The sequence below is a fragment of the Heterodontus francisci genome, chromosome 5 (genome assembly GCF_036365525.1).
Source record: "Heterodontus francisci isolate sHetFra1 chromosome 5, sHetFra1.hap1, whole genome shotgun sequence".
In the NCBI taxonomy this organism is placed as follows: domain Eukaryota; kingdom Metazoa; phylum Chordata; class Chondrichthyes; order Heterodontiformes; family Heterodontidae; genus Heterodontus; species Heterodontus francisci.
This window is the reverse complement of record NC_090375.1, coordinates 192,126,073-192,191,767: the sequence shown is the minus strand read 5'-3', so window position 1 is coordinate 192,191,767 and position 65,695 is coordinate 192,126,073. Positions and strand designations below refer to the sequence as shown.

The 65,695-nt window shown below is 42.1% G+C and overlaps 3 protein-coding genes across 15 annotated transcripts in view; all 3 read right to left on the bottom strand.

Moving 5' to 3' along the window:
* Nucleotides 1-1,337, bottom strand: part of zgc:101716 (uncharacterized protein LOC492784 homolog) — a 14,377-nt gene extending 13,040 nt beyond the window's left edge. Inside the window, exon 1 of one of the 2 annotated variants that reach the window (XM_068032544.1) lies at nt 1,201-1,337. In XM_068032544.1, coding sequence (XP_067888645.1) covers nt 1,201-1,314 — 114 coding nt within the window. In that variant the 5' untranslated portion in view covers nt 1,315-1,337. Of the gene's footprint in view, nt 1-1,163 lie in introns of both variants that reach the window. The other variant, XM_068032545.1, reaches the window with a different exon arrangement.
* Nucleotides 1,338-5,523: 4,186 nt separating this feature from the next.
* On the bottom strand, nt 5,524-43,433 carry LOC137370208 (zinc fingers and homeoboxes protein 1-like). 9 transcript variants are annotated; one of them, XR_010975113.1, is made up of 5 exons: nt 43,281-43,433; nt 19,170-22,010; nt 16,324-16,438; nt 10,754-10,873; nt 5,524-7,944 (listed from the first exon to the last, which is right to left on the bottom strand). XR_010975113.1 is itself a non-coding variant. In XM_068032540.1 (3 exons), the coding sequence occupies exon 2, from the start codon at nt 21,881-21,883 to the stop codon at nt 19,193-19,195; it is 2,691 nt and encodes an 896-aa protein (XP_067888641.1). In that variant the 5' UTR covers nt 21,884-22,010; nt 42,779-43,433; the 3' UTR covers nt 5,524-7,944; nt 19,170-19,192. The 9 variants fall into 9 exon arrangements, 5 of the variants coding, with proteins under 5 accessions (XP_067888641.1, XP_067888642.1, XP_067888639.1 ...); XR_010975112.1 differs by lacking the exon at nt 10,754-10,873; XR_010975114.1 differs by lacking the exon at nt 10,754-10,873 and having other exon boundaries at nt 16,328-16,438.
* Nucleotides 43,434-48,113: 4,680 nt separating this feature from the next.
* LOC137370206 (ATPase family AAA domain-containing protein 2-like) overlaps nt 48,114-65,695 on the bottom strand; it is an 83,990-nt gene continuing 66,408 nt past the window's right edge. For 3 of the 4 annotated variants that reach the window (XM_068032529.1, XM_068032527.1, XM_068032530.1), the window contains exons 24-28: nt 65,279-65,428; nt 63,540-63,980; nt 61,155-61,291; nt 60,374-60,502; nt 48,114-48,421 (exon numbers count right to left, since the gene is read on the bottom strand). In XM_068032529.1, the coding sequence (XP_067888630.1) occupies nt 48,383-48,421; nt 60,374-60,502; nt 61,155-61,291; nt 63,540-63,980; nt 65,279-65,428 (896 nt within the window). In that variant the 3' untranslated portion in view covers nt 48,114-48,382. The remainder of the gene's footprint in view (nt 48,422-60,373; nt 60,503-61,154; nt 61,292-63,539; nt 63,981-65,278; nt 65,429-65,695) is intronic. The other variant, XM_068032528.1, reaches the window with a different exon arrangement.

Below are 65,695 nucleotides of genomic sequence, written 5' to 3'. Positions count from 1 at the left end.
GAGTGGCAGAAGGTGGGAAATGGTGTTCTACAAGGATCAGTGCTGGAACCACTGCTGCTCACAATTTACATTAATTTAGACTTTGGAATCAAAACACAATTTCTAAATTTGCAGATAACACGAAATTGAGGATATAGTCAATACTGAAGAGGACTGCAAGAAATGACAGAAGGACAGTAATAAACTTGCAGAATGGGCAAATAATTGACAAGTAAATTTCAACATAGATGTATGTGAGGTATTACATTTGGCAAGAAAAATAAGGAGATTGCATATTACTTAGAAAATAAGAATCTATATCGGGAAGAGGAGCAAAGGGGTCTGGGAGTACAAATACACAAACCACTCGAAGTAGTGACAACGGTTAACAAGGCCATTTAAAAAAACTAACCAAACACTTGGCTTTATATCTAGAGGAATAGAACTGAAAAGTAAAAAAGTTATGCTAAACTATATCAAACCTTTGTCAGGCCACATCTGGAGTACGGTGTACAGTTCTGGTTGCCATATTATAAAATGGATATAGAGGCACTGGAGAAGATTTACAAAGATGATACCAGTAACACAAGGTTATACCTATCAGGAAAGAATAAACAGGCTGGAGCACTTCTCTCTTGAAAAAGCTGAGGGGCGCCCTAACAGGTCTTTAAAATTTATGAAAGGTCTTGATGGAATAGACAGAGAGAGAGTTTTGGGGAAGAGCAAAATTAGAGGCCATCAGTATAAGATTCAGAAGAAACCTCTGTACCCAGAGAGTGGTGAAAATGTGGAACTCATTACCGCATGGAGTGGTTGAGGCGAATACGACAGATGCATTTGAGGGGAAGCTAGACAAACACATGAGGGAGAAAAGAATAGAAGGATTACGCTAATGAAGTTTGATAAGGAAGGGTGCATAAATCCCAGCATGGACTGGTTAGGCTGAATGGCCTCTGCTGTACATTTTACCCATTGAGCCACATCTGAGACTGACTGATGCTGAAGATTAGCCCCAGGATGGTTCAGAAGAATTGGGGAATGCCATTATTACTTGCAGTAGCATCTGTTTGAGTGACTGTAAGATCTGGTCCATGACTCACATCCCAGCCCCCAAAGTTAAAGCCCAGGCTAACCTTGTTTCCAGTCGGATCACAATCTGTGTAACCCTCACTGCATAAACTCACTTTAGGCAACACATCCATGAAACTTAAAACCTCTCACCCCGGACTCGCAGAATTTCGCTTTGTAAGATCCGAGCTTTACCCCCGGTGCCGTCTGTCTCTCCCGAAACGCTTCAAAGACAGAATCATCAAACTCACAGCCCAAATCCGCCATTTTCCTCACCAACTTGCCCCACTGCACCGATCAACTAGTTCCCTCCGGAGCGCGACAGAGCAGCACAACGGTTCCACGTCCTTCCTCCCCTCTGCACAAAGCCAAGCCAACAAGAATACAGCCTCCTGATTAATTAAATTGTTGATATGAGTTTATAGGCTATGCCAAACCCTAGAGACTCCAGCAATTAAAGACTGTATCAGTTTGGCTGACAGACTTCTGAGCACATCTCTGGCTGACACACTCAGTGGCAGCACTGAGGGAGTGCTGTACTGTCAGGGGCATTAAATCCCAGGCCCCCTCTCTCAGGTGGTAGAACAAGATACTGCAATATAATTTCACAGCAAGGGAGTTCTCCCCGGTGTCCTGGTGAATATTCATCCCTGATCCTTTTTTCTTGTTATAAATGCAAAGTCACTTGCTCTCATCCTTATTTGATTTGAAATTAGTTTATCTTGAATCACAGCTAGTCCTCGTTTATTCATGCTGCCCCTGAATCAGCTTTAATACTAGATGTGACAGTGAGGGAACACAAGTCTGCAGTTGCCTCAGCTTCCTTACATTAAATATGGAGACCCTTGTGGGAAAGTCAGGTTTTAAGTAACGTCTTAAAGGAGGGAAAGATAGAGAGACTGAGGGGTTTAGGGAGGGAATTCCAGAACTTAGGGCCTTGGCAGCTGAAGGCAAGCTGCCAATAGAGGGGCAAAGGAAATGGGGAATGCGCAAGAGGCCAGAAATGCAGGAATGCAAAGGGGTTGGAGGGTTGTACGGCTGCAGGAGGTTGGAGAGGTAAAGCAATAGAGGGATTTCAACACAGGTCAGACTCCCTTTCTGATCTCAACTTGTCCTCTTTCTGATCTCAACTTGTCCTCTTTCTCTGCCTTTAATGACTCTAATTCCGATGTTCTGCGCTCATGTATGGGATCTTTACAGACTTCCAGAAGACATTTGGTTAGGTTTCACACAAGAGATTGTTAGCAAAGGTTAACATGGAATTGGAGTTAACCTTGTGACATGGGTTGGTAATTGGTTGCAAGGTTGGAAACAGAGTAGGGGTAAAGGAAATAAGTTATTTGGGGCAGTGTTGAATATTAGTGTCATGGAATGGAATAGCTGTAGATTGAATCCCATTCCTTTCGGATGCTAGTCCGAGCCAAATTGAGAGGAGGGGGTCACAAAGCAGATGCTCCATCACCTTCCAGCATGAGTAAGGGAGCATCACATCTGGAGATCTCTAGTGCTGCCCTGGGGAAGAGCTCCAGGGGTACTGCCATCTACCTTACTGTAAGCCAGGTCAAGTGCACAAAGTTGTGATGAAAATATAAAACAAAAAAGAGAAATATAATTATAAATGAGAATGAGAATTATACACTTCTTACATTTTTTTCTTCAGGGAATCCCAGTAGTGATCTGTCGCAGTCACTGGGAATCCCCGCTGTGACCCCTCAATCACTGGGAATCCCCTCAGTGACTTGCATATGCCCCATTTCTATCGCTCCACCATTGGTAACCATGCCTTCAGCTGCCAGGACCCTAAGCTCTGGAATTCCCTCCCTAAAACTCTCTTTTCTCCTTCAAGATGTTCCTTAAAAGAGACTGGAGACTGGAGTAATATCGCCTTGAGTTGCAGTGTCAAATTTTGTTTGATTACGTTCCTGTGACATGCCATGTGACATTTTACTATGTTAAAGGTGCTACCTAAATCTAAGTTGTTGTTGCTGTTGTGTCAAGAGACTTCCACTGGACTGATAACTAATCTGATATAGCCAGATCAAGCCCGTGATTGCCTCCAATCCTGGAGCAGATTGAGTCCTTTCCTGATCTTCTGTGCCCACTTATGGGAACTTATATTGACTTCTAGAATGCATTGAATAAGATTTTGCACAGGAAATAATTAGCAAAGGTGAGCATGGAATCGAAGGTAACCTTGTGATGTGTGTTGGTAACTGGTCGGAAGGTAGGAGACAGAGAACAGCGATAAAGGGAATGTACTCTGATGGTGTTCCCCAGGGATCTGTACTGGGGCCTCAGCTGTCAACTTATATTAATGACTTGAATGAAGGAATAGAGTGTTGTATATCCAAGTTTGCAGATGACACTGTTTGGAGGCACAGTAAATTGTGCAGATGAGAGGAAAAAATTGCAGAGGGACAAAGATAGACTAATGAATAGGCTAAACTATGGCAGATGGAGTTCGATGTGGAGCAGTGCAAGGATCCCAGAAAGATAATTGGAATATTTTTTTAATGGTGAGAGACTGGGAGCTGTGCAGGAGCAAAGGTATTTAGGTGTTCATTTGCATAAATTACTGAAAGCTAATGCACAGGTATAAAAACTAATCAAGAAGGCTAATGGAATGTTCTCTTGTATTTCAAGAGGGTTGGGATAGAAAGGGTAGCGGACATCTGGAACATGCTCTTCCAAAAGGCTGTGGATGCTGCGGGTCAACTGAAGTCTTCAAGATGGAGATTGACAGATTTTTGTCAGGCAAGGTTATCAAGAGACAAAGCAAAGGCAGATAGATTGATTGGAGGTACAGGTCGCAGATGACAAAAATTGGTGTTGTCGTAGATAATGAGGAGGAAAGCCTTAGATTACAGGACGATACAGATGGGCTGTGAAGATGGGCAGAGCTATGGCAAATGGAATTTAATCCTGAGAAGTGTTAGGTAATGCATTTTGGGAGGACTAACGGGGCAAGGGATTATACAATGGGTGGTAGGACCCTAGGAAGTACAGAGGGTCAGAGGGATCTTGGTGTACTTGTCCATAGATCACTGAAGGCAGCAGCACAGGTAGATAAGGTGGTTAGGAAGGCATGTGGAATACTTGCCTTTATTAGCCGAGGCATAGAATATAAGAGCAGGGAGGTTATGATGGAGCTGTATAAAACGCTAGTTCGGCCACAGCTGGAGTACTGTGTACAGTTCTGGTCATCACACTATAGGAAGGATGTGATTGTACTGGAGAGGGTGCAGAGGCGATTCACCAGGATGTTGCCTGGGCTGGAGCAGTTCAGCTATGAAGAGAAACTGGATAGGCTAGGGTTGTTTTACTTTGAGCAGAGAAGGCTGAGGGTGGACCTGATTGAGGTATACAAAATTATGAGGAGCATAGATAGGGTAGATAGGAAGAAACCTTTTCCCTTAGTGGAGGGGTCAATAACCAGGGGGCATAGATTTAAGGTAAGGGGCAGGAGGTTTAGAGGGAATTTGAGGAAAATGTTTTTCACCCAGAGAGTGGTTGGAATCTGGAACACACTGCCTGAAGGGGTGGTAGAGGCAGGAACCCTCACGTTTGAGTAATATTTAGATGAGCACGTGAAACGCCATAGCACACAAGGCTACAGGCCAAGTGCTGGAAAATGGGATTAGGATAGGTGCTTGATGGCCGGCATGGGCATGATGGACCGAAGGGCCTGTTTCTGCGCTGTATAACTCTGAGATTAGTCAATATCTCATAGAATGATAGAAAAGGCTCAAGAGGCTGAATGGCCTGAAACCTGTTCCTACAAAATGCTCATATGTTTCCATTACTGGTACTAGCTTTTTATTCTAGATTTACTTAATTAACTGAATTTAAATTCCCCAGGTGCTGTGATGGGATTTGAACTCATGTCTCCAGATTAGTCCAGGATTCTGGATTACTAGTCCAGTAACATAACTACTCTGCTACCTTTCCTACTTGAGGCTCACAGCTGCATTTTTTTGTTGCTAACAGATTATATAGGTTTTCAACATATTTACTTTTGTTATTAACTGGTAACGATGCAACTTCTGATATCATGTAAAGATTAGAGAATCTCAAACAGTTTTGGCAGTTGGCATCAGAGAAAGGCTCTTAGCTTTACTGGGCAGGAAATAAATAGATCACAATAAAACAGGTAAAGCTAATGGATCAGAGAATACAGTTTCACAGAGAGAGTAATGACTGTTGCAGGTAAAGCTAATGGATCAGAGAATACAGTTTCACAGAGAGAGTAATGACTGTGCTTGCTTCTATCCCAGATCCCACCTAACTAGCTTTGGATGAAGTGCATGTCAAGTTCAAACATTTCCCGTTTACTGTGCAATAGGGACCAGTGAAAATTCATGGGCATACAGGAAAAATTTGGTTTAAACAGGTGGTAACATCAACTTAATCTTGCTTTTCAGTCTTTAATGTTTGTTGCAGAACAGAAAGTAAAATTAAATCCAACAACTCTATAAATCACAGAATGAAGGTTTATTTTGAAATGGGGTTTGTTCACATATTACAATCATTGCAGTCAACGGAAAAGGATGTCAAATCTACATAAAAACAAAACATCAAGACAACTGCAGTGGACAGCTAAATAGATGTCATTTTAAAACATTATCTGCAAGAATAACAGACAATAAGCCTATATAAAATCTCTACTGACCCCTTCAACAGCACATTTAAGTTTCCTGGAAAGCTCTCAAAGCACGAATGCTGAGTATGTTGAATATTCACAGATATTTTTAAAATTCTGTTCGAAATCTTTATCAATCATCTTTTACATGTGGTTGTTCACAGAACTTTACAGAGGTGGTCAGCCAAACAAGACAGCAGTGTAAACCAAAAAAAGGTTAAGTGAAATCATAGAGGAATTTTTATTTAAAGCTTAGTTTCAAATTTTAAGTCGTGATTTATTGGACATTAGCCCTCTCTGTCAATTCACCTTCTCTCCAGTCAATTTCCATTGGTGGAAGAAGCCTACAAAGCCTGTGACCAGAGAGTCTGGATTAAATACTACTCAAGTTTCCTGAAGAAAAAAAAAATCAATATGTGATGTATTAAGGCTTCTAAAACATTGATTAAAAATGTAGTCCTGACATTTAAAAACTTTCAATTGCATTTTTTGTGTCAGTCTTATGGGGGAGGGGCTGACAGGGGGAAAGTATTTTCCCTCTATCTAAAAAAAAATGCTTAGTCTTGTTAACATTTTACTGCTCAAAACCACAGTGACAGTAGTTAACATTGTTAAAAATATAGATTGCTAAACCTTTACGATTTAAACAACTGGCTCTCTGCGCAAACTAAAAACTGTCACCCTGGCAAGCCAGAAAGAGCATCGGTGTAACATGCTCGCATTTCCCAAAGTTTTTGGGAAAACTGATGCAACCTGTGCTAGTGTTATATGCAAAGTCTTTGTTAAATTTAGAAACTAAAATACATTTCACATATTTTAAACCTGAAAAGGTGACCATATGGTGAATTTAGATAAGTCATGTTTTCCCAAGATTCTTAGTGAATATTAGAACACAGTAGAGGAAAATATAAAGCTAAACTGATTTTGAGAGATGCTAGTGCAGGTCCAAACTACTTTGTGACAACTAGTGTGTTCCGGTAGTGGTTGAACAACCAAAGTTTTAACTCAATGATCAAACTTTGAAGAATTTAGTATACAGTACTTGTATAATAAACGTGCAAACTTTTTTTGCATTATAAAAATGCGCATTCACCAGCCACTATTGTAATCACTTTACAAATTTAAATCATGATTATTTTCTATAGAAATAATCTGTCTAAAACTAGGTGCACGGGTTAACTGGTTTACCTCATCACTAGTGCCTTATTGGTATATTATTTATTTTCAGAAAATTACCTAAATGAAAATTCTTGAAATGGATGGAGCACAAATGGTAATTTCCTACATAAGCAAGACAAACTAAACGCAAATAGTGGTGAATTGCTAACTATATAAAAAAAGGCATGACCAATCAACTGGGATGCTTCTTCTCACTGTACTCATACCATAAAGTACAATAAATAGCATGAAAAATTAGAATGGAACATTGATTTATTCAAACCACAGCTTGCAACCCCCTTACTCAATGCTTACAATATTTAAATACTATATATATTATATAAACTTAGTACTGTATATATAGAAGCAGCAATTTCCTAATTTCAGTATACAAAATCACTTTTGCAGAAGATACTGAAAAATACTAGCAAGTGGGAATATGGCTTCTGAAGAAAATGTGAGGAAAAACATAAATCTGACTTTATCTACATCTACAATGTGTATGTAATTTCAAATAACTACTAAAGCTTAAAAGCAAAAAATTGAACAGATAACTTTTCCAAAGCATATACAAAAGGTACCATGCATAATTAAGTCACAAATATATCAGTTCGCATTTATTACTGATAGATGTTTGTTTTAAACTAATGCTGAAATGTCATTTGGTTGCTCAAAGCTTATTGTAACTGCCAGCATCACAGGAAGGCAGATTACTATAAGGCAGTTGCGCCAAATCTATGTGGATATTGTAACAGCCTACATGAAAAAAAACAAGTGGTTGATAAATCTAAAAATGTACTCAAAGACAGGATATCACAAAAATTAAATCTCACTAAAAATGTAGTAAAATCCCAAACTGTACAAATCTGTTCCAAAACAATCACCTATGTACAAAAAGCCTTTCTTCGACTGTATTAAAACTTTGGCACTATGGAAATTTTTTTAAAAACCTTTATTTTACTGGGAAATAAAGTATGTGGTGCATGGATATTTCTTCATGGAAATAATCTTGCAGGTCAGAGAGAATGACCACAGTTGAGGATTCTCTTTTAATTCTTTGACCCAAGCGCCCAATGAAGACTTTCATGTATTCGCAGTTCCTAGGAGGAAAAAAGATGCAGTAGTTGATTAGGAATTTTTAAAGAAAGTTTAACACTATTTTGTAGATATACTAATAAAAAACAGGAATGAACAGCAAAAATGGACTGTTCCCTCTAGTTCTAACTAAATCTGTTACAGGATTATAGTTATTAAGTAATCTTTCTGATAGTTTATGTTTTTAAACTAACGTTCAAATTTGGAGTTATTAAAAAGGATGAAATTCAGTTAGATGGATTATTCTGCCTTGCGGCTGTTACGAAAGTACTTCCTTTTTTGTTAAATTTTGAGGTCTGGTGTTTTATTTGGGAAAACTGAAAAGGATTCCATGGATATTTTTTTCACTGGGGTCATTGAAAGGACCAAGAGGTCTTGTTTGCAAACATGTACTGGAAGTCACCTGTCTTCAGATGAATGCCCAGCAGGGGGATTTTTTTTTGACATGGAGAAGATGTTTACAGAGAAGTGACAGGCCAAGATTGATAGGGGTCAGGAGGCTTGACTCTGATTGTTCAAAGCGAAACCAAAAACAATCAATTGGAGTTTTAAAAACCAGCCACGAGAGCAGTAACCCCAGCTCAGCCTTTTCCATTTCTTTGAGAAACTCTTAGAAGCAAGTGTAAGAAATAGAGAAATTGATGCTACATTCATCTTGAAAGGCCTGCTTGAAACCCATTGCCACATTTCTCCTAAGACACTGGAAGAACCTGCCGGATAAATCCTTGACACTGCTTGAACGAATTGCTCTAGAGAAAGATCCCAGTGACAGCCGTCTACACGTATTTGGGATGCCAAACCAAAAAAGGGACAGCTGACATTTTTCCATACCTTCTCTCTTTTTCTCCAAGAATTAGCAAGTATTTGGCCAAAGTCTTCTTTGGCCTCCTTATCTCGAGAGACAATGGGTAAGCGCCTGGAGGTGGTCAGTGGTGTGTGAAGCAGCGCCTGGAGTGGCTATAAAGGCCAATTATAGAGTGACAGGCTCTTCCACAGGTGCTGCAGAAAAATTTGTTTGTCGGGGCTGTTACACAGTTGGCTCTCCCCTTGCGCCTCTGTCTTTTTTCCTGCCAACTGCTAAGTCTCTTCGACTCGCCACACTTTAGCCCCGCCTTTATGGCTGCCTGCCAGCTCTGGCGAACGCTGGCAACTGACTCCCACAACTTGTGATCAATGTCACAGGACTTCATGTCGCGTTTGCAGACGTCTTTAAAGCGGAGACATGGACGGCCGGTGGGTCTGATACCAGTGGCGAGCTCGCTGTACAATGGGTCTTTGGAGGTCCTGCCATCTTCCATGCGGCTCACATGGCCAAGCCATCTCAAGCGCCGCTGACTCAGTAGTGTGTATAAGCTGGGGATGTTGGCCGCCTCGAGGACTTCTGTGTTGGAGATACGGTCCTGCCACCTGATGCCAAGTATTCTCCGGAGGCAGCGAAGATGGAATGAATTGAGACGTCGCTCTTGGCTGACATGCGTTGTCCAGGCCTCGCTGCCATAGAGCAAGGTACTGAGGACACAGGCTTGATACACTCGGACTTTTGTGTTCCATGTCAGTGCGCCATTTTCCCACACTCTCTTGGCCAGTCTGGACATAGCAGTGGAAGCCTTTCCCATGCGCTTGTTGATTTCTGCATCTAGAGGCAGGTTACTGGTGATAGTTGAGCCTAGGCAGGTGAACTCTTGAACCACTTCCAGAGCGTGGTCGCCAATACTGATGGATGGAGCATTTCTGATGTCCTGCCCCATGATGTTCGTTTTCTTGAGGCTGATGGTTAGGCCAAATTCATTGCAGGCAGCCGCACAAAGTAGATGTATATATTTTTGTCACTTTTTGTAACAGAACGCAAAAGAAAATCTCTATTTTTTCCCGGTTAACCTCTGTGTGTGTGCGTGAGAGAGAGAGAGAGAGAGAGAGAGAAGGGCTAAGGTAAAAGGGAACTTTCATATTTCAATCTGTGTGTTAATGCTTTGCTTCGTTAATGGTAATGTCTCGTTTTATAATAAACTGATAACTGTTGTTTATTAAAGAAACCTGGTTGGTGTATTTTATCCTGGGATAAAGAGTAGAGTCTATGATCGACCATATCGGCAACTGGGTAATTATTTAAACAAAAAAAAGAAATGCTGGAAATACTCAACAGACCTGGCAGGATCTGCGGAGACAGAAGCAGAATTAACGTTTCAGGTCAGTGACCCTTTATCAGAACTGGCAAAGGTTAGAAATGTAATAGGTTTTAAGCAAATAAAGCAGGGGTGGGGCAAGAGATAACAAAAGGCAAGGTGTTGATAGGACAGGGTCACAGAGAAGGTCCCATCAACAAATTGCCTTTTATCTCTTGCCCCACCCCCGCTTTATTTGCTTTGGACCAATTACATTTCTAACCTTTGCCAGTTCCGATGAAGGGTCACTGACCTGAAATGTTAACTCTGCTTCTCTCCACAGATGCTGCCAGACCTGCTGAGTATTCCCAGCATTTCTTGTTTTTATTTCAGATTTGCAGCATCTGCAGTATTTTGCTTTTATTAAACATTTAAATAGATGTTGTGACCTGTGGAGAAGTGGAATTAAAAAAGACTGTGCACTCCTTCCACCTCAGTCATAACACTGCCAAAAATCCCCTCCCATGTCCATTGTTCTCTCTTTTTCATTCAGCCCACCCAGTTGTCTCTGTGGCTGGTTAGCCTGTCTGTCTATGTTGTTGCTGGAATAAAAGTGTCATTTTCCTTTTGCTCACATGGAACACCATCCGGAAGCAGGGCTAAATTGCCTCCACAGTACAATTAAAATCCACTACCAATAATGTATAATCACATGGCTTGCTGGAGCCTGGGGCAGTCCTCGGGGTTGTCGATCAATTGAGAGGAAGGAAGAGCAATGCTGAGTCCAGGACTGTAACACTGGCCTGATGGGAAAGTCAGATCCTATGAGATACTGGAGCAGAGAGATGGAAAATGTAGAAACAATAAGGCAGCGGATCCCCCCAGTAAAAATTTAAACAAAAAACTGTTTCTTAGGAACAGCTGATGAGTTTTGTTGTCAAGACATTCAAAATCATGAATTTGCACCAATTATTTTCATCTTTTTAACTTGCATCTAAATCAGAATTTGTGCAATCTGACTGACTAGAAGATAAAGCAAAAATTTCTGGATGACTCTAGTTACCAGTATTATGTGATATTTCAAGTTTGGTGAATACCTATTTTTCAATGGAGAACTCAGTACATGAGGTCTGTTGTTCCCATTCCAGCATAAACACTGGCAAGAAAAAAAATTATACTGTGCGAAATGCACTCCATTCATTGTGTCCACGTTAAGCTGCAAGCACATGCACACATTCTCCCCCCCACACATACCCCCTCTCTCTAACCTGTCCTTCAGGTGGAGAAAAAAAAAAAGATAAATAACCTATTGCATATATCAATGAGGTGCACACTTGCCTAGCATCTGCACCCCCCTCTCGACCTCGTAGGCTAGTATCCAAAGGAAAGACGAAAGCCTATACATCTGGGGCCTATCCAGTTGCAGGGGTTGCTGGAAGGTGCTAACTTGAGGGAAACATCAACCGCCTAATTGGACTCCACGCTGGATTTTGTCATGTTTACTTCCTTAGACATCAGCTCTTGATGTTGTCAACGTTGAAGGCACTGACTGGCAGGTCCAGATTGCCACACGCACAGGTGTGATCTTGTCCTCCAGGTGTGTGAAGAGAGCAGCTCCAGCTCATCTCTTCCCACCTTCAGGTTGCCAGCTCCATCCCTGAACTCTTTAGCGACTACGTCCTTAGGTGGTCAATCTGAGATGACTGTCAGTCGCTTAGGAGTGAACTCAGTGCAGGGTGATGATGCTGCGCTAGTTGATAACATGGAAACTCAGCTACAAAGACTCACTGACTGTCCCTCCCATACCTATATTACTCGACTATAAGCATCAAGAAAAACGTGGTCATGGGAAAAGGTGTCGCATTTCCGCCCCGATCACACTAAATAACACCCCACTGGAAGTTGTTAGCAAACTCTGCTACCTTGGGTCCACAGTGACAAGACAATCTATCCCTTGATATAGAGCTCGATACAGGGATAAGGAAAGCAGCTACCACCTTTGGCCGACTCGCAAAATGCACATGGGATAACACCAAGCTGACTCTTAGGACCAAGCTGATGGTTTATAAGGAAAAGCAGCTTAATAATTTCCATCTTCACTGTCTGCAACACATTATGGGTATATCCTGGCACAAATGTGGCAGCCCTCTCAAAGGCAGAGCTACCAAGTGTGTTGGCAAATAGAGGCAGCGTTAATGGATAAGACACATCCGCAGGAGGCAAGATGGTCGCATATTTATTTATTTAGAGATACAGCACTGAAATAGGCCCTTCGGCCCATCGAGTCTGTGCTGACCAAGAACCACCCATTTATACTAACCCTACAGTAATCCCACATTCCCTACCACCTACCTACACTAGGGGCAATTTACAATGGCCAATTTACCTATCACCTGCAAGTCTTTGGCAGTGGGAGGAAACCGGAGCACCCGGCGAAAACCCACGCGGTCACAGGGAGAACTTGCAAACTCCGCACAGGCAGTACCCAGAATTGAACCCGGGTCCCTGGAGCTGTGAGGCTGCGGTGCTAACCACTGCGCCACTGTGCCGCCCAAGGACCTTCTGTATGGTGAGGTAGCTAGGGCCAGATGATCAGTGAGACACCCAAAGCTCCACTACAAAGATGCTTGCAAGTGTGAAATGAAGGCCCTAAATGTTGACTATTGCACCTGGGAGTCACTAGCTGGCGAAAGAGGGAAATGGCAACACATCCTGTGGACTGGCGTGCACTACCACAACAACCAGTTGCTATAGTAGCTTGGCAACAGGCGCCAACGTCAAAATCAACAACTCACAGCGTCACTTGGCAGCTTCATGTGCAGCACTTGTGGCAGAACCTGCCTCGCAAGGATTGGCCTGCACAGCCATTAGCAAAGGTGCTCCAATGGATTGTTTGCTGTGTGTCCATCATCTTTCGTTGATGGAAGGATGCCAACCATTCATATCAAAGATAAAGCTCTACAAGTTTACAAGCTTTAAAATCAGATGAAAGTTTTACTTTTCTTTCTGCAAATTTAGGAATTTCACCTCCCTTTATATTTGTAAATAAAAGCTCAAACATAATTTCTCACAGTTAAAACAAATCTCTACAAATGAACAGGTCTTCAATGATGAGCACTATTCCCATCATTTAACTCCTGTGTTTATGAACAGGTACAGAAAATAATCAAAAATGCTAATGAAATGCTGGCCTTTATATTAAGACGACAAGAATACAAGGTAGAAGACATGCTTCAGCTATACAAAGCCCTAGTTAGACCACACCTGGAGTACTGTGAGCAGTTCTGGGTACCACACCTTAGAAGGATATGCTGGCCTTGGAGGGAGTGCACCGTAGATTTACCAGAATGATACCTGGACTCCAAGAGTTAAATTACAAGGAGCAATTACTCAAACTAGAGTTGTTATGTCCTGGAATTTAGAAGGTTAAGGGGTGATTTGATCAAAGTTTAAGATATTAAGGGAAGTAGTTTAAGATATTAGTGGAGTAGATAGGGTAGATAGAGAGAAATTATTTCCACTGGTTGGGGAGTCTAGGACTGGGGGCATAAGTCTAAAAGTTAGAGCCAGATCTTTTAGGAGTGAAATTAGGAAACACTTCTACACATAAAGGGTGGTAGAAGTTTGGAACTCTCTTCTGCAAATGGCAATTGATACTAGATCAATTTTAAATCTGAGATTGATAGCTTTGGCTAACAAAAAAAATCTATTAAGGGAAATGGGGCAGAGTGGGTATCTGGAGTTAGGTCATAGATCAGTCATGATCTCACTGAACGGCAGAACAGGCTCAAGGAGCTAAATGTCCTATTCCTGTTCCTATGTGTTTTCAGAACTGAAGACAAACTAGCGCACATACTAGATTTCAAAATATTTCCTACCAAGAGAAAATTCTCAGTGCTAATGGGTTAAATTATGACTTCCTAGTATGTAACTACAAATATTCATTAAAATCAAATAAAATCTCTGTATAAACATGACATATCAACAACACCATCAACCTTGTACAAGTCATACAACTGACAACTTTTGGTTTGTTTAAACATCCTGCAACATTTCCAGCAAGCCCAACCTCTCCATTTTAAAAGAACGCGAATGCTCCAAACCAGCCTTTTCCAAAATTCACAATATGCATAAGCAGTTTCTTTACAACATTTGAGGCTGTTTAACAAGCGTTCTCAACATGTTCTCATCTGAATCCAGACATAAATATTTTCTTAAGTATTTACTGGATAGCAACTAGAGGCGAAATCCAGGCTGATAATCCACATCAGGGAGGGGTACAATGGAGGGGGAGACCAATTATAACTAGCTACTTTACTCTTGTTGTCTGAGATTTGCTGACACTTTCTGGTCAGTATCATACAAGATGTTCATTTATCCACTGATCCATTAAGGAGCTTGAATGCGGTTTAATGACATCCTTTACAAGGAAAAATAGTACAGTAACTGAAAAGGAGTTGCAATTGTTAAACAGATTTTGAAAGTAGGTCAAAAAATATAGCAGTCACAGCTACAGAATCTGTCACAACTGTACCTGAACAAGCTATATTTGTGATCTGCTTCTCTCTTACCCACGGAGGGGTAGGGGCAGGGGGAAAACAGCACTACAACAATGATAAGTGTTGGAAGCCATTGGAATGCCAGAAATCCAAAGGCAAGCATGGGGATGGTTTTCGCAATTTAAAATTAAAATGGTGAAAATATTTGCAATAATATGCAACTTTCATGAGGACATTTGTCATGAGGCTTAATACAGCTTTCTTTTCTCATGTCACAGATTAATATTGTGAATCAAATCGGTAACCAGTAGCTCCTTCCTCACAGGAAAATAATTAAAAATTAGATTTTTAAAATCTATAAATTGCAGGATACCCATCAACCAACTTTTGTATCCACCTACTGAAATCAGCCAAGGATGAAAGATTCTAATAAACCCACTTGTGAAGCGCAAGGTGAGAGAACACCTCCTTCTGGCTGCCTTGAGCACAATAGTTAAAAATTAAATCAAGTTTGAAGTTACTCTTTACTCTTGATAATGTTAGAAATTCAAAGCCCCATCATTACCAATATTAATATAGGGATTCTGAAAGTTTTTTTTTTAAAAAGCTAAATTTGCTGATCCCTTATATTGTTTGAATACTTTTGGGCCTGAAATAGGCGATGCACAACAGAGCCCACAAGCCCAAGGGCTATCCCAAATTGTACCTCATGTTTCATCGGCATATTGCTGCGGGTGCCAGGTAGACTTCCAGAGGCAGTTTGCCAATTTGAAGACCAAGGAAGAAGGTGCAAGAGCATGAGCTGGAAGATGCATACAGCAGCGCTGCAGAGCCAGGAGGAGTACTGCTGCTCCCCACAGGCTTTATACCAAAAAATATATTTATTTTTTGGTTGAGGCCCTCACAAACCCAGATGAGGGCACAGTAGGAACCAAAAATCTGAGATAAACACAAAATACTGCAAATGCTGGAAATCTGAAATAAAAACAAAAACTGCTGGAAATACTCAGCAAGTCTGGCAGCATCTGTGGAGAGGGAAGCAGAGTTAACATTTCAGGTCTGTGACTTTTCATCAGAACCCATCTTATTAATCTATGACGTGAGAAAAATCTGAGCGGAGGTTTAGCATCTGCTCTGCTGAGTGCTAATGAATTTCTGGGAAAGGTCCTTCAGTGGGCGTCAGACCCTTCATTAATATATTAACATTCGGCTGAATAGACTAGAAACTGCTGACCCATCCATTCTCCTCCACTGCCTTTTCGCTGTAGTCTGCTCATGAGGGATTACACATGCCTGGTTCCAACGTCTAGCAATGATTTCTCCCGTTGCCTCCTTTGGCTTCCTCTTTCTTGTTTGCACGCTGCCTTTGAGAGACTCTGGGAGAGAAATTGGTTCTCATTGTGTCCGTTTTCCGGGCAGAAAGCGAGAGCAAAAAGGAACAACTTTGGGCCACTGTGTTCCATGATGAATCTGTGCCTGCATTTAGATTAGTCGCCTAGAACAGGCTTTGGATCCCTTCAATACTTTAATGAAGGGTCTGATGCCCACTGAAGGACCTCTCTCAGAAATTCATTAGCACTTGGTCTCAATTTCAGAAAGTGGTAAAAGAAACATCCTTATTAACAGTAGCTCTAGTTTATAAACCAGAAGAACCATTAAACAGCAGCAAAGGTGAATACAGCAATATGGATTATTTTTACATTTTTAATTCACACCCACTGCTTGGATATAAAGTAACAAGAGACATGATATTTCCCTAACTCTACTGAGACTAAACATGTACCTGCCTTCGCAACATAATTTATACGTTGGGGTTCCTTAAGAGTCTCCAGCCGTATCTCAATGGTCTCAGAAATAATGGTGAATGGGAGCACAGTCCTGGAATATACCCTGGTACGCTTTGAGGTTTAAACAGGAACAAGGGAAATCAAAAATGCATCATAAAATACTGGACAAGGCTGCCAGACAAATATATACTTAAATGATTGGTTGTTAGCTGGGTACTTATTTGAGACCGGACAGCAAATTCCTCTAGTCTTAACATCCACAGAACAAATAGTTCTCAATTAAGGATTGCCATTCAAGTTTTGTAAGCAAAATGTATCTGTATTGGAAGAATTCCCTGTCTATCCAACTGAACATAAAAGCCATGGATTTCATCCTTTTTTTTGTTCATTCGTGAGTTGCAAGTGTCACTGGCTAGGCCAGCATTTATTGCCCATGAGAAGGCGGTGGTGAGCCATCTTCTTGAAGTCCAAGTGGCGTGGGTACACCTACAGTGCTATTAGGGAGGGTGTTCTAGGTTTTTGACCCAATGACAGTGAAGGAACGGGGATATAGTTCCAAGTCAAGATGACTGACTTGGAAGGGAACTTGCAGGTGGTGGTGTTCCCATCCCTTGTTCTTCTAAGTGTTAGAGGGCACAGGTTTGGAAGGTGCTGTTGATGGAGCCTTGGCTACACTGCATCTTGTATATGGCACACACTGCAGCCATGGTGTGCCAGTGGTGGAATGAGTGAACGTTTAAGGTGGTGGATGGGGTGATCAATTGGGCCACTTTGTCCTATATGGTGTCGAGCTTCTTGAGTTTTGTTGGAGTTGCACTCATCCAGGCAAGTGGAGAGTATTCCATCACACTCCTGACTTGTGCCTTGTGGACAGACTTTGGGAGTCAGGAGGAGAGTTGCTCGCCACAGAATTCCCAGGCTCTGACCTGCTCTTGTTGCCACAATATTTTTCTGACTGGTCCAGTTAGGTTTCTGGTCAATGGTAACCCTCAGGATGTTGACAGTGGGGGATTCAGCGATGGTAAAGTCGTTGAATGTCATGGGGAGATGATCTGATTCTCTCATTGGAGATCGTCATTACCTGGCACTTGTGTGGCGCAAATGCTACATGCCACTTATCAGCCCAAGACTGAATATTGTCCAGGTCTTGCTGCATGCGAACACAGACTGCTTTAGTATCTGAGGAGTCACGAACGGGACCGAACACTGTGCAATCAGCAAATATCCCCACTTCTGACTTTATGTTGGAGGGAAGGTCATTGATGAAGCAGCTGAAGATGGTTGGGCCTAAGACACTATTCTGAGGAACTCCTGCAGCAATTTCCTGGGGCTTAGATGTTTGGCCTCCAACAATCACAACCACCCTCCTTTATACTAGGTATGACTCCAACCAGTGGAGAGTTTTCCCCACGATTCCCGCTGACTTTAATTGTGCGAGGGCTCCTTGATTCCACACTCGGTCAAATGCTGAAATAAAAGCAAGATACTGTGGATGCTGGAAATACTCAGCAGGTCTGGCAGCATCTGTGAAGAGAGAAACAGTCAATGTTGCAGGTCTGTGACCCTTCATCAGAGCTGACTGTTACTCCACAGATGCTGCCAGACCTGCTGAGTATTTCCAGCACTTCCTGGTTTTATTTGGGTCAAATGCTGCTTTGATGTCAAGGCAGTCACTCTCACCTCACCTCTTTTGTCCATGCTTGGACCAAGGCTGTAATGAGGTCTGCAGTCGAGTGGCCCTAGTGGAACCCAAACTGAGCATTGGTAAGTAGGTTATTGCTGTGTAAGTGCCACTTGATAGCACTGTAGACGACACCTTCCATCACTTTGCTGATGACTGAAAGTCGACTGATGGGGCAGTGATTGGCCAGATTGGATATGTCCTGATTTTTGTGGGCAGGACATACCTGGGGCAGTTTTTTTTTTTTACATTGTTGGGTGGATGCCAGTGTTGTAACTGTACTGGAACAGCTTGGCTAGGGGCACGGCTAGTTCTGGAGCACAGGTCTTCAGGACTATTGCCGGAATGTTGAAGGGCCCATAGTCTTAGCTGCATCCAGTGCCTTCAGCCATTTCTTGTTATCATGTGGAGTGAATTGAATTGGGTGAAGACTGGCATCTGTGATGCTGGGAACTTCAGGTGGAGGCCGAGATGATCATCCACTCGGCACTTCTGGCTGAAGATGGTTGCAAATGCTTCAGCCTTGTGTTTTGTATACTGACGTGCTGGGCTTCCCCATGAGGATCTGGATGTTTGTGGAGCCTCCTCCTCTGGTTAGTTAATTGTCCACTACCATTCACGACTGGATGTGGTAAGACTGCAGAGCTTTGATCTGATCTGTTGGTTGTGAGACCACTTAGCTGCTTTTGCTGTTTAGCATGCATGTAGTCCTTTGTTGAAGCTTCAAGTTGACACCTCATTTTTAGGTATACCTGGTGCTGATGCTGGCATGCTCTCCTACACTCCTCATTGAATCAGGGTTGATCCCCTGGTTTAATGGTAATGATAAAGTGAGGAATATGCTGGGCCATGAGGTTACAGATCGTGGTTGAATATAATTTTGCTGCTGATGGCCTACAGCGCCTCATGGATGCCCAGTTTTGAGCTGTTTCTGAATCTATCCCATTTAGCATGGTGGGAGTGCCACATTTGATGGATTACAGCATTTGAATTGATAAAACAATTAGAATTATTCTCCAATTCAAATTGATAATACCAAAAGTATTTAGATAAATGACATTCCACTGTACTACTTTTTAGTATGACACTGGTGCATAACTTCCCAATTACAGTTTCTAGAACTAGTACAACTGAATGTAAAAGGTTACCTCTACAACTCACGTTTATATGTTGGAATTGTCTGCTTAGAAATCACCATCTGGTTCAGTAACTTCACTGCTTTTCTGTGAAGGAGGCTTCCATACATCACTGCTGCCACTGACATCAGAGGCATCATCTTCATCCTCCTGGCTAGCATTCTCTTCCCCGGGCCAATCTTCATCCTCTTCAAATGGTTCATTCTTTTCATCGTCACCAGGGTACTGTCCATCTGAGTTATTGCTCTCAGAAGCACCACATTCTGTTTGCCTTTGTACAAACCATTCCCTGATGCTTTCATAACTCATACATGATCTTGCAACAAGATCATCAAGGTCCTCTTCATTTAAATATTTGTGCTTCAAGTAGTATTGTTCAAGAATGTTTTTCCCGGAAGAAGCATGGCCTGAAGATGCTTTGCTGGTTGATGTTCCACTCCAGTTGTTTGACCTTCCAGTTCCTCTGGGCCTTCCTCTTCCTCGTGGTCTACCTCTTGATCTACCTCTGCCTTTACTCTTTTTGGAGGAAATTTGGGTTTGTCCATTTTGACTATCCATATTACCGCTTTGATAGTAATAGTACCATTTCAAGTTGCCATTTTTCCAAGCATACCTAGTATCTCCAAACCAACTTACTATGTCAGTTCTGGCCAGTCCACTCTCTGCTGCTAACCGGTCATATTCCTCTGGGGATGGCCACTGTGTGCGGACAAATGCACTTTTAAGGAGATGTAGCTGCTCTGGAGTTTTCTTATATAGCCTACTAGCTGCAGCAGCCATTACTCTTGGTATTGCTAGCCCACTAGCCAAAGATGTGGTATGAATTTGTCCATAATTTGGCTTGGCATGTCCCCCGTCAGAGTCTTTGTATTTAACATCGACTTCACCTCCGATTGCTTTTCCATTCTCCTCGTTTTTATTTTCTGAACTTTTAGCTTTCCTTCTTTCACAGAACCAGACATCAATCTCCCTCCTGGTGAGTTTTGTATCAGTCCTTAGCTTATTAATCTCATCAACAGTAGGAAATGGACTTGAAATGAAACTTTCTTCGAGGAGATGAAGCTGCTCTGCAGTTTTCTCTTTGAACTTCTGTGGGTTAAAATCAGGGAAAGCATTCCACCCGTGTTTGCGTTGTTGATTTACTACAATGGAATCGAATGTTGTTTCATCACCAGAATCTAAAACGATAGTGCTGCTGATCTCAGGTACATTGACATTTTGATTACACCTTGAATTCCTGTGGTTGTATCTTGTGTCACTGAACCACTTCTTAATGTCACCCCTTGAGAGGCCTGTTACTTGTATAATTCTAGCGATCTCTGTGTCACTGGGAAATGCGTTTCTATTGAAGCTAGCTTTTAGTTCTGTCAGTTGCTCTTTTGTCTTTTTGAGGCGCACACCATATGGATCTGTGGCTGGGGCAGAAACAAGAGAACTTCCTTGTGAAGCAAGTTGAGAAACCTGTGCATTGTTTGTCCGTTTTGCTTCGGGACCTGCGTCACCTTCCTGTGTTCTGCGTTTTTGCCACTGTGTTTGATTTGTAACTCCTGCAACGGTCACAGTAATTGGAGAATTCCCAGCAATTGCATTTGTACTGGCAACCTGTGCCAAGACAATACCTGGCTGGCCAACTATCTGACAAGGTTGAAGGATCTGCTGCAATCCATTCGCAGATGTTGAAATCTGTGCTGGTATGACTGTAATTGTTTGCGGTATGGTATGCACAGTACCATTGAAAAGTTTCTTCTTGGCATCTTCCACCTCCTCTGGGGTCCAGCTGATGCCGTGCTTGAGGCGCTGAGCAGTGAACCAGATTTTAATCTGTTCCTCTGCATATTTTGTCTGAGTCTTTAGTGTTACAACTTCTAACTGTGTGGGATAAGGAAATTTGTTGAATGAGTTCACCAGGTGAGCATTTACATCCATATTAGTGTTGTAAGTTGGAATGCTGTTTACAGGAATCATAACCTTTGGAATTAAATTAGCATTTGGAGATGATATCACTTGATTTACACCTACTGAATCAAGTATTACCCCATTTGTTTCCTGGTTAAGGCAAATTCCACTGGTATTGGTAGATCCTAAGGCTGAGTTGGCCCCCACTGTCTCATCATTGTTTTCTTGATCAGCAGTAAATTCATCTACCAAACTAGGAGAGAGAGAGATTCTTTTGGTCTCAGTCTTATTTTTCATCTTCATAATTGGAGTTTTACTTATTGAAATTCCTGTTGGAGTGTTGTCAGTGCTTTCTGTCTGCTCTTCATTTGTAGAAACACCATTAGTATTGGATTCTTCAACAGTCTGCTCAAAGACAGTTTGATTATTGTGTTTTACCATTTTAAGCTTAAAATTTATTTCACCTGAATGGTATCTGGCGTTGTGGTCATTAAGAGTATCATACCTTTTGGTCATAAAATTACATTCCACACAGAAGTAGGATGGATTAAGAATAACATTTGGATGCTTTGAGTCAACATGCAAAGTAAATTCATTTAAGTCCTGTGTTTCAAAAGTGCAATATTTACATTCATAGCCTCCTTCTAGTCTCTTGATTTGGGCATCTTGCACTTCCTTTTCTGGAATATTCTCATCATCAATTACTGCACTATCTGCTGTCAAGCTCTCATCAGAAATATCTGGAGGAAGATCGTCCGTAATCATGTCCAGTTCTGGGTCCTGGTCTAAGGTCTCACTGGCAGGAACCATGCAAGGAATTTTAGACTTCCTTTTACTGGCCATGGTCAGTGGTGAAAAATTGAATTTCTTTCAAAAACTACCAACGTCACTAAAAGTTGATCTACTTTCACTTCTATATCTTCCTGATGTGCCTCCCCCACAGGCAGTAGCTTTATCACGTTGCATTCACCTGTAGATAAAAGTTAAGAAAATGTTACTTCAGGGTTGCAAATGAAAACTGTTTAACTACATTAAAATCTAAGGCCATCATTTTGATACATTGCATTGGAGTACTGATGCAATAATGGGATTAAAGTTTGAAAGTGATCCCTGATATTTCCTGATCTCAACAGTGTTCCTATGGCAAGACACCAAAGGCCACTCATTTTCCGACAGAAAGTGAGGGAAACTTAAAGACAGGAGCTATTGCTACGCTATACCATGAATCTCCTTGGAGGTCACTTACAGTACATCTACAAAACGAGCTGGTCACTGAGACACAGGGGAGACACTCGTGCTAGAGATAGTGCAAAGAATAATCACAAAACTGATTTCTAGTGTTAGAGGTCTGAATTATGAGGAAAGAATAGAGCATACAACATACTAGGCTTCATTAGTAAGGGCATCGAGTACAAAAGCAAGGAAGTTATGCTAAACTTGTACAGAACACTGGTTCGACCTCAACTGAAGTACTGTGTCCAGTTCTGGGCACCACGCTTTCGGAAAGATGTGAAGGCATTAGACAGAGTGCATGAAAGGTTCATGAGATTAGTTCCAGGGATGAGGAACTTCAGGTACGGGAATAGATTGCAGAAGTCGGGACTGTTTTCCTTGGAGAAGATTGAGAGGAGATTTGATAAAGGTGTTTAAAATTATGCTGGGTCTGGACAAAGTAGATAGGGGAAACTGTTCCCATTGGTGGAAAAATCAAGAACAAGAGGGCACAAATTTAAGGTAATTGGCAAAAGGAGCAATGGCGACATAAGGTAAAACATTTTCATGCAGCGAATGGTTGGGATCTGGAATGCACTGCTTGAGAGTGCGGGAGGCAGGTTCAATTGAAGCATTCACGAGGGAATTGGATTGTTATCTGAAAGGGAAGAATGTGCAGGGCTATGGGAGAAGGCAGGGAGTGGCACTAGGTAAATTGCTCGTTTGGAGAGCCAGCGCAGACACAAAAGGGCCTGATGGTCCCCTTCTGTGCTGTAACAATTGGGATTGTGAAATTTGAACCATTTAGCCAAGAAAGGTGGTGTCATAAATTAGCTAATTTTTCAATTCCTCATTGTTACGTTTAATGGAAAGCAAGATTTGAGACACCGGCATCCAACTAGGAATCACTTCTACGCAGCCCAGAATGATGCCAGGTTCCAAAGGGACCTTCCAAGAAACCAGACAGAGAGGAATGCGGTTCCTCCAAGTAATGAACACTTTGAACAGGGGTCATCAGCCAGTGAGTTCCTGCATGGGGGACTGTTTGCAAATACAGACACTCACAGGGATCCCCTGTCCCAACTTCCAAAAGACACAGGCCGTTATCCAAAGAACAACAGGAATATCAGTGCAGAAAATATGTACCAGTAATATGACAGATATCTGATGACTTTGCTGACCCTCTCAGATTCCCTAAGGGTCTACAGGCCTTAGTTTGAAAACCTATGCAGCTGGCTCTCAGATCTTCCCAATCCTTGTGATTTTCTTTAGGGAAAAGCATTTGAAGTCTCTTGCCTGACCACTGCAGGCTAGGCAGAGAGCCATCCTTTCCATCTTGAGAAGAGTCACAGAATCTTCCAAATGGATGATAGATCTTGATTTACCTGGGTACGACCTTTGTCAGCTCTCAGACATCAAGCTCATTAGACCCTATTTTATTCTCGCTCCGCTGTCCAGTCAGATTCTTGAGTTCTTTCTTGAACTTTACATTTTCTCCTCCATGTACATGTTTAGTTGCTCAGCTTTTCATCCATTTTTTTTTCCAAACTCATTCTGTCCTCAAACCCCAATTACAATAGAATTCCTTACCTCAAGTCTTTCGTTCCTCCAAAAATGTTAAAGCTTTTAAAATCTAAGGTTGGAGTCACTCACATCTGAAACTGCCTGTTCTTGAAATTTAGTGAGGTTGTGAATTACAATTTAAAAACATACAGTTCTCTTATTTTTTTCCCAAACTGGGAAATATGTAGCTTAGAGATATAAAGCTAAAGCTAGAAAGACACTTACATTTATTTTAAGGAAAGCAACAAACCTTTGAGCATTTATGTATTTTAGCCAGAGAATAAAAATAAATTAACTGCATATTGCATTCTCCTGTACCCTTTTGAACTTTGGCCGCAACCTACACTTACACTCTTCACATGGGAGTCTCAATATTCTTTTTTAAAAAAGTGGATGCTGGTTAAGGTCAATATCTGGGTTTGTCATTTATGGTTGAATAGCAAGCCGAGACTCAATATTCAAGCCACCACATTTAGAATGAAGGGAGGTCGATAAGTGAGGGTGTTCACTATGGAGGGGAACTATAAATTAATTTTAAAAAAGTATGTTTGCACGGAGAGATACTTTGAGTGCACAGTATAAAGTGGGAGTTGGTGCATGAGAGAGTTCAGTGAGGGAGGGGCTCCTTTCTTTTTCTACCTTTTTTCAGCCTCCAGTAGCTGCCTCTCTCTTTGGTACAGGGGAAGAAGCTGAATGGTGAGTAACTGGTAAGTTATTCTGCTTCTCATTGTAAGTAATAGTTTTTAAAGTGATGGTATGGGAGGGCAGCTCAGCCAAGTGGAATGTACATCCTGCAGTATGTGGGAAGTCATGGACACACCACGTTTCCTAGATGAACACATCTGCAGGAAGTGTCACCGGCTGCAGAGATTGAGCTCTGGGTTTCGGAACTCAAGCGGCGGCTGGAGTCACTGTTGTGTATCTGCAAGGCAGAGGGCTACGTGGATAGCATGTTTAGGGAGGTAGTCACACTGCAGATTAGAAGCATGTAGGCAGAGAGGGAATGGGTGACCGTCAGGCAGTCTAGGAAAACCAGACAGGCAGTGCATGAGTCCCCTGAGTCTATCTTGCTTCCTAATCGGTTTTCCATTTTTGATACTGGTGAGGGCGATGGTTCCTCAAGGGAGTGTAGTCAGAGCAAAGTCCAGAACACCGAAGGTAGCTCAGCTGCACAGGAGGGGAGGAAAAAGAGTGGAAGAGCAATGGTGATAGGGGATTCAATAGTCAGTGGAACAGACAAGAAATTTCTGCAGCAGTAAACGTGACTCCAGGATGGTGTGTTGCCTCCCTGGAGTCAAGGATGTCACACAGCGGCTGCAGGACATTCTTCTGGGGGAGGATGAACAGCCAGAGATCGTGGTCCACATTGGTACCAATGACATAGGTAGGAAGAGGGATGAGGTCCTGAAAACAGGTTTTAGGGAGTTAGGAAGGAAATTAAAAAGCAGGACCTCAAGAGCAGTAATCTCAGGATTACACCCAGTGCCACGTGCTAGTGAGCATAGGAATAGGGGGATTGATCGATTGAACACGTGGATGGAGAATTGGTGTAAGAGGGAGGGTATCAGATTTCTGAGGCATTGGGACCAGTTCTGGGGCAGGTGGGACCTAGACAAGATGGACGGGCTACACCTTAACAGGACCGGAACGAACATGCTTGCAGGGAGCTTTGCTAGTGCTGTTGGGGAGGGTTTAAACTAGCTGGTCAGGGGGATGGGAACCTCAAATTGGAAGGAAGTAAAGCTGGTAACAGGAGGTAGAAAAGTAGCAAGCAACATTAGAGGGTAGGCAAAACAAAGGCAAGCACCTACTAGGTTTAGATTGCAGAATAACGTTAAGACGACAAGGTTAAGGGCACTCTACCTGAATGCACGCAGCATTCACAACAAGGTAGATGATTTAAAGGCAGAAATAGAGGTAAATGGGTATGATCTAATTAGCATTACGGAAACGTGGTTACAGGGTTACCAAGACTGGGAAGTGAATATTCAAGGTATTTGACACTTAGGAAGGACAGGCAAAAAGGAAAATGAGGTAGTGTTGCACTGATAAGGGATGGGATCAATACATTAGTAAGGGAGGATCTCAGATCAGAATAACAAAATATGGATTCTGTTTGGGTGGAGCTAAGAAACAGCAAGGGGCAAACATTGGTAGGAGTTGCTTATAGGCCACCAAACATAAGAACTAGGAGCAGGAGTAGGCAATTCAGCCCCTCGAGCCTGCTCCGCCATTCAATACAATCATGGCTGATCTCATCTCGGCCTCAACTCCATTTTCCTGCCCTTTCTCCATAACCCTTCAACCCATTACTAATTAAAAATCTGTCTATCTCCTCCTTGAATTTACTCAATGTCCTGGTATCCACCGCACTCTGGGGTAGTGAATTGCACAGACTCACGACCCTTTGAGAGAAGTAATTTCTCATCTCTGTTTTAAATCTGCTACCCCTTATCCTAAAACTATGATTGCCCCACCAGAGGAAACATCCTCTCTATATCTACTTTGTCAATCTCCTTAATCATCTTGTATATTTCAATTAGATCTCCTTACATTCTCTAGAGTTTAGAAGAATGAGAAGGCCTAAACTGCTCAATCTCTCTTCATAAGACAAACCCCTCATCTCTGGAATCAATCTAGTGAACCTCCTCTGAACTGCCTCCCAACTACATCCCTCAAGTAAGGGGACCAAAACCGTATGCAATACTCCAGGTGCGGTCTCACTAATGCTTTGTACAGTTGCAGCAACACTTCCCTAATTTTATACTCTATTCCTTTAGCAATAAATGCCAAAATTCCATTTGCCTTCCTCATCACCTGCATACTAGTTTTCTACGATTCATGCATGAGGACACCCAGATCCCTCTGCACCAAAGCACTCTGAAGTTTCTCTCCATTTAGATAATAATTTGCCTTTCTTTTCTTCCGACCAAAATGGATAACCTCACACTTATCCACGTTAAACTCCATCTGCCAAATTTTGGCCTATTCACTTAACCTATCTATGTCCATCTGTAAATTTCTTATTTCTTTATTGCAACTTACTATCCCACCTATTTTAGTGTCATCTGCAAATTTGGCTATAGTACCTTCTATCCCTGCATCCAAGTCATTAATACAGATTGAAAATAGTTGGGGCCCGAACCCTATGGCACCCCACTGGTTACATCTTGCCAACCAGAAAAAGGACCCATTTATTCCGACTCTGTTTTCTGTTGGTTAGCCAAGCTAATAAATTGCCCCTAACCCCATGTGATCTTACCTTGTGTATTAACCTTTTGTGCAGCAACTTATTAAATGCCCTCTGGAAGTCTAGATATACTACATCTACAGGATCCCCATTATCCACTTTACATCTTCGAAGAACTCTAGCAAATTACTCTTCATAAAACCATGCTGACTGATGGATTGCGTTTTGACTTTCTAAATGTACTGTTATTACTTCCTTAATAATAGATTCTAACAATTTCCCAACGACAGATGTTAAACTAACTAGTCTATAGTTTCCTACTTTCTGCCTCCCTCTTTTTTTTGAATTAGGGTGTTATATTAGCATTTTTCCAATTCACTGGAACCTTTCCCGCATCCAGGGAATTTTGGAATATTAGAACCAATGGATCCACTATCTCCGCTGCCACTTCCTTTAAGACCCTAGGATGTAGGCCTTCAGGTCCTAGGGACTTGTCTGCCTACAATTCCAATAGTTTGCTCAGTACTTTTTCCCTAGTCATGATGATTGTTCTGAGTTCCTCCCTTTCTATAACCTCTGCATTATTTGTTACCATTGGGATGGTACTAGTGTTCTCCACCATAAAAACGGAGGCAAAATACCGATTTAGGGTCTCCGCTATTTCTGTGTTCCCCACAATTAACTCCCCAGCCTCATCCTCCAAGGGACCAACATTCACTTTAGGTACTCTCTTCCCTTTTATATACTTATAGAAGCCTTTGCGATCCGTTTTTATATTTTGCACTAGCTTTCTTTCATTATTTACCTTTGCTCCTTTTATTACTTTTTTAGTAACCCTTTGTTGATCTTTAAAAATTTCCCAATCTTCCAGCCTGCCACTGGCCTTTGCAATACGGCATGCCTTAGTTTTTGTCTTTGTTATCCTTAACTTCCTTGCTTAGCCATGGATGCTTATTCCCCCGATTACAATCTTTCTTCCTCTCTGGAATATATTTTAGTTGGGAGAAATTTAATATCTCCTTAAACATCTGCCACTGCTCATCAACTGTCTTACCTTTTAGTCTTCCTGCCCAGTCTACTAAGGCCAAATCTGTCCTCATGCCTATCTAATTACCTTTGTTTAACTCCAGAACACTAGTGTGGGACTCCAGTTTCTCGCCCTCAAACTGAATGTGAAGTTCTAGTATGCTATGATCACTCTTTCCTAGGAGGATCCTTAACTATGAGATCATTAATTAATCCCACCTCATTACACAATACCAAATCTAGAATAGCCTGCTCTCTGGTTGCTACAACATATTGCTCCAAAAACAATCTCTAATATATTCAAGGAACTCTCCCTCGAGGCTACCCATGCCAATTTGATTAATCCAGTCTATATGCATATTAAAATCACCCATGATTATTGCCATACCTTTCTTACAAGCCCCCTGTATTTCATGGTTTATCATGTGCCCCACTGCGGAACTACTGTTTGGGGACCTATAGATTACTCCCACCAGGGTCTTCCTTCCCTTGCTATTTCTTATTTCTACCCAGACTGATTCTACGTCTTGATCCCCAATGCCTATATCATTTCTCACTACAGCACTGATCTCTTCCTTTACTAACAAAGCTACACCACCTCCTTTTCCTTCCTGCCTATCCTTGCAAAATATGGAGTACCCTTGGAAATTCAATTCCCAAACCGGGTTTCCCTGCAACCACTTCTCAGTAATCGCCACTAAATCATACCCATTCGTCTCTATTTGCGCTGTTAACTGACTAATTTTACTCTGAATGCTTCGTGCATTCAGATACAAAGCCTTTACGTTTGTTCTATTATCAAATTTCCCTACCCGTGTACGATTCCTTGGTGCAATATGACATTCACACGTTCTGTCCCTACCTATTATTTTCTGGTAACAATCAGCCTCATCACTAACCTGCACTTCTACCCTCTCCTTTAACTTTGACTTCCTAATTTTCCATGCAACTGAACCCTCCCCACTATTCAGTTTAAAGCCCTATCTACAGCCCTAGTTATGTGATTCGCCAGGACTCTGGTCCCAGCATGATTCAGGTGGAACCCGTCCCATCGGAACAGCTCCTTCCTTCCCTAGTACTGCTGCCAATGTCCCATGAATTCGAACCCATTCCCCCCACAGCAATCTTTGAGCCACGCATTTACCTCTTTAATCTTATTGATCCTGTGCCAATTAGCTCGTGGCTCAGGTAGTAATCTGGAGATTACCTTTTTAGTTTAGCCCCTAGCTGCTCATATTCCATCAGCAGAACCTCTATCCTCGTTCTACCTATATCGTTGGTACCTACGTGGACCATGACAACTGGATCTTTCTCCTCCCACTCCAGGTTCCTCTGCAGCCCAGATGAGATATCCTGAACCCTAGCACCAGGTAGGCAACACAGCCTTCGGGACTCTCCATCCTGGCCACAGAGAATAGTGTCTATGCTCCTAACTATACTATCCCCGATTACGACTACATTTCTCTTTTCTCCTCCCCACTTGAATGGCTCCCTGTACCACGGTGCTCTGGTCAGTTTGCTCATCCTCCCTACAGTCCCTGCTCTCGTTCACACAGGGAGCAAGAATCTCGAACCTGTTGGACAAGGACACGGGTTGAGGCTCCTGCATCACTCCCTCTACCTACCTCACTCAGTTGTACCCTCCTGTCCCTGAGCACTGGCCGAATTCAAGGTAGTTAATCTAAAGAGTGTGATTGTCTCCTGAAACACAGCGTCCAGGTAACTCTCCCACTCCCTGATGTGTCGCAGTGTCAGAAGTTCAGACTCTGAGCCGGAGTTCCGCGAGCAGCCAACACTTGCTACAGATGTGGTCACTAGGAACCACAATGGGGTCCAATAGCTCCCACATCATGCAGGTACAACACATCACCTGGCCCTGCATCTCTATTTTATTTAATTAGATTTTAATTTGTTTTTTAAATTTCCGACTGGTCTTTAGTTTTTAATCTGTAAAATATTTCTCCTATTCACCTTTAATCTGAAATCAATTTAGAATAGGTAATCCAAATTAGCAGTTACTTACCAACTAATGAAATTACTGTTTTCCTGTGATGTCACTCTTTTATCCCACCCTGTTTTTACTCCCTTAAATTACCCAAAAATTAGATTATTTACACTAGGAACCTTGATTCCCTAAAAAAAAAACTACCTACTATATTAAAAAAAGAACTGTAGATCACAACTTTAGTTACTTACCGAGCCATTCAGAGTTATCCCCTAATAGTTGTTACTCACCAACCAATCACCTTGCAGCTTTCCTGTTATGTCACTGTTGACTTTTTTTTTTCAAAACTCTGGCGTGCCTGGACTGCTCCTGGAAGGTAATTCCCGCTTGCTGAGTGAACTCTCGCTCTCTCTCACGGTCTCTTTGTGCTCCAGCTTCGCTCTCGCTGTGTTCTGCTCGCTGAGTGAACTCTCTCTCTCTCTCCCATCACAGTCATGGTAGTGTGGGGCATGGTATTAATCAGGAGATTAGAGAAGCATGTAGCATGTAATACAGTAATTATGGGTGAATTCCATCTGCACATAGACTGGGTAAACCTAGTGAGCACTAATGTTGCGGAGGACGAGTTTCTGGAGTGTGTTAGGGATGGTTTTCTAGAGAAGTATGTTGAGGAACTGACTAAAGAACAGGCTATTTTAGATCTAGTATTATGTAATGAGAAAGGGCTATTTAATAATCTTGTTGTAAAAGAACCTTTAGGGATGAGTGACCATAATATGATAGAATTTTACATTATGTTTGAAGCCAGGGTGTTAAATTTGAACAAAAGAAATTATGACGGTATGAGGGGCAAATTGGCTGAGGTGAATTGGGAAAATACATTAAAAGGTATGACAGTGCATAGACAATGGATAGTCTTCAAAGAATTATTACATAGTTTACAGCAACTATACATTCCTTCAAGGCACAAAAACCTCAAAAGTAAAGGCAGTCAACCGTGGATAGCAAAGGAAGTTAAGGATTGTAGAAGATTAAAAGAAAAGGCTGATAAACTTGCCAGAAATAGTAGTAAACTGGAGGATTTGAGAATACAGCAAAGGAGTACCAGGAAACTGATAAAGGGAGAATAGAATATGAATGTAAACTAGCAAGAAACATAAAAACAGACTGTAAAAGCTTCTATAGGTACATAAAAAGGAAATGTTTTGCTAAGACAAATGTGGGTCCATTACAGGCAGAGTCAGGAGAATTTATAATGAGGAACAGAGAACTAGCAGAGAAGCTAAATGATTACTTTGTGTCTGTCTTGACTAAGGAAAATACAAGAAATCTCCCAGAACTAGAGATCCAAGAGACTAGGGAGAATGAGGAATTGAAGGAAATTAGTATTAGTAAGAAGATTGTATTGGAGTAATTAACGGGGCTGAAGGTTGATAAGGCCCCAAGACCTGATATTCTACACCCCAGAGCATTGAAAGAGGTAGCTATGGAGATAGTGGATGCATTGGTGATCATCTTCCAAAATTCTGTATATTCTGGAATGGTTCCTGCAGATTGGAAGGTAGCAAATGTCACCCCACTATTTAAGAAGGGAGGGAGAGAGATCTGTTAGCCTTACATCAGAAGTAGGGAAAATGTTAGAATCTATTCTAAATGATGTGATAAATGAACACTTGGATAATAATGATCTGATTAGGCATAGTCAACATGCATTTGTGAATGGGAAATCATGTTTGACGAACCTGTTGGGGGTTTTTTGAGGATGTTACTAACAGAATTGATAAAGGGAAGTCGGTGGACGTAGTATACTTGGATTTTCAGAAGGCTTTTGACAAAGTCCCCCACAGGAGATTGGTTAGCAAAGTTAAAGCACATGGGATAGGAGGTAATATATTGGTGTGGATTAAGGACTGGTTAACAGGCAGAAAGTAGGAATAAACAAGATCATTCTCGCATTGGCAGGCTGTGACTAGTGGGGTACTGCAAGGATCAGTACTTGGGCCCCAGCTGTTGACAACATATATCAATGATTTGGATGTGTGGGGACCAAATGTAATATTTTCAAGTTCGCAGATGACTCAAAACTAGATAGGAATGTGTGCTGTGAGGAAGATGCAAAGCGGCTTCAAGGGAATTTGGACAGACTTAGTGAGTGGGCAAGAATGTGGCAGATGGAATATAATGTGGAAAAATGTGAGCTTATCCATTTTGGTAGGAGGAACAGATGTGCAGAGTATTTCTTAAATGGTAAGAGATTAGAATGTGTAATAACATCAAAACAAAATACTGCAGATGCTGGAAATCTGAAATAAAAACAAGAAATGCTGGAAATACTCAGTAGGTCTGACAGCATCTGTGGAGAGAGAAGCAGAGTTAACGTTTCAAGTCAGCGACCCATCATCAGAACTGACAAATATTAGAAATGCAAAAGGTTTCAAGCAAGTAAAGTGGGGTGGGGCAAGAGACAACAAGAGGTGTTGATAGGACAAGGTCTCAGAGAATAGCTGACCAGAAGGTCAGGGAACAAAGGCCATCGGTATGTTAATGGTGCGGTGAAAGACAAAGCATTAATACAGAGAGGGTGTCAATTGACTAAAAAATGAACAGCCCTGGCTCCAAGCACAAATATTTTAAAAAAAAGTGGGTAGGCACAGTAGAAACAAACCAAAATAAAACAAAGAAAAAAGAAAAAAAAAAACTTAAAAAAGGAGGCCCCATCATGCTCTGAAATTATTGAACTCAATGTTCAGTTCGGCAGGCTGTCGCATGCCTAATCGGTAAATGAGGTGCTGTTCCTCGAGCTTGCGTTGATGTTCGCTGGAACATTCAAGCAATCCCAGGACAGAGATGAGAGCATGAGAGCGAGGGTTGAAATGGCCAGTAACCGGATGCTCGGGGTCATGCTTACGGACTGAGCGGAGGTGTTCCGCAAAGTGGTCACTCAATCTGCATTTGGTCTCCCCAATGTAGAGGAGACCACGTTGTGATCCGCGAATACAGTACACTAAATTGAAAGTACAAGTAAATCACTGCTTCACCTGAAAGGAGTGTTTGGGGCCTTGGATAGTGAGGAGAGAGGAAGTATATGCAGGTATTACACCTCCTGCGATTGCAGGGGAAGGTGCCGTGAGAAGGGGACGAGGTGGTAGGGGTAAGGGAGGGGTGGACGAGGGTGTTGCAGAGGGAACGATCCCTTCGGAATGCTGATGGGAAGGGAGGGGAAGATGCAGTTGCTAGTGGCATCACGTTGGATGTGGCGGAAATGGTGGAGGATGATCCTTTGGATGTGGAGGCTGGTGGGGTGGAAAGTGAGGACAAGGGGAACCCTGTCGCAGTTCTGGGAGGGAGAGGAAGGGGTGAGGGTAGAGGTCCGGGAAATGGACCGAACATGGTTGAGGGCCCTGTCAACCACAGTGGTGGGGGGGTGGGGGGGGATCCTCGGATGAGGAAAAAGGAAGACATATCAGAAGCGCTGTCAAGGAAGGACGGAGAAAGTGGGAAAATGGAATGCAGCCCTTAAAGGAGGCAGGGCGTGAAGAAGTGTAGTCGAGGTAGCTGTGGGAGTTAGTGGGCTTATAATGAATATTAGTAGACAGCCGATCCCCAGAAATGGAGACAGAGAAGTTGAGGAAGGGAAGTGATTAGTAAGTATAGATGTACAAAGGGACCTGGGTGTCCTTGTCAATCAGTCACTGAAAGCTAAAATGCAGGTGCAGCAAGCAATTAAGGCTAATGGTATGTTAGCCTTTATCACAAGAGGATTTGAGTACAGGAGTAGTGAAGTCTCGCTTTAATTGTATAGAACCTTGGTTAGATCGCACCAGGAGTACTGTGTGCAGTTTTGGTCCCTTACCTTAGGAAGAATATTATTGTGATAGAGGGAGTGCAACAAAGGTTCACCAGACTTGTTCCCAGGATGGCAGGACTGTCCTATGAAGAGAGATTGGGGAAACTGGGCCTGTATTCTCAAGAGTTTCGAAGTGTCATTGAAGTGGATGAACAGCCATGATCGTATTGAATGGCAGAACAGGCTCAATGGGCTGAATGGCCTACTCCTGTTCCTATGTTCCTATTAGGGCACAGTATTGGAAGTTTTCCGATGGTCATGGAACCATATGCTAGCTTAGTCACAACTTTTAAGTAAATAAAATTGAGAGAAATATTTTTGTTTAAAGAAAAACTTAAATGGCAAAAGCTGCCTCATACAATGTCAACTGAACCAACCACAATTATTTTTCAACCATGACTATCATCATTTCCAGAAGAAACTGTACAATCTGAGGAGCTCAAAAATGTGTCATGAATATTACAGTAAAAGGAACAGCATATGACACATTTGGAAAGCAGCAGTTACTAAAGGTGTATCAAAGAATTTTATAGAGACACACAAGTGCTAGCAGGAATGGCATATGTGAAAATTTCATTTTTATGCAAACTACATTATGCTTTTCATGATAACTAAGAGAAAGAACCTGTATTTATGCACCTTATCACATCTTCAGGATGGCTCAAAAAGTGTTGAATTTCAGATCGTTAATACAACTGTGTGGGGTAAAAGCTGATTTCTCTCCTGAATGGCCGAGCTGCAACTTTAAGAATATGTCCCCTTGTATTTTGTTCCCCCACCACAGGAAATAGATTCTCTACATCTACCCTATCAAATCCTTTTCAACATTTTAAAACAGCAAGGTCCCTCCAGCAGCAATGACATAAACGACCAGATATTCTGCTTCTATGATGTTGGTTGAGCGATGAACAGTGGCCAGGACAACCGAGAGAATAGAATTCAAGAACGGGTAAGCACAGGAGGCCATTTGGCCCTTTGAGCCCATGCCGGCTCTCCACAAGAACAATTTAGCTAGTCCCGCTCCCTGACCCTTTCCCTATCGCCCTGCAATTTTCTTTCTCCTTCAGGTGCTTATCCAATTCCCTTTTGAAAGCCATGATTGACTCTGCCTTCACCACACTCTCAGACAGTGCATTCCTGATCCTAGCCACTTGCTGTGTAAAAACGTTTTTCCTCATCCCGGCTTTGATTCTTTTGCTAAATCACTTTAATACAACACCCTCCGGTTCTTGACCCTTCCGCCAATGGGAACATCTACTTTGTCTAGACCCCTCATTATTTTGAGCACCTCTATCGAATCCCCTCTCAACCTTCTCTTCTTTGAGAACAATGCCAGCTTCTCCAATATATCTACCTATCTGAAGTTCCCTATCCCCGAAACCATACTTGTAAATCTATTCTGCATCCTCTCTGAACAACTTCCAGCTTTTCTTCAAATACTGTCATGGGATCTTAGACATTCCAAGAGGACAGAGTGGGTCTCGGTTTAACATCTCATCTGTAAGACAGCACCTACTACTGTACTAGAGTATTAGCACAGATTACGTGGTAAAGTCGCTGGAGCGGGGCTTAAATCCATGACCTTCTGATGCAGAGGTGATAGTGTCAACAGTGAGCTAAGCTTCAAGAGATCCCAAGAGTCTATGGAAGACAAGCCCCGACTTCCACAATGTTTCCAGACAATGGGAGATACTTTGCTGCTCAAGGAGTATTGAGTTTCTGGTATTAATAATGGTTCATTTATGGCTATAATTTGAACACAAGAAACATCAGCTGATATCTCCCTCCTCCTTAGAATAGTCTAGTGAGTCTTAGCACATGTTTCTATAAAGACTATGGATCAGATTGGAATAAATTTACCAAGATGCAAACTTAGTCAAATTTGAAGAGGTAGAATTCTGGTGCAACAGGTCTTCAGGTTTTTAATAAAAGCAAAATACTGCAGATGCTGGAAACCTGAAGTCAAAACAAGTAGTGCTGGATATACTCAGCAGGTCTGGCAGCATCTGTGGAGAGACAGGCAAAGGTCACAGACCTGAAACGTTAATTTTGCTTCTCTCTCCACAGATGCTGCCAGACCTGCTGAGTATTTCCAGCACTTTTTGTTCTTACTTCAGGTTTTTAAGGTGATTGGCAATAGAAGCAACAGAGACAGGAGGAAATTCTTTTTTAAAAACACAGTGAGTGGTTAGGATTTGGAATGCAATGCCTGAGCACGTGGTGGAGGCAGATTCAATCATGGCATTCAAAAGGGAATTGGATAATTATCTATCGAGAAAACATTTACAGGGCTGCGGGGGAAAGCCAGGGGAATGGGACTAGATGAGTTTCCCGCAGACAGCTGGCACAGACATGACAGGCACAATGGCCTCCTTCTGTGTTGTAACCATTCTATGACTCCAACTGATTTCATCCTCAGTTGAATACGATATCTAGTGCCAAAAGTAACATTTACTGTCTTGTTGACCCAGGTTAAAAAACAAATCTGGGCCCAAACAAAATTTAATTTGAATTCAACCAAGAATTCAGAAATTACATTTTCCAAAATATATCATGTAACCATGGGGCAACTAAAACAAGACAATTGTATTATGGTAACATCTACACTTTGCAATTTTCCAGCAGGAGCCGCTGGACAGTGGACAATGAACTCAAATGTTGAATCCAGAATGCTGTAAAGTGCCTAGTTGAAAGATGAGGTGCTGTTCCTCGAGCCTTCTTTTCCTTTCCTTTCCTATGAATAGGATGGGAATAGAGGGATATGGTCCCCAGAGGTGCAGAAGGTTTTAGTTTAGGCAGGCATCAAGATCGGCGCAGGCTTGGAGGGCCGAATGGCCGGTTCCTGTACTGTACTGTTCTTTGCTCTTTGGAGCAGTGCAGCAGGCCATGGACAGAAAGGTCACAGTGGGAGAAAGGAAGAGAAGTAAAGTAACAGTCGACTGGAAGCTTGGGTCACACTTGTGGACTGAACGGAGGTATTCCACAAACTGGTTGCCAGGCTGCATTCGATTTCCGCAATGTAGGGACCACCACATCGTGAGCAGCAAAAACTGTATACTAAATTGAAAGAAGTACAAGTAAATCGCTGTTTCATCCGGAGGGAGTGTTTGGGGCCTTGGATGTAAAGGCCTGCTACCCGACCCAAACCCGACGGGACCCAATGACATGTGTCGGGTTCAGGTCGGGTCCTTCTTCCCGGTCCGGCTTTCGGGCTCGGGTCGGGTCAGGTCAGGTCAGGCCAGACCAGACACACAAAGTAAGTATGGCATTTTCCTCTGCTGGGAAGTGTATAAAGGAAAAAAAAAGCCGACCTGAGCTGGGTGTCCGAGATAACAAGGAGGGAAACTCAGTCTGCGGAGTGAGCGTCTCTATGACGTCATCACGCTCATGCTGCAGCTTCCTGCAGATTCGGAGTCGCAAGGTAGGTAAAGGGAACATTGCGGTGGTCGGATCGGGGTCAGGTGCGGGAAAAAGTGGAGGGACTCGGGCCAGGTCGGGTTTTTTTCCCTGACCTGAGCAGGCTTTTACTTGGATAGTCATAGACTTGATGAGAAGGGAGGAGGTAAAAAAAGGGCAGGTGTCACATCTCCTGCACTTGCATGGAAAGGTGCTGTAGGAAAAGGTGTGGGTGTTAGGGGTGACTGAGGAGTGGACCAGGGTATCTCGGAAGGAACTAAAAGTTCCTTCAGAATGCTAAAATGGGAGGGGAGAGGAAGATGTGATGGTAGTGGCACCATGCTGGAGGTGGTGGAAATGGCGGATGATATTCCTTTGAATACAATGGTGGGGTGGAAAGTGAGGACAAGGAGAATCCTATTGTGGTTCGGGGAGGGAGAGGAAGGAGAGACAGCAGAAGTGTGTGAAACAGAATGGGCACAGTTTATTACATTTCTATCTTTTGCCAGTTCTGATGAACAGTCACAGACCTGAAACTTTAACTCTATTTCTCTCTCCACAGATGCTGCCAGATCTGCTAAGTATTTCCAGCATATTCTGTTTTTATTTCAGATTTCCAGCATCCACAGTATTTTGCTTTTGTACAGAACCACATGGAACCTGGGACTTACCTGGTCTATATGGCTGCCTGCCACATTGGAATATACCTGTGGAACATGTCATGAAGGAACAGGTGGGGTGGGGAGCAATGTTCCCGCTAACTACTGTTTGCTGTGCACGGCCACCTTTTTGCACTATGCGGTGCCATGGCCGTGCACTATGCATCTTAAAGGGAATATTGGTGGTGGCCTTTGCGTGTTAAATTAAAATAGAAATTTACATGTTTACACTGCAGGGTAGATTCCGCAGCAGAAAATGAAAAGTGCTCTTCTTAAAAATTAAGTTCTGAACATTTTTTGTTTGTTTTAAATCCTTTGCTGGGTCAGTTCCACATCATTCAATTGCTCATAGTTCATCAAACAAAGAGCATAGTGGTTATGTTACTGAACTAGTAATCTAGAGGCCTGGACTAATGATCCACAGACATCAGTTCAGAACCCACCACGGCAGTGCAAGGAATTAAAGTTCAGCTAATTAATTAAATGAATCTGGAGTAAAATGCCAGCATCAGTAATGGTCACCACAAGACTATCAGATTGCCGTAAAAACCCATCACATTTCAGATTTCCAGCATCTGCAGTATTTTGCTTTTATATTGTCGTCATAAAAACCCATCTGGTTCACTAATGTCCTTCAGGGAAGGAAATCTGCCGTCCTTGCCCTGTCTAGCCTATATGAAACTCCAGGCTCACAGCAATGTGGTTGACTCTTAACTGCCTTCTGAAATGGCCTAGCAAGAGAGTTATCAAAAATGTGGCTTACCACCACCTTTTCAACGGCAATTAGGGAGGGCCAATAAATGTTGGCATTGCCAGTGACACCCACATCCCATTGATGAATTTTTAAAAAAGTGTTTACTAATGTCACAGAGGTATGACTACATCCAACTCCTTTCTCAATTACACAATATCATTTGGAACTAAAACTAACTTGTGAATTCAATACATCAACTGAAGGAGATTTTCAAAATGGTGGCAATGCATTTCTGAAGGAGACCAGAAGCAGCTTACCTCAAGTTACTGTGAAGTATGAAAGTACCTTCCTTATAAGTGTATACTTAAAAGTTTGTTATTTTTTAGTTGCACTATCTTGGTTTGAGTAAACACAGAAACTCGATGGAACTTTAAAATACAGAACAACTATTTTTTGATCAAGAACATAACACACCAGTGAGTCATCAGACCTCCACAAGTCAGAAAAACAGCTTACTCGAGTTATTAAATTCTTCAGCAGTAAAATAAATTCTGTATTACATAGTTACCCCATGAACTATTTTCTGGACCTTAAGAAACATGACTAAACTAAAAACACTACTCATTTAATTTGTGATCCAGAGTGAAATGCAGTTAATTTAGTTCTGAAAGTATAGTGCTGTGCTCTTTTGTCGAAACCATAACACCAAGCTTCTGGGGGCGGGGTGAGGGGGGGTGGCTATTCCTTCAGACTAGTACACATTGCACCCAGAGAAAAACAGCATACAAGCCTGAAATTCTGCACAGTGAGCTCTCAATTTCTGCAACTTTGCTTATTTGCCAAGCAGAAGGCATGCCCTACCAAGGATGGAAAATAAATTATAGGATTGATAGTTATGTTGAAACTACAATCCCAGAAATTCAATTGAGCCTTTTCATTTACCCTCTAGATGTTGGGGTAGCAGGACATAAAAGAATGAATTGTTTTCTTTCCCTTGCAAGCCAGCAAAAGAAGTGGAGAGATTAGAAACTAACAGCCAGCAAGGCTGTCAACAAAGGAACAGGGATCAACAGAGCTGCAGATGAAGGATAGATCTAAACTTACATAATGAGCACCACTGCTCAGGTTCTATTCACGCATACACCCTTTATATGATAATTTTAATCTGGGCGAGCAGTCAAAATCACATGCAAGACTTGATCGCCAAGGTCCCACTGTCTTTAGTAAGTCTATATTTTTACAAGATATGCAGATTCAGCTCGGGTATCATTACCAAGGCCTGACTGCTATTTTAACTAGAGGCCTGCATGGGGAAGGCACTGTGGCTTTCCTGTAAATGAGTCATCCTAGCTGGAAGAGGAGTTGGGAACAGAAGAGGTCCAAAAAATTACATTATTACTTTTTGATAGTTTAGGTCTCATGCTTTCTCCAACTGCAAGACTCCCTCCAAACTCCCTTCCAGCTATTCCTGTCCCCAGTGCAGGCATCTTGCCGCTCGATATACTGGTCCTACCAGCCCACCCTCCAGCTGCTGCTTCCCATCAATTTTGAGTAGGAGAATGATGGGACCTATGCAGATGAGCCCCCAGAATGCAGCCTGCCTCAACCCCTAGCTGCCGAGTTAAAATCAGGACTACCATTTCAATTCAACAAAATATTCTTGCATGTAACATAAAAATCAATAATGGCACCATTACAAAAAAAACAAATCCACAGAAAGGCATTTTCTGACATTTATCAACATGTCTGAATTTTGTTTAGCACATACTAGCAGTCAGCCAGTTGGGAAGCATCATTGCCCTGAAGCAGTGGTTCAAACCAGCTACTACATACTGCAAAGGAAAACTACTCCAACCGGATCTTAATCAATTGCTCTGTGTGTTTTGAGGGCACTGTCACATTTCATGTTCACTTCCCAGAGGTACATTTGTACTAACAAAAACGTACGGTTAATCCAGCCATTAGACCACGGTATATTGGAAGTGACACAATCACAATGCAGAGTCACTGAGATACAGAAAACACAACTCCAGTCAGGTTCTACATTACATGGGAAAAGTCAACCTTTTGTTCCAAGGGAAAATGGGTGAAAGGTGAATTTTTGGCTACCTTTTAAACCTAGAATTTCTTTGATCTGCAAGACCATCATCAGCATTGACTGATTCACAGAGCCAGCAAAACTAAAGTACCAGTGATTCAGGTCAGCTGTCACCACATCCTTGCACCCCCCCCCAAAAAGTGCAAGTATCAACAGGGGTAGAATTCTGTACATTTAGTTCAATAAAATACATCAAGCTTGCAAGTTACACCATAACAAAGAGAAAATGAATAAAAAAGTATGAATCACAGGATAATGTTTAAAGTCTCTGAAACATTGTAAGTTTCTTGGTAGCTCTTGAAAGAAGCCATTTCTTATTGAATGATCTGATTGAATTATCACTTTGGTTCCCCAGTTTCATTAATCTGCCAATTTTTTTATCTAGCCTTGAAAAGATAGAAGACAACTGCAAGGCATTTTCAAAAAGAATTGTTAAATAAAAGCTCCTCCCGAGTACCAGCTCTTTCCCAAGACCTGGTTAGTTCTGTTCGCTCTCTCCTTTCAAGGCTATGCTTGCTAGTTGTGGGTTTCACTGCTGCTTTCAGTCCTTTACTGAGTTCTGACTAATGCTGACGTTCTTGCTCCTTACCCAGCCCCTGGTGATGGAGTTTCTGCTTGCCTAATCCCAACACTAATGCTCTGTCTACTTGCTTTGTCCTGGCTCCTGCGAATGCACCCACTGTCTTCACACCACCCACACCCGTCCCAGAGGAATCTCATCTACAACGTTCAAGAGGAGAAATTAATCTTACTGGACAAAAAGATAAAAAGCATGCAAACAGCCACAGAAGAGTAAATTTATACAGAATTGCTGGAAAAGAGAAAAGTGACAGCAATTCAGGAAGGAGGAAAAAAACTGTGTGAAATGTGAACTAAAAATAGTGGTGTGCAAAAAGATGGAGCAAGAATTGGGAAGAGGAAGAAAAGGTAACCAAGGAAACACACAAACTTGTTTTGGCACTTCACCACTCAGGTACAAAGTGAGTTTTGCTGGTCATGGCTAGAATGGGATAAAAAGCTTTTAAGTAACATCCCTTCCCCACCCTGGTCTCTGTCTCAGCTACTGCCTGTTTATACCTTATCAAAATCTGGAGTTCCTGCTTCCCTGTTGTATAAAAAGATTTTGTTAAAAAAAATTAAATTTCAAAAAATTTTCAATCTGCCAATTAAAAAAATCCTCTGAATCTGCAAGTTCGAAAAAGGAGCAAAATGGGAACATAAACAATAAAACTAGTCATTTATATATTTATGAACGTTCATGCTGGCATGCATGGAGATAAAATGTCACTGATTTGAATTTTCAGCTTGATTAATCAAGTAAAACCCGCAAATATTGGAAATCTGAAATAACATCTGCAGAAACTTTATTTGAAAGGCTTGGTTTGTTGTGTCCTGAAATTATCCTTCCCCCACTTTAAATAAGAGGCCATCACATCTATTCATAGGTTCCAACACAAACAAAACACGAACACCTTCAACCACCTCCAAGTTAAAACAAAAAATAGTTTCACCGATTTACTTTAGCCCAATAACAGTTTTGAAGCCGGGTGCAAAACAGCAATGCTTGATACACAACAGCTTTCATTTACATCATCCCTTTAACATAGTAAAGAATCCCAAGGCGCTTCACAGGCACATTATCATAGACATTAGGACTTTGCCTCTAGAAAGTACTAGTCAATACTTGTGCACCAGATTTACGTTTGCTACAAAATGCGCTTATATAGCATCTTTAGGGTAGTAAAACATCTCAAGACACTTCAGAAGAGTGTTTTAAAACAAAAATGTGAGACCGAGACACATGGACAGCTGACCAAATTGCAAAGAAGCAGAATTAGGAGCGTCTTGAAGAGATTTAGGAAAGGGTATACTCTGTTTCTATTTCAAGAGTGTATTTTTGCAGCACTATATGAATCACAAGGCAAAAAGGCCGTTCAGCCCATCGTGCCTGTTCCAGCTCTTGCAAACAGCCATCCAAAGCAGTCCTGCCTCTCCCTATCGCTCTCTTTAAAGGAAACATCCACCCCATCCTCATCATGCTGGAATCTGACAGAAGCCCCTCAGTGTAATCTTATTGGAAGATGGAGCAACAAAAAAAGTGCACCCACCTGGTCCGCGCACTCGGCGCGATCTGCTCCTCTCACCGAGGGCAAGGAGGGGGAGGGGCTTCCGGTGGCGCTCGCGCGGGAAGGGGCGGGGTTGTAGGTTAGCGTGGAGGGGTTGTTCGGTGGCTCCGCGCTCCCCCGCTTATTGTCCTGTTCTGGGCTGAAGGGTGCGCATGCGCAGATAGGGGTTGGGCTGCCGATGGAGGGTGCTCTGTCCATTTGGGGGAGGGGCTGGCACTCGCGCGGGGGTGGCGGTTACTGCCTGAGCGCTGTATCTCTCCGCTCCCAACCACCGCCCCCGCACCGCAAACTGTCGAAGCTCGAGCTCTCCCTTCAAACAGCCGGAGCCCCGACCGCGGGCGACTAACCAACGACAGCCACCGCTCAGGTCCAACATTCATGGAGAAACCCTCCTCCTCGCCTCACTCTCCACCACCACCGGCCTTTCTCTTCAGTGTCGCGCCCGATTCTTTTCTCTCTCTCTCTGATTGCTCAGACGACATACCCGACTCCCTAAAATCATCCGAACCACATTGTTGGCCCGAGACTCCGGTCCCCCCTGCTCCCGCCAACCGTCCAATTAACGATATCTTTTAATTAATCGACTCATTTATTTTTATCGGGATGGAAGGCGACGCCGAGGCTCTGACGTCATCGGGGCGCGACTATCAATTCGGCCGCAAACTGGATTGTGTTTAAGTTTACGACAACAGTTCACTTTTTGTGCAAAACATTTATCATCTAGTAAAAATAAGACTAAAATCGGCTTCTATAATTTAAAAATGTATTAAAAATTCGGATCAGTCGCAACTCCTCGTGAGGCGTGTCGTAAAATACCAGTTGAAGTGCCGTCAATGTACCACAGCCGGCACCCGTTCAGTTGAGTTGGTACTGGTAGTTGATATTTTTTGTATGAGTGCAATAGTTCCTACTACATTGCTTTATCGTGAGGGAGGGATTTTGATAGTAAATAAGGAGAAACTTTGCACGGGCAAGAAAATCAGTAACTGGCAAAGGAATGAGGGGAGATAAAGAAACATTCATTTACACAGCGAATTATGAGCTGGCATGTCTACCCGAAAGGGTGGTGGAAGCAGATTCAATAATAACTTTCATAGAATCATAAAACGTTTACGGCACAGAAAGGGGCCACTTGGCCCATTGTGTCTGTGCCGGCTGAAAAACGATCCACCTATTCTAATGCCACCTTCCAGCATTTGGTCCATAGCCATGCAAGTTACAGCACTTGAGGTGCATATGCAAACGCCTTTTGAATGAGTTGAGGGTTTCTGAAAGGATAGTAGAGGCAGTGAATTGAGAAAAGCTTTTCCTCATCTCTAATCTTTCTACCAATCACTTTAAATCTATGCCTCCTCGTCAATGACCTAAGGTAAATAGGCCCTTCACATCCACTCTGTCCAGGCCCCTCAAACTTTTGGACATTTCAATGAAATCTCCCCTCAGCCTTCTCTGTTCCAAGGAGAAAAAAACCCAGCCTATCCAATCTTTCCTCATAGCTGCATTTTTTTCAATCCTGGCAACATCCTCATAAATCTCCTCTGCACCCTCTTGTGCAATTATTTCCTTTCTGTAATGTGGTGACCAGAACTGCACACAGTACTCAAGTTGTGGCCGAACCAATAATTTATACAGTTCCAGCATAATCTTCCTGGTCTTGTATTCTATATCTCGGCTAATAAACGAAAGGATTCCATATGCCTTCTTAACCACCTTATCGACCTGTGCTGCTACCTTCAGGGATCTGTGGACATTCACTCCAAGGTCCCTCACTTCCTCTACACCTCCGTATTTTCCCATGAATTGTATATTCCTTTGCCTTGTTTGACCTTCCCAAATGCATCACTTCACACTTCTCTGGGTTGAATTCCATTTGCCACTTTTCTGCCCGCCTGACCAGTCCATCAATATCGTCCTGCAGCCTACACCTATCCGACTCGCTATCTATCACACGGCCAATCTTTGCATTGTCTGCAAACTTCTTGATCAGGTCCCCTGCATTTACGCCCAAATAGTTAATATATAACCACAAAAAGCAGGGGACCCAGTAAAGTCCTGCCGAAGCCAATATAAACAGCCCTCCAGTTGCAAAAACACACAATTACCCTTTGTTTGAGCCAATTTTGTACCCACCTTGCTACATTTCCCTGGATCCCATGGGCTTTTTTTAAACCAGTATGCCATGTGGGACCTTGTCAAAAGCCTTGCTAAAATCCAGGTGGACCACATCAACTGCACTACCCTCATCAATCATTCGTTACTTCAAAAAATCTATTAAGTTGCTCTGACAAGTTCTTCCCTTAACAAATCTATGCTGACTATCCTTGATTAATCTGTGCCCTAAGTGACAGTTTATCCTGTCTCAGAATTGATTCAAATAATTTACCTATGACTGAGGTTAGACTTACTGGCCTGTAATTACTCAGTCTATCCCTTTCTCCCTTTTTAAACAGAGTTGCAACATTAGCAGTCCTCCAATCCTTCAGCACCACACCTGTATCCAGTGCAGATTGGAAAATCTTGTTCAGACCTTCCGTTATTTCCTCTCTTGCCTCTTTGAACAGCAGGAAAAGGAAATTGAGGAAAATTACAGGGTTATGGGGAAAAAAGCAGGGGAGTGGGACAAATTGGATAACTCAAAGAACCATCACAGGCACAATGGCTTCTTTCTGTTTTGTATTATTCTAATACTTTCCTTCTTTGAGCGAGATGGTGGCATAGTGGTAATGTCAGTGAACTAATAATCCAGAGGCCTAGGCTAATGCTGTAGGGACACTGGTTCAAATCCCACCATGGCAGCTGGTGGAATTTTAATTCAAAATCATGAGGTCTCTGGCCAGAGTGGATAGGGAAAAACTTCCCACTCGTGAAAGGATCAAGAACAAGAGGGCACAGATTTAGTGATTGGCAAAAGAAGTAAAAGCAACATGAGGAAAAACTTCACGCAGTGAGGGGTTAGGATCTAGATGCACTTCCTGAGTGTGCAGTGGGAGGCAGGTTCAATTGAGACATTAAAAAGGGAATTAGACTGTTATCTGAAAATGAAGAATGTACAGAACTACAGGAAGGCAGTGGCGGCAAATGTCATTAGATGAATTGCTCATTCGAAAAGCTGGTGCAGACACGATGGGCTGAATGGCCTCCTTCTGCACTGTAACAATTCTATGATTCTTTTTCTTGTGCGAAGCTGCATATTTAAACTGCTTCTCACCTGGTTACCTCATTCTCCTGTAAATATTTTTGCTGGAATTGAACAAGGTCTTAGATTTGAAGTATTCCTTAAACAGCAGTCGTATTTTATCAGTTTCACATTTTGAAAAATTCCTTGTAATTTTAAAATGAATCATTTGTCACATTTTCTGAATAAGGAGTGACACACAATGACATGTAATGCAATTCCTCAAGATGTAAGTACTTCTATGGTTTAAAGAGTTTTTGTTCATCATGCAAATTCCAACCTAAATGGATTGTTTGGTTTCAGGTTGCTCAGCACAACATTCCTATAAGTTGCCCAATGATTCAAATATAAGCTGTGGATTTTGCCTCTATATTGGTAAGCACTTCCTTTTGAAGCTAGTAGTGGAAGGTTAGAAAGTTCTCTCAAATGGTACAACATGGCTTTTAAAATGCCTTTGCAAAATTAGAGCTTTCACCTGAAGAAATTGCTCCCTGGAGGAATTTTGCAGCTGAGAGCTGTGCTGACCATCTTAAAAATGTGAAGAGCCTGGATCAAATTGGACTTTTTTTGTGCTGTGTTCTACAAATCTTTGGCTTCTTTGTATGCCTGTAAAATGTGAAAATGGCAAGCAAATGACTTACAGTTGTGATCTGTGCAAGTTTGCTGGTGAGAAAATAACATTCTCAGAAAGGCTGCAAAATCTTTGAAAACTTGGATGGAAATAAACTCCCAGTAATCTGGAAAAATAACAACGGTGTTAATGACTTCTGACACTCCGGGTGATCTCCTGCAGGCCTAAGCGAAGAGAGGGAACTTCTTACTATTGTGTAATAATCAGCCTTTCATAGAACTTGATTATTTGGTGATCAACCCCAAAACATGAACACACTCTCTCCGCAGATTTTGCCTGACCTGCTGAATGTTTTCCAGCACTTTGTTTTTAATCCAGAATTACATTTTGGCAACACTTTTTATCAAGAGGTTTAGTCTTTACACCCTTGATATTACCTTCAACATCTATTAGCAGGAGTGATAAAAATATTTTGAGTAGCATAAATGTTTTTATACAAGCTATGATCAGCATGGGTGACCAAATAGGATCTGCCTTCCAAGTGCCTTTGCAGATCCCTGTGCTACATGCAGTACAGTAGAATAAAATACAAATTTGTGCCGTCACAATATTTCCAGAGTTGTGGTACTTTCCCCCACTGAGGAAGCTAATGTTTCAATAACTAAGGAATACAAAGCTATTCTCCATTGTTGGAGAGCATGCAAGCAACTGTTGATGCTGCTCTCTTTACTGAATTTGACAATGAAACCCCAACTTGTGAAGAGCTTGGCAAAGAGGAAGAACCACCTCTTGTCAGAGCAGGTGGGAAACCATGTTCTAGAACACATGAAAGATTTTTTTTAAAATGAAGCTGAACCAGTGATTGACCAGGATCAACTTGGCATTGTTGGTGAACTGTATATTATGGGCTGATCTAAAATCATTGCTTCCACCAGTGACCTTTCCAGTATGTTCTTTGATGTAGAACTGAAAATATTAGATGCAAAACCACAGAAGTGAGGTACATATGCAATGACAGGCAGAAAAGACCAGCTGGCCCATTAAATCTGCCCCACACTTATGATGGCCAGGGCATTGACTGGACACTTAATACTGCCTGCAGTCATGCAATCTCCTGGGAAGGGCAAAATAAAAGTGCTAATGAGGGGGATTAAAAACTACAAAATTCCTCTGACCACCTGTCTAGGAGGTCACATGATTTTTAATGAGTCAATTTAGAAAGGCCCATGCATGTATTAGAAGAATAATTTAAAACTGATTAAACTTTTTAAAACATACACAAACTGGAAATTATTGAAATATCAATTTGTATTGTACTCCAATTGTAACTGTTTCTAAAAATGTCTTTTGTAGTTGTGCCAAAAAATCCTAGAAAACATCTAGTTTTGAGAATATCAGGTAGAAGTTCTTTTCAGATATCTTAGATATTTTTATAACCTTTCAATATATCTTATTCAATATCCTGTTTACTGGATGTGAGTATGTAACGTAGGCATTAAATATTTTAGCCTGCAACTGTAATCATGGAGTCTTAAGCTCTGAAATAAAAGAAGTAACACGTGGGTACAAGCTCTTTTTAAAAGTTTGATACTTTATTTTTTACACAAAATATGGCTTTTTATCAAGATAACATATGGCAAAACTTTAGCCCAAATAAAAACACTTCTCATTTTCTTGTAGAATATATTTACATTTGATCAAAAAATAACAGTCTGGTCAATGAAAGAATTGCTCATCAATGCAAAAGTTATGTTACAAACATTCAAATTATTAAAAACTGGAACAAAGTGACTGGAAATGCATGCAAAACTCAAGGAAAATCCATTTGCAATCAGAAGGTTCAAGATTGACTTAACTTCCTCACTTCTTTCTCCATTTCCTACAGGACAGGGAGGAAAGCAAAATCATCATGCAATGACATTTGCATGTCCTCGTTATAAAATGTCACCATTATCACACCCCATCAAATGTTTACCAAAAACCAATTTTATTCTTTGATAAATTCAGCTGTATACTTACTTCACCTTTGAGGATAAAAAAACCCAGCTTTCTCTCCTTCTAAATATGATTTCTTCATTAAGGTATGGTTCAAAATGGCAGCTGTCCTCATAACTCTTCCAAGTATCTTTCCTTCATGTGTCAGCCTTGACAGTGAGCATCAGTAACTTACCCAAATGTATAGGATATCGGAGTTGATCCTAGTCCTGTGTTATCTGATGTCCACTCAGGAATGCCAATGGAGGTTGCTGTACACTGTTCAGGATTGAGAACTCTGGCCGATTTCCCTCCCTAGCCCAGAGGAATTGAAGCTAATTCCTGCACTTCCACCACACCCCCAATGGAAACCGGTTAACTCATCCAAGACCATGTGGTGAACCTAGAACTTTCCTGGTCTGTATAACTAACTGAAACTCTACTTCAGAAACCATAGTAGTGGGGAGTGGTGTGCAGGAAGTCAGAAACCATAGTAGTGGGGAGGGAGGGAGGGAGGGAGGGAGGGAGGGGGGGGGGGTGGTGTGCAGGAAGGAGAAGCATGGAGCAAGAGGAACTTTTGCAGAATTTTGCCCAATTAGCTATTAAAGCCAATAATTACATCTAAAAGTTCTAAAGCACTCCTGCACAAGATGACTCAAAATACTTCACACTGAGAAGAGAAAAACTGGATAGGAAGCAGGGGTGAAAATATAAAGGAGAATGGAAAAGGCTGATGAGGATTAGGAGGAAGGTTTGAGTACAGACAAGGAGGTGCAAAGCAGTACAATAATGTGCATTTATATGACATCATTAACACCAAAATGGACACCCCAAGGTGCTTCACAGAAGTGTAATCTGACAAAAATTGGCAGCAAGCCAGAGGAACTTAGAAGGGGTGACTAAAAGCTTGACGATCTAAGCAGTGATTTTGTAATTGCTTGAACAATAGAATTCAGATGGTGGTGGTACAGAAATGGTCATAGGAATAGGAGTAGGCCATTTGAGCCTGCTCCACCATTCGATAAGATTGTGGCTGATTGTGGTCTCAATTTCACTTTTCTGTCTGCCCCCCATAACCCTGGACTCCCTTGTCTATCAAAAATCTAATTCAGCCTTGAATAAGTTCAATGACACAGATTCCACTGTTTCCGAGGGAAGAGAATTCCACAAACTAATGACCCGCTGAGAAAAAAATTTCTTATCTCATCTTAAAAGGGAAACCTCCTAATTTTAAACTGTCACCTAGTTCTAGTCTCCTCTACAAGGATCTTATGTTTCAATAAGATCAACTCTCATTCTTCTAAATTCCAATGGTTAAAGGCCCAATCTGCTCAACCTTTCTTCACAAGTCCTTCATCCCAGGAATGAGTTGAGTGAACCTTCTCTGAACTGTCTCTAATGCAATTATATCCTTTTTCAAATAAGACCAAAACTGTCCACAGTATTCCAAATGGGCTCTCACCAACACCCTGTACAGCTGCAGTAAAACTTCCCTACTTTTACATTCCATTCCCCTTGCAATAAATGCCAACATTCCATTTGCCTTCCTAATCGCTTGCTGTACCTACATACTAACTTTGCAATTCATGTACCAGGACACCCATATCCCTCTGTACCACTGAATCCTGCAATCTCTCTCCATTTAAATAGTATACTGCTTTTCTATTCTTTCTACCAAGTGGACAAGTTTACATTTTCCCACATTACACACCATCTGCCAAATTTTTGCCCACGCATTTAACCTATCTATAACCCTTTGTAGACTCTTTACTTCCTCTTGACAACTTACTTTCTTTCCTAACTTGGTGACATTGGCAAATTTAGCAACCAAACATGTGGTCCCTTCATCCAAGTCCTTGATGTAAATTGTAAATAGTTGAGGCCCCAGCACTGATCCCTGTGGCACTCTACTAGTTACAGCTTGCCAACCCGAAAAATACTCATTTATCCCTATTCTCTGCTTCCTGTTAGCTAACCAGTACTTTATCCATGCTAGTATGTTACCCACTACACCATGTGCTCTTATTTCGTGCAGTAACCTTTGATGTGGCACCTTATCAAATGCCTTCTGGAAATCCAAGTACACCACATCTACAGGTTCCCCTTTAACCACCTTGCTTGTTACTTCCACAAAGAATTCTAAAAGATTGGTTAAACTGGATTTCCCTTTCACAAAACCATGTTAACTCTGCTTGATCCCATTATGATTTTCTAAGTATCCTGTTATAACTTCCTTAATAATGGATTCTAGCAATTTCCCTATGACAAATGTTAGGCTAACTGGCTTATAGTTTCCTGCTTTCTGACTCCCTCCTTTCCTGAATAAAGATGTTTACATTTGTGATTTTCTAATCTGCTGGGATCCTTCCAGAATCTAAGGAATTTTGGATGATTATAACCAATGCCTCTACCATCTCTGCAACCACTTCTTTGAAGACCCGAGGATGCAAGCCATCAGGTCCTGGGGACTTGTCCGCTTTTAGGTCTAATAGTTTTCCTAGTATCTTTTCCCTGGTGATGGTGATTGTTTTAAGTTCCTCTCTCCCTTTTGCCTCTTAATTTGAGTATCTTTGGGAAGTTTTCTAAGTCTTCTACAATGAAGACAGACACAAAATACCTGTTCAATGCTTCCACCATTTCCTGTTTTCCATTATTAATTTCCCAGACTCCCTCTCTAGAGGACCAACACTCACTTTGGTTGCTCTTTTCCTTTTTAAGTACTCTTACTATCTGTTTTTATATATCTAGCTAGCTTTCTCTCATACTCCAATTTCTCCCTCTTTTTAAGTCATCTTTTGCTGGTTCTTAAAAAATCTAATCTTCTGACTTGCCACTAATCATCGCAGAATTGTACAGTGTTTCTTTCAATTTGATACTATCCTTAACTTCCTTACTTAGCCACAGCTGATGCATCCTTCTCAAAGAGTCTTTCTTTCTCACTGGGATAAATCTTTGCTGAGCGTTATTAAATATCTTCTTTCAAGTCTACCACTGCATCTCTACAGTCTTGCGTTTTAACCTAGTTTCCCAGTTCATTTTAGCCAACTCTGCCTTCATACCCTTATAATTACCTTTACTTTAGGTTTAAAACACTAGTCTTAGACCCACACTTCTCACCTTCAAACTGAACATGAAATTCTATCATGTTATGATTGCTGTCGCCTCAAGGCTCCTTTACTACGAGGTTATTGATTAATCCTGTCTCATTGCACATTACCAGGTCTTGAATAGCATGCTCTCTGGTTGGTGCTAGAATGTATTGCTCCAAGAAATTGTCCCAAATATATCTACGAACTCATTTTTCAGGCTACCTTTGCCAATCTGATTCGCCCAATCTACATGTAGATTAAAACTACCCATGATTATTGCAGTACCTTTCTTACATGCTCCATTTATTTCTTCCTGTATACGCTGTCCTAAAATGTAACTACTGTTAGGGGGCCTATAAACTATTCCCACAAGTGATCTCTTACCTTTCCTATTTCTTATCTCTATCCAAACTGATTCTACATCTTGCTCTTTCGAGCCAAGATCTACTGTACTATTGTCATTAATTAACAGAGCTACCCCACCACCTTTTCCCAGCTTCCTGTCCTTCCGAATATTTAATAATATTAATATTTGGGTCCCAGCCGTGGTCACCTTGCAGCCATGTCTCTGTAATGGCTATCAGGTCATACATATTTATTTCTATCTGTGCTAACAATTCATCATTTTGTTACAAATACTGCGCGCATTCAGATACAGAGTCTTTAACTCTGTCTTTTCACCATTTTTGTAATCTCTGGCCTTATCTGCTGGTGCACTCTAGTTTACATGCTCTGTCCTTTCTTGCCACATTCTTGTTATCATTACACAAATCGCTATCCTGCTTCATTACCTTGTCATTTCCCTTTAATTTACCACATTTTCTCTCACATGATTCCTTCCCCCCCACTATTTAGTTTAAAGCTCTCTCTACTGCCCTAGTTATATGACTCACCAGAACACTGGTGCCAGCAGAGTTCAAGTAAAGAACTGTCCCAACGGTACAGCTCCCACTTTCCCCAGTACTGGTGCCAGTGCCCCATGAACTGAAACCCACTTTTCCCACACCAGTCTGAGTCACGCATTCATCACTCTCTAATCTTATGTACCCTATCTCAATTTGCTTGTGGCTCAGGTCCAGTGATTATTACCTTTGAAGTTCTGCTTTTTAATTTAGCCCTTAGCGGCTCATAATCCCCAAGCTGAACCCCATTCCTAGTCCTATGTCATTGGTACCTACATGAACCACGGCAACTGGATCCACCCCTTCCCACTGCAACTTCTTCTCCAGCCCAGAGCATATGAAGCAGACAACACAGCCTTCTGGACTTGCTCTTGGCTACAGAGAACTGTGTCTACCCCCCGGACTATACTGTTCCCCCTACCACAACATTCCTATTTACTCCCTATGCTTGAGTGGCTTCCTGCATCACAGTGCCATCATCAGTTTGCTCATCCACCTTGCAGCCCTGCTCTCATCTATACAAGCTGCAAGAACCTCAAAGCTGTTGCAAGGGCTGAGGCTCCTCCACTTCTACCTTCATGAACCCCTTACCTGCCTCACTCACAGTCACACCTTCCTGTCTCTGACCACTGACCAAATCAGAAGACCATATCCCAACCGGCGTGACTGCATTCTGGAATAAAGTGTCCTGATAACTTTTCCCCTCCCCGATACTCGGCCTCCAGCTCATGGACTGAGCTGAAGCTTCTCGAGTCGCAGGAACAAGTGTACTTACCGTGGATCACACAGGTGTCCACCAGCTCCCACATACTGCAGTCGCAACACATCACCTGCCCTGCCATCTTTGTCTGTTAATTATAAATTAACTAAAAAATAAATTCATAAACCACATAATAAGCTTACGACTGCTAGTAAACCTTACAACAAATAAAATCTTAATAAATTACCAAGTTTCAGAAGATTATTATTTCACTTAATGTTATACTTACCCTGATTAAAATTCTAATTTCGATAAAATGCTCACCAACCAATCAAGCACTTAGCTTCTTCGCTGTGACATCACACTTAAATTTTCCTTTGAATGCTCTGAACCCAGACGCACCCCCCAGCTCTTCAAACTCTTGTCACTGTCTCTAGGTTACCCTCTATTTCTGGGAAGCAACTTATGTCTTCTACAGCTCCTAGGGGCTGAAAAAAAAAGGAGCACCTCTTTCCCCCTCTGTACCGAATTCCCATGTGAACAAAAATTCCCAACTACACACTATATGTATGTCTCACTCAGACGTAGTCTCCTCTCCGTGCGTCCCCTTACTCCTTGAAAGACTGGAAAATGTTGCCAGCTGCTTCTATGGGGTCTTTTTTTTAAAAAAAGGACCTCTTGTTTAATATTTAGTATTTGGAGCTAGGGGCTGCAAGTGCACTGATTAAATTTGCAGATGATACACAGCTAATGGAGATAATATTCTCCAACACCAAGATCGCCTATTTCCAACTCCATAATAGTACCCCTCACCACCCTGTTTCAGACTCAAGTATTCTAATGCTCTCAGAGCCAGACTCCATTTTACATTAACTTTAGCTCATCCAAAACTCTGCCTATTCTAACTCACATCAACTGCCATTCACCAATTACCTATGCTCGTTGACCTACAGTGGCTCATGGTACAGCAACATCGATTTTTAAATTCTCATCCTCAGTTCCAAATCCCTCCATGTCCTCCTCTGTCCCCATCTCTGTAACCTCTTTCAGCTCTACAACTCTCCAAAAATATCTGGATTCCTACAACTTTGGCTTCATCCATCTCCCTTTAGTTCACCGTTGGTGGACAGGTCTTCAGCTGTTTGGGATCTTAAGCTCTGGAATTCCCTCCCGAAACCTCTCTTCCTTTAGCTCAATGTTAATTTTCAGCTGATAACATTCCTGTGCAGCATTTTTAGATGTTTCACCACATTATGGCATCAAGGAGCCCCAGTAAAACTGAAGTCAATGGGAATTGGGGGAAACTCTCCGCTGGTTGTAGTCAAACCTAGCGCAAAGGAAGATGGCTGTGGTTGTTGGCGGTCAATCATCTGAGCTCCAGGACATCACTGCAGGAGTTCCCCAGGGTTCTGTTCAAGGCCCAACCATCTTCAGCTGCTTCATCAATGACCTTCCTTCAATCATAAGGTCAGAAGTGGGGATGTTCGCTGATGATTGCATAATGTTCAGCACCATTCGTGACTCCTCAGATACTGAAGCAGTCCGTGCAGAAATGCAGCAAGACTTGGACAATATCCAGGCTTGGGCTGATAAGTGGCAAGTAACATTCGCGCCACACAAGTGCCAGGCAATGACCATCTCCAACAAGAGAGAATCTAACCATCTCCCCATGACATTCAATGGCATTAACATCTCTGAATCCTCCACTATCAACATCCTGGGGGTTACCATTGACCAGAAACTGAACTGGAGTAGCCATATAAATACCGTGGCTACAAGAGTAAGTCAGAGACTAGGAATCCTGTGGCGAGTAACTCACTTCCTGACTCCCCAAAGCCTGTCCACCATCTACAAGGCACAAGTCAGGAGTGTGATGGAATACTCTCCACTTGCCTGGATGGGTGCAGCTCCAACAACACCCAAGAAGCTCGAAACCATCCAGGACAATTAGCCCGCTTGATTGGCACCCCATCCACAAACATTCACTCCCTCCATCACCGCGCACAGTGGCAGCAGTGTGTACCATCTACAAGATGCACTGCAGCAACGCACCAAGGCTCCTTAGACAGCAGCTTCCAAACCCATGACCTCTACCAACTAGAAGGACAAGGGCAGCAAATGCATGGGAACACCACCACTGCAAGTTCCCCTCCAAGTCACACACCATCCTGACTTGGAACTATGTCGCCGTTCCTTCACTGTCGCTGGGTCAAAATCCTGGAACTCCCTTCCTAACAGCACTGTGGGTGTACCTACCTCACATGGACTGCAATGGTTCAAGAAGGCAGCTCACCTTCATCTTCTCAAAAGGAAAATAGGGATGGGCAATAAATGCTGGCCTGGCCAGCGACGCCCACATCCCATGAATGAATTTTAAAAAAATTAAAAGTCACTATATAATTTCAAATTGTTGATTTTACACAGAATGCAAAGCTGCACAGGATAACCTACAGGAAGATTTGAATATACTTGAGAATTTGGCATACAGATGGTAACATACAAGTAAGTAGGCTCATAAAAAGGTTCAGGCATGTAGAGTCATGGGGATAAAAAGCTAAATGGATAGCAAATTGTCTAAAAAAAGGAAAGCAGACAGTCGGGCCAAAGGACAGACATTCAGATTGGAAGAAGGTAGAGACAGTGGTTTTCCACAAGAATCAGTGCTGGAACCACTGTTATTCATAATTTAGATTAATGATTAGACTTCAGAACAAGTAACTATGAAAATGCACATATATACCAAACTTTACGGAGTGGTGGTGGCACACCATATTGAAGAATGCAAAATAGTACCAGACGACATTACCAAACTTGCAGATTGGGCAGCTAAATGGCATATGAATAAATGTGAGGTGATGGAGGAAGTGCAAAAAAGATTTATTAGGATGGTACCAGAACTGAGCTATCAGGAAAGACTGAAATGGTTGGGGCTTTTTGCTTTAGAAAAAGGGAAGACTTAGAGGAGTTCCAGTTTCCTGGTCCCAACCGCCTCCTCTTCACTATGGACGTCCAATCGCTCTACACCTCCATCCCCCACCAGGATGGTTTAAGGGCTCTCCGCTTCTTCCTTGAACAGAGGCCCAACCAGTCCCCATCCACCACCACCCTCCTCCGCCTGGCTGAACTTGTTCTCACATTGAACAATTTCTCCTTCAACTCCACTCACTTCCTTCAAGTAAAAGGTGTTGCTATGGGTACCCGCATGGGTCCCAGTTATGCCTGTCTTTTTGTGGGATATGTTGAGCATTCTTTGTTCCAGTCCTACTCAGGCCCCCTCCACCAACTCTTTTTCCGGTACATTGATGACTGTATCGGTGCAGTTTCCTGCTCCCGCCCCGAACTGGAAAACTTTATCAACTTTGCTTCCAATTTCCACCCTTCTCTCACCTTTACATGGTCCATCTCTGACACTTCCCTTCCCTGACTTCTCTGTCTCCATCTCTGGGGATAGGTTGTCCACTAATATCCATTATAAGCCCACCGACTCCCACAGCTTTCTGGACTACACTTCTTCACACCCTACCTCCTGTAAAGACTCCATTCCATTCTCCCAGTTTCTCCGTCTCCGACGCATCTTCTCTGATGATGCGACCTTCCATGATGGTGCTTTTTCCTCAACCGAGGATTCCCCCCCACTGTTGTTGACAGGGCCCTCAACCGTGTCCGGCCTATTTCCCACACCTCTACCCTCACCCCTTCCCCTCCCTCCCAGAACCGTGATAGGGTTCCCCTTGTCCGCACTTTCCACCCCATCAGCCTCCATAGCCAAAGGATCATCCTCCGCCATTTCCAGCGTGATGCCACTACCAAACGCATCTTCCCCTTCCTTCCCCTGTCAGCATTCTGAAGGGATCGTTCCCTCCGCGACACCCAGGTCCACTCCTCCATTACCCCTACCACCTCGACCCCGTCCCATGGCACCTTCCCCTGCAATCACAGGAGGTATAATACCTGCCCATTTACCTCCTCTCTCCTCACTATCCCAGGCCCCAAACACTCCTTTCAGGCAAAGCAGCGATTTACTTGTACCTTTTTCAATGTTGTATACAGTATTCGCTGCTCACAATGTGGTCTCCTCTACATTGGAGAAACCAAACGCAGACTGGGTGACCGCTTTGCGGAACACCTCCGCTCAATCCGCAAGCAGGACCCTGAGCTTCCGGTTGCTTGCCATTTCAACACTCCCCCCTGCTCTCATGCTCACATCTCTATCCTGGGCTTGCTGTAGTGTTCCAGGGAACATCAACACAAGCTCGAGGAACAGCATCTCATTTACCAATTAGGCACACTACAGCCTGCCGGACTGAACATTGAGTTCAATAATTTCAGAGCATGACGGGCCCCCCATTTTACTTTTATTTTTAGTTATTTTTTCTTTGGTTATTTCATTTCATCTTAGTTTGTTCAGTTTGCTTACCCACTGTTATTTTTCATGTTTGTACTTGCTGCTGTTCAATCTTCAGTCCGTTAACACCCTATCTGTACTAATGCTTTGTCTTTCAACACACCATTAACGTATTGTTTGCCTTTGCTCCATGACCTTTTGGTCAGCTATGTGGCCTTGTCCAATCTACACCTTCTCCTTTGTTATCTCTTGCCCCACCCCCGCCTCACTTGCTTATAACCTTTGACATTTCTAATATTTGCTAGTTCCGAAGAAGGGTCACTGACCCGAAACGTTAACTCTGCTTCTCTTTCCACAGATGCTGCCAGACCTGCTGAGTGGTTCCAGCATTTCTTGTTTTTATTCTCGACTTAGAGGAGGCCTGAAATTATGAAGGGGTTTGATTAGGTGGATGTGGAGAGAATGTTTCCACTTGTGGGAGGATCCAAAACTAGCAGCCATAAATACAAGATAGTTACTAAATGTCCAACAGGAAAGCAAGGAGAAATTGCTTATTCAAAGTGGAACTCAATACCACAGGAAGTGGATGAGGCAGAAATCTTAGATTCTCTCAAAAAAGTAGACGAGAAAAAGGAATAGAAAAATACTGAAAGGCTGAGATGAAGTAGATAGAATGGAAGGACATAAGGAGGCTACAAAGGGATATAGACAGGTTAAGTGAGTGGGCAAAGATCTGGCAAATGAAATACAATGTGGGAAAATGTGAAATTGTCCATTTTGGCAGGAAGAATAAAAAAAGCATATTATCTAAATGGTGAGAGATTGCAGAGCTCTGAGATGCAAAGGGATCTGGGAGTCCTAGTGCATGAATTGCAAAAGGTTAGTATACAGGTACAGCAAGTAATTAGGAACGCTATTCGAATGTTATCATTTATTGCGAGGGGAATTGAATACAAAAGTAGGGAGGTTATGCTTCAGCAATTCAGGGCATTAGTGAGACCATATCTGGAGTACAGTATTGGTATCCTTATTTAAGGAAGGATGTAAATGTGTTGGAAGCAGTTCAGAGAAGGTTTACTAGACTAATCACTGGAATGGGCGGGTTGTCTTATGAGGAAAGGTTAGACAGGCTAGGCATGTAACCGCTGGAGTTCAGAAGAGTAAAAGGGACATACAGTAAATGGCAGAATCCTTAGGAGTATTGACAGGCAGAGAGATCTGGGCGTACAGGTCCACAGGTCACTGAAAGTGGCAACGCAGGTGGATAAGGTAGTCAAGAAGGCATACGGCATGCTTGCCTTAATTGGTCGGGGCATAGAGTATAAAAATTGGCAAGTCATGTTGCAGCTGTACAGAACCTTAGTTATGCCACACTTAGAATATTGCGTGCAATTCTGGTTGCCACACTACCAGGATGACGTGGAGGCTTTGGAGAGGGTACAGAAGAGGTTTACCAGGATGTTGCCTGGTCTGGAGGGCATTAGCTATGAGGAGAGGTTGGATAAACTTGGATTGTTTTCACTGGAACGACGGAGGTGGAGGGGCCACATGATAGAGGTTTACAAAGTTATGAGCGGCATGGACAGAGTGGATAGTCAGAAGCTTTTTCCCCAGGGTGGAAGAGTCAGTTACTAGGGGACATAGGTTTAAGGTGAGAGGGGCAAAGTTTAGAGGGGATGTGCGAGGCACGTTCTTTACACAGAGGGTGGTGAGTGCCTGGAACTTGTTGCCGGAGGAGGTGGTGGAAGCAGGTATCATAGAAACGTTTAAGAGACATGTTGACAAATACATGAATAGGAAGGGAATAGAGGGAGACAGACCCCAGAAGTGCAGAAGGTTTTAGTTTGGGCAGGCATCAAGATCAGCGCAGGCTTGGAGGGCTGAATGGCCTGTTCTGGTGCTGTTCTTTGTTCTTTCTTTGATTGAAACATATAAGATTCTGAGGGGTCTTGACAGGGCGGATGTGGAAAGAATGTTTCCTCTTGTGGAAGAATCTAGAACTAGGGGTCACTGTTTAAAAATAAGGGGTTGCCCATTTAAGACAGAGATGAGGAGAAATTATTTCTGAGGGGCGTGAGTCTTTGGAACTCTTCCTCAAAAGGCGGTGGAAGCAGAGTCTTTGAATATTTTTAAGGCAGAGGTTAATAGATTCTTGATAAGCAAGGGGGTGAAAGGTCATTGGGGGTAGACGGGAACGTGGAGTCGAGGTTACAATCTGATCAGTCATGATCTTATTGAATGGCGGAGCAGGCCCGAGGGGCCAAGTGGTCTACTCCTGCTCCTAATTTGTATGTTTAGAATATAAACACCAGCACAGACGATGTGAGCCGAAAGGCCGTTGCAAGCTGTATATTGTATGCACATGACCTAGACTTGACCAATATCAGCTGGGTGGAGTCAAGTCTGAAGCCCTTAAGACTTCAATGTGCACAGATGGAAGGTGTAGTAGGCAGGAAGGATCGGGAGTGGCGGCAGACCCCGGAAAATTACTCCTAATACAAAGTACAACTTCATGTTTCAGGTTAGCATCTGAATGGCCACCTTAAATTTCTGTACTGCATTCATTCACAGTGAGGAACGCTCGGTAGCACTGTCGCAAGATTCTGTCTTTAAAATTGGGATTGTTTATGGAGAAAGAATTTTCAACTATATAACATGAGGATGTTGCATTTACAGATTAGACACTCATGGTGGATCTAATGAGATAATTCTTTTTATCATAATTTTTAATTAAATAGCACACCTTAAAGCTATTAAATGCTAAGTAAACCTAGCTAGTAGGGAATGCTTTTCTTCAAATTTAAAAGGCCTCGTGACTTACCTGTACTAATACAGTCTTGTCAAACTCTTTACGATGACGGTAGATACATTGACTGAGCACTGCATATAATTTTTCAAGCAGATTTACAGTGAACCCCTCACTTTTCTGAATAACGTGTTTCCAGAGATTCTGTATATGAACCAGATTGAAGAATATGTTTAAACACTCAATGATGAAGTCAATATTAAAAAAAAAAATTGCAGCTTGTTGACTGGATTCCTACATTTGTTTAATCTGCAGAATTAGAAGCATACAATTTCCCCACAGCTAGTGAGTTTCTCTGATATTACTGCTAGGAGCAATATATTACAGTGAGGGGTGGGAATAAAAGGCACCAAAAACTTCTGGACTAATGAAGGAACTGGATAGCCAGTACACTCAATATTAATGGCCATCATATGAATCCTTAAGAAAACAGCAAGATGTGGTTGTTGCATGATTAACTGACATTTTCACAGGATTTAGATTGCTATAATGTATTGGCTTACTGGAAAGATCTTGTAAAAGGAGCATTTCAATTGTATTATAGAATCACTGGTAAAATTACTTTTCATCAGGTCAGGAGTTTTTTTACTCAAAATTACATTTCTGTACTACTGGAACAAGCAATCATCAAATTAATATTACTCTGAGTTGAAGGTACCTCTTTACCAAGAGATAAAGAACTCTCAAGATTAATAGTGTTAACAGAACTCTGCACAAACCAATACAGATTTTTTTTTAAACTGACCATTTCAAATAGAATGCTTAAGGCAGAAATAGCCCATATATCACGACTTACCTTCAACCTTTCATGATCTACAGTTACAGGTAGAGTGTGCTCAGAAAGGACTTCTATTGCTTTTTCAGCATTAATGTGCTGCTGCTGTTCCACCTGGACTCGTCTGCTGCGGGTCATACGTAACATTGAGTACTTATCTGTGCGGGGAATATAAATAGTAGCACCTTCAAAATGGTGCTCTTTCCTCTGGAATATCTGTAATCATCTTAAAGATACTCTAATTTAATTCCCACATTATTTATATAGTACCAAGTTATATACCTTCCATTCACAGTTGTGAATTAATTGCCAGAATGTGTGGGATGAAGACGTGAAATAGGATCTGGTTCAACCCCTCTTTCAATGGGTTTGGGTTCAGCTTTGAGTAGAAGTCAGTACTCAAGTGATGGGGATACTTGGGGTACATAACATAAATGCCTAGTAACTTCACACTGTTGTTCTGCATGTCTCCTCAATGAAATGACACTGGATGTCCTAGACTATCTCTAGCACACCTCCGCTGAGTGCGGGGTGGGGTGAGCAGGAACAGAAGCAAAGAAAAAAGGGGACAATACCCTTTTTACTGAGATAACACATCAGCCAAGAGTACAATATAAATGAGAAACCCTGGGCTGAGAAATTCATACGCACTGACCAGCTAGTGCAAACTGGGCATAGGAAACAGTGTAGGAATGGGTAGGTCCAAAGCCCATCCAATATTGGGCCTCAGGTCATATGATCAGACAGCTGCAAACATCTTCTGGGCATCCCGAAAGAATGCTGGTGAAGACCTCTGGAGAGTTAGCCGAGAAAGTTGGCCTTAATGGGAGTAGCAATTGGTGGCTGGCAGCACCCCATGGTCCCAATGTGGATATGCCTATTTCAACAAACATCTTTTGGGTGGTGGCCTGCAGTAGTCCCTGTAGACCTGTTTTTTTCTGAACATAGCAGGTCCAGTTCTGGCTGCGCGCTCAGGCAGGGGAATCCAATTTTGCACATGGGGGCTCTCAAATAGGCATGAGACACCTACACCAATATAACAGGTGATACACTTCTGGTTTGTAATGAGCGCGCACTTCCTGTCTGCAATACCTGAAAGCTCAGGTGCTGATTTAACACTTGAAAACTACATCAAATTTCAAGGCCCTGGTCAATAGTCTAATCTTTTAAGAAAAATGTCAAATCCCTAGGCATGAGCTCAATAACCCTTGAATGTCAGACACACATTTTTACATGGAATTGAAGAGGAAAGTTAAAACCTGCCAAAAACCGATGTTCAATAATAGGATCAACTTGAAATGAAACTCAAATATATTAAGATAGCAAAGCAAATTAGAAAAACAAAATTACTATTTATTTATTGTCTTTTGTGACATCAGTACATCAATCAAAAAATTACTTCTGAAGTGTAGTCACTGTTACCGAGGGGGAAACAGCAGCCAATGCAGGATAAATGTTGGCCAGAGAACCAGGAGAGCACCCTTGCTCTTTGAACAATGCCATAGGATCTTTTACATCCATCTGTACCATATTCTCTACTTCAGACCCCTCACTATGTAGGACTGAGAAGGGGACTTTACTCATCCAATGTATCTATATTTGAAAGTTACCTCACTTTGCTATTCCATATTTATGTTACACAAGTTATTTATACTAAATTTAATTATTCATGTGATTGAGTTGCTTACTTAGAGGGATTAATGCTCAAATATTAAGTTAAACTCATTAACACATTATTGATATAAAAGCAAAATACTGCGGATGCTGGAAATCTGAAACAAAAACAAGAAATGCTGGAATCACTCAGCAGGTCTGGCAGCATCTGTGGAAAGAGAAGCAGAGTTAACGTTTTGGGTCAGTGACCCTTCTTCGGAACACATTATTGATGTTCCATATCTTTTAATCTCCCACAATTTAGTTTAGTTTTAGTTTAGAGATACAGCACTGAAACAGGCCCTTCGGCCCACTGAGTCTGTGCCGACCATCAACCACCCATTTATACTAACCCTACACTAATTCCATATTCCTACCACATCCCCATCTGTCCCTATAGTTCCCTACCACCTACCTATTCTAGGGGCAATTGCTAATGGCCAATTTACCTATCAACCTGCAAGTCTTTGGCATATGGGAGGAAACCGGAGCACCCGGAGAAAACCCACGCAGACACAGGGAGAACTTGCAAACTCCACACAAGCAGTACCCAGAATTGAACCCGGGTCGCTAGAGCTGTGAGGCTGCGGTGCTAACCACTGCGCTGCCCTTCAATCTTCAAGATATTGGGCTAGCTTCTGTTAATACCACTAACATGTTTACAAAAGCAGTCAAAAGTACAAGATGGACACGTATCCACACACCCCCCCCCCCCCCACTACTTTCCCCAACAAGAACTATACACACACAAACCTGCAGAACAATGTGGTTTATCCGCCTTCCTTTCCTTGTGTTCACTTGTCTCATGTTGCTGGTTTTTAAGAGAATCTCCATTACCCAGTTCACTTTCTTCCCATTTTGCTTCATTAGTGGAAAGCATCTTCCTCTTGCATGTGTTTTCACCAGCAGACATAAGTGAGTCATCCGTCTGCACTTCAAAAACCTTCAACAATGCCTTTATGTTGTTGCACCCATTGTAGAGACGTTGCTCTTGCTGAGTGTCCACGGAGGAATCTCCATTGTAGTCTGTTTGATCTACACTTGAATCATTGTAATTTTCTATTCCCTCAGTAGCATCTTCGCTGTCACCTTCCTCCTCATATCTGATATTTGATGAAGTCCTCTTGCGTTTATTCTGAGATATACCACGGTCCCAGCGGCAAGATCTACCAAGTTTCTTCTTTGAATGAGCTACTAAAACAAAGTATACTGTGACGAGATGCCAAAATAGCTATCAACACAATCTGGCTGCTAATCAATAGGTTTCCCATTCACATATGTGTTCTATCATATACAATCATCCTTTATATTATGAATCGGATATGATTATGATAGTCCATTTTTATCAGATCTAAACATTTGACCATAAGTAGAATTAGTTAAAACGTTAAATTATATGAATTTAATTTATTAACATTTTTGCTATGTTAGAGCCTTTCCAGTCTGTTTTAATAGGTGATACCTGCAGATAAACTGATTTCATTTGTTAGAATTTTTAGTAAATATAGATTTGGTGTTTTCAAATAAGTCATGATATATTATTTTGAAGTTTCCTGTGTAAACAAGCCCCTTTTTGGTGTGTCATATTTTAATTGTAACTTGTATTTATTATCTAAAAGGAATCTGAAGTTTTTCAATTACTTACAATCCTCTTTTTTGGTTTAGTTTTTTTTAAAACCCAGAATGATTTCAGTTATTCTGGCTCTCTCAGGCATGTGCCTCAGCATCACTGCTTTGGATAGGACCCATTCCTTTCTCCACAAGGTACTGATTCATAGGGATATAAGTCCACACTGGTCACTCTTCAGTACTTCACCCAAAATGCTTTTTCTCACATACAAGCTTAGATAGAGTGTGGACACACTATTCAATCAAGGAATAGCAATGGGCCAGGGGATCAACAAGTACCATAACTAACCTCAGTCATTTCTTCATGCAATCTCCATATATACAAACCTTGAAGCTAAGGCTACTAGGTAGTGTTGAATAAACAGGAATCCTCATTGATTCTTTCCTCTTGGCCTATAAGCACATAGGCCAACTGTAGCAATGATACTGCCACTTAGCTGAGACAAGCTAACTGGGCTCAGGCCAGGAATTAAAGCCAAGACAAGACTGTATGATTCAACCACATGCTGACCTACCAACAAAGTCATTGTGGGATAGCACAAGCTTTTAATATTTTGCAGCCACATATATTAATGTGCAGTACACCCATGTGGGGCAAGAACCACACTCCACTGCAGTACGTGACAAACCATATACTGCAATCAAAATTGCTCGGATGAAACTTACCAACTTAAAACACTCAACTGCAGCATGTTTTCAAAATCATAAAGGAGTTAGCTCTGGCTGCTCTCTCACAAACCCTCAAAGGGACAACAAAACAGATGGAACAAGAACTAGTGAAGTTTAAAAATCAGAGCAAAGGAAAACAATTAAAGAATACAAGTAATTTTTCTAAAATCAACAAGAACTCCATTAATACTTGCCTGATGAGATCGAAGGCGTGCTTGCAGCTACTGGCAAAGGCATTTCATTTCTTTGGTAGGAAAGCTCCAGACCTGGCTTTTTATTCTCTGTGGTGGAACTCTTTGGTAGCACATGATAAAATGTGGGTACAAATTTGGAAGAATAGCAGCCTACAATAGCAACAGTACAAGTGTAAAGATTTAGCTATCATATGAAATTCAATATTCACATTTTTTCCTTAAATGCAGGGTTTTGCATGATATATGCTGGCATACCATCAGCACTCATTTAATGTTGGTGAGCACTTGGGACTGTTTTAGGGACTTGACTGACAGGCTCTTCTTTAGGTCTGCATATTATCAAATGTTATTGCTTCTGCTGTGAGCAATGAGCAAGGGAACATGACTGCGAACCAGACCATGCCAGCCTTCCACTTT

Coding starts and splice junctions, on each gene's coding strand:
- LOC137370208 (XM_068032540.1), bottom strand. CDS start 21,883: ATGGCCAGTAAAAGGAAGTCTAAAATTCCTTGCATGGTTCCTGCCAGT.